The following is a 68,166-nucleotide window of genomic DNA, read 5'->3' as shown; positions in this document are numbered from 1 at the left end:
CACACATCTCCAAACTTACTCATTCCTGGCATTTCTGTTTTAATTTACATATATATAAATACCGTTATAATTTTAAGCAGGTAATCAGTTATCTTAAATAGTAGTTATTAAGTAGTTAGTAAGTTACTAAAATCTATAGGGCAAACGCTTATAAATGAATTTTAATTCAACGACATAAATATAATGTATTAATATTATTTTAAATATGCGCAGTTGTGGCAAAGACGTTAATATATAGGTTTTTTATGATACACAAATCGGTAGACGTCACCAAATGGGGCGCGGTGGTTACAATATAATATAATGATTAACGACACATTGTCGAGTATATTACAGTTATAATGTAATTATTACGAATATATTATATATAATATTTCTATAATACAGTGGCGACATATGTGTTTACAATATTTAATTACTGAGGTGGTAAAAGGCGAGTCCTCTCGTACCACATGTATAGGTGCCAAACGTATATACTTTACATGTACACAACGACAATGCGCGGTATTGTCATAATACTTTGGTAGTTGGTGAAAGGTTTAGAGTTTAACTTCTTCGTTGCGGGTCCGAGAGCGTTGCAAATTGTTTAGGTCTGCAGGAGGGGAACCTCTCTAAAATTGATCCAGCCCACCCAATGGAATTCGTAACAGTATGTCACATGTTAGTTTTATCAATTGTATCAATAAGTATTATTTTTTAATAATGTCAATTGTTTTCTACAATTTCAACAACATATATTTAATAATTTGTAAAAAAAATAATAAATACTTAAAAAGATAATACAACTTAATATAAACGTAACAAGTTACAAAAGAAAATTTGTAAGCTCTCGTAAGGTAATACACGAATATGAAAACGAGGTGTGTAAGTTTCAATACTGTGGAAAACATAATCTGAAATGAAAAATTTTATGAATTACAACATTTTAGTTTATAAAACTAACAAAATTACTCGACACGATTATTTTAAATATTTAGGTTTTTTTATTCTTTTTAAAGTGTACTGCTGTTATTATATTTAAAAATGTAAAATTTAAGATATTAGATCATTAAACTATATGTGCTCGGCTAAATGTTGACAAAAAATAAAATTACAATAATTTTATACCTATTATATTTTTTTAGTATCATCGTATATTATAAAAAAAAATTAAATGTATTTTAAATAATTTAATGATATGATATATTATTCCAATAATCACAAATAAACGATTAGTCTATAATAGGTTCTAATACTACGCAATATTAAGTATTTATTTTTTCCGCATAGGAACTAACATTCAACGTCCCACGGCCTACGGACCCGCGAAGCACACGTTGAATAATACACACTTACCTATATGGCTATTACCAAAGTATTTGATAATATAGCGCATTGTTTTCATGTACATGCTCATATAAATTTGTCGCATATAACTGAAACTGATAACATTTCATTCGGAACATGATTTAAGATAGTACTAGCACACATCAGTGTCTGTGCCTTAGATAATAATATTATGCTTATGATATAATATAATATAATATACCTATGATCTATGATCTATGAACTACTGACTATATAGGCGAAACACAGGGTGATATTATAATTAATTTTAAACTAATATCAAAAATAATTTTGATATGAAAAATAGTAAAACTTGTTATATAATTAACATCAATTTAAATCCACATTTTAATAAAAATTATTTTGGACACTAGTTAACCTTCCAGTAACTAATTTGTAATATTACATTGTTATGTTGCCATGGAACTTAAAAGTATATATTACTGGAATATTTGTAACAGTTCTTTGCACGGTGGGTAACAACCTTCACTATTTTACTCGAAGATGTATCGGTAATCGTAATCATTTTATTATATCGTGAACACGGCTGTCCTTTTTCTAGGAAATCGTGTAACAATACCATCCAGCTATATATTAATATTATTACACAGCTTTATATTTATGTGGGTATATGTCTGAAAATTCTCAAAAAGAATATTTCAAATAATTTAGGTGTTTACGTTTCAAAATTATTTACTCCAAAAATTTAATTCACATAATATATTGGTTGATATTTATTTCCAAAAAATGTATATTGATAAAAAATTAAATATTTTATTTTTAGTAGGTATTGAAAATTAAAAAACAACCATTTTATATTGTACTTGTGAGTTGTGACGCAAGTATCCATATATAAGGTATATATATAAGAAAATTATACTGGTTTAGTTGACGCACGCCAAGAAAGTATTCTCCCCGACTCAGAGTTTGATGATGCCCTCCACTTATATCACTTATTATTATATTTATAATTGGTTTAAAAGACACGTTAAGCATTTATTATAATTTTTACAAATTACAAAATAAATTTTGTTGAATTTGCAGAAAACAATTGACATGATTTAATAATAATAATTATTGATACAAATAATAATTTAACTCTTATAAATATAACATGTGATATTTTGTTACAAATTTCATTGGGTGTGCTGGTTCGTTTTTAGAGAGGGTTAAATTTCTTCCTGGCCAGCCTCTTAGCACAGTAGCTTCTTCTGTGTCACGGCTCCCTCCCGCAGACAAATATTCGCAACGCCCCTTGGACCCGCGACGAACACGTTGAATAATACACCTTTTACCGAAAACAAAAATATTATGACAATACAGCGCATTTTGATCGCCTCAGCCGGTGTTCGTACGCGCCATTTACACTATTTTACGTGATTGCGAGTGTGTGCGTAGACACATCTCCCAAGCATTAACCTTTGCGACGTTGACCACCGCCTCTCTCATGACAAAATAGATAATATGTAATCTATCAACTCATTGGTTCTCCCATCACAAAAATTACTTCATCCGTTCTCTGATATAATATGTTATTATTATTATTACTATTATTATATCTGTTGGCGAGTGCGGCGTATATTCTTGTCGAAGTACGGGAGGGGTGCGCGTTCTCGACCAATATTAGTCATCATAATATATTATTATACCTATCTATTTTGTCATGGCCTCTGTCGTATGTCGTACCTCTAGCTGTTGCGCTGTATTTAAAACGGTAACGGCTATAGGTAATAACATTGATTATACATTGTATAATATAATACCTATAATATGGTCGGCGGTCACGTAAATCACGTATCTATAAACCTTGACTATTACCTACGATGAGTTATAGTTATAGTTATCTCTATAGTTCACAGTACTATAGAGATTAATATAATATTACATAACATGATATAACACGGTATTATAAAATTTATAATTTTGGTCGTCATTGTTGAAAGTGACGCTAAACGGACTAATGACTTCAGTAATAGTATAAATAAATGTTAACACGACACTATGATTATGTTTAAGTATAATATATAATAACGTACAACTGGTCTATTTAACTGTGACAGTTCAAACACAACGTATACGCACTGTACGACAGCGCCTGTGCAAGTGAGTATTACATACTTCAAAAGCTCTATATATATGCACAACCGAGGTCGTGTTACATCCGTATTTAGTAGATACTAAATTGTACACACGTGTCAAGGTTGACTACTAATATTAATTGTATATTTCAACAGTCATAAATCTAATAATTTTTTATTAAACTATAAATTTCTAAAAAAAAAAAAGGTTTTTGTTAAATCTATGAAATATGCATAAAAATTTTCTTAAACCTAAAATATGCAAATTCGTACATAAAATAACGAAACATGCAAAATTATGCAACAATAATGTTTGATTTTGAAACATATGCATATTCTGAAAGAATTTGTTCGAATCAGAATTTCAATAATTTGCACTTTCTAGAAATATATGCAAATGCCTAAAGTTCCGAGCCTTGGTAATAGGCAATAGCTAATAGCGACGTTACAGCAATGTGTAGCCATTCTCGCGTTTCGTGTCATTATGTATAAAAAAAATTACTTATTCCAAAATGTTGATTATATATATAATGAATCTAATATAATATTATGAATAAATTGTACTTATATAATAAATATTTTAAATTTAAAAAAACGAATTAAAAACAGTGCCAAAAAAATTGAACAAATATTTTTTAACTTCTGAAATTACGAGGCAGTGCTTCACTTGAACCACCCCCCCCCCCCAAATTACTACAATGGTGAATTATAATAGCCCTCATTGTTGTACTTGACGGTGTGTCGTTAATCATTGTATTAGATTGTACCGCCGCTGACCTATAGGTCTACCTATTTTTGTTTCTACCTGTAACCTAACCTGACTTATATATTATATACGTCATTGGAGCAACTGTGCGATGTGCATATTTAAAATATTATTAATATATAAAATTTCTATCGTTTAATTAAGTACATAGATGAGCGTTTACTCTATAGATGAGGGGGAGGGGGGATAATGTTCCATGAAATAAATCAAAACTATAAAAATTGTATTTAGGTATTTTTATATTTATACATACCAACTAAACAAATAAATATTAATACAATTTTTCATAGGTACATTTGTATACATATGCAGGAGACGGGCGACAGTGCCAGCGTCGCGCGTCGTCGCAATGTTTATTATTATTAATTACTTTATCTAGACATCTGATTTCCAGAATTAATTCCAGTATTCTAAGAACGGACTAGTTTGGTGGCCGCTTGCCCGCGCGCTCGCGCACACTTATTGATGTGCTGGTGCGGGGTGAGGTGGGTCATTTCAGTTAATATCAAATCATTTACTTGCTAATCACTGTGAATCAGTTACAATGAATCTAATATATTATGTCTATTGTACTTATACGATAAATATTTTAAATTAAATTCAAAACAGTACCTAAAAAAATTGAACAAATATTTTTAACTTCTGAAATTACAAGGCAGTATTTCACTGGAACCACCCCCAAATTACGACAGTGGTGAATTATATTATTATAACAGCCCTCACTATTGAACTTGACGGCGTGTCGTTAATCGTTGCATTATATTGTAACAGCCGCTGACCTAGGTCTACCTACTTTTGTTTATACCTGTAGCCTGACCTGACCTATATATTATTTACGTCATTGGTGCAACGGTGCATTGTGCATATTTAAAATATTATTAATGAGTCATATTTCTATCGTTTAATTAAGTACATAGATGAGCATACATACATACCCTATAGATTTTGTATAAAAACATTATTATGCATATGCGATACAATATCTACTTTTATATTTTAAAACAGAAATACCTATACATTATTTGAAAATTGAATACTTATTAAGAGAGTAAGTTTAGAGATGTGATAATTTTGATATCATAGTCAGAAAACAACTTATGCTTTTGGGTACACACATTTTTATTAGTTATGTTGTTGATGCACAAACTACTATATATTAACTATAACACTAAAATCAAATGATGCTTAAGTTGCTACGATGCTTAATCTTACAAAAAAAAATGTGAAAATCAACAATTTATTGTGATGCGCAATCGACAACTGGCGATTTAATATATTATAATAAATAGCTTTTTTGAATATATTGGCAAATAGATAGATAAGAATTTTAAATATTAATAATAGATTTTACAAGTTTTACTTATAGATACAAAATTTAAAATATTATAAAATAAAAATATTTCGAATGATCGATACAATTAATTATCAAACAATAATGATTGTAGTTACCTATATTCTTTTAAGAGAACTATAAACATAGGTATGTTGTTTCAAATCGTGATATAAAACAAAATAATATTATTGTTTATGTTTGAGAACTATTCAGTATATACCTATTATTTTTTTTAATTAAAAGTATTCCTAAACCTTGTATATTATATTTGTAATTAAATATTAACAATGTGGTAATTACACTAATTAGGTTTTAAAAAAACATTTGATCAATCAATTTCATGTGATTGTGAGTAATGTTGTAGTCAGGGATAATTTTTTCCTAGAATTCGGGGATTTTTATTTCACAATTCGCTGTCTGTATATATTAGTTCAGTACATTTATGTAAAATATACTGACTGTTGATGTTGAACACTTGTACAAGTGTGTTATTTTTCAATTTCTATCATATTTTTATCTTAATTATTTCACTCTTAACACTTGTGAGATCTGAATGTTTGGTTCATAAGACATGTGACATATATCTTATGTATTTTGTTAAGCAATTTTGAATTGAGTAGGTATACTTAACACAAACGATAGATATGGAATTTAATTTTCATGAAATATTCGTTACATATCCCTTAGTCCAATTTAAGACAATATCGCAACAAACCATATCTTAATCAAGAATAACCTTATTATTATATTCAACCTTATCAACCATAATAATATGTACTATTGATATTTAATATTTTTATAAGCTAATAACCTAAGTTATTGAAACTGTATCAAGAATAATATAATAATAAAAAAAACTATAAATTGGTAATCGCATAAAATTATTTAAAATGTATTGAAAATAATGTTATTGTTTAAATGAAACGTAATAAAACACATACAATTAATGTACAAATTAAAAATGTTATGATATAAATAAATACTTGGTCATAAAATATAGGTACTTACAATAAAAAAAAGAAAAATTAAAAAACAATACACTCAAATATTACTCATAAGTAACAAAATAACATAGGTACTACTTTAGGTACATCATTGTTACATTATATTTTAGTAGTTATTACATTTACTAGAATACTTAACCTATATAATTCTAAATTTAATAGTAAAAACTTGATAACAAAATATACAAGAAAATAATGAAAACATATGTACACATCCGAATTTGAAGCGTTATTCCCGTCTTTGAACGTATACAGGAATGTACGGCTATAAAAATAATTCAACATTTATAACTACAATAATTATATATATTACTAATTCATTTAAATAAATTATTGTTTTGTAATGCGTATTACCTGTTTGGGAATACAATTTCCTTTTGAATCTGAAATAGGATAATTTAATAATTATTGTATCTTAGCTTCAACACAATTTATTTAATTAATTAGTCTTTGAACCATTATCTTACCAAAATCACCCAGAACTGCTGAAATACCTACAGAATTCCCATCAATAGGAAATTTTAATCGTCTTGCTGGAATTTCTGAAATTCATTATTCAATGTTTTAAACAATTATTCAAATCAAACTAGGTAAAATAATAAAGTAATTAGTGAAACAATGTTTACAATAATAATTAATATTTATGAATTTTGATATCTTTAAAAAAATTGTCTGAAACCCCACGGTAAGGAAAAGACCTACAAATTGTATTGTTACCAACTGTAACTCTGCACACATAAAAAACAAAATATAATAAATGCATGATACAAATATGATATATAATGCGTATGATTATTTAAACAAAAAATAACAATTTTAGTTATTTTATTGTAATTTAAAAATATTATTGTGGACACATGAAACTTTTAAGTACCGATATAAAAAGAATTATATTTCATACACGCATTGATATTTTTAAATTTAATACAACCTACAATGTATACTCCACCGTGTGTTTAGTATTATTTTGTTTTTAATTTTGTTACACCAATAAAACTACACACCCAGCCATCCACCAAATGTTATATGTGTTGCTGAAGCAACACATAGACCATAAGATGGTTGCCATTAATATATTTGTTGCCTACAGACTCAAAAACATATGAACGTGTAATCAATTGGTTATTAATTTTATTAAGGGTTTGAGAGTTTCATAAAGCAAAGCATTTAAAAAATGAATAGTATAATAATGAGAAATCATACTTTTAATCACCGTCTGGCATTCTGCACAGTTCCATTTCTCATCAAATCTAATTGAACTGCAGTATACATGCGTTTGTCTGTACCCACATGTTCTGCAGAGAACTAACTTCCATCCACTGTTTGGAAAATAAAAAAATATAAATGCCAATTGTATATATAATGTAATAACAATAACATAAAAAACATACCTATATACCTAATTATGTCATTTTGGATATATATTAAGATTTAATTAAGTAGGTATTTTTCAATTTGCGGGGAAGGTAATATTATATAAGTATTACATGTCAACATAGATTAATTTTTGACTTTGATTTATTATTAATTTGATACCAATGGAATGAAACACAATGTGAAATTAAAATTTGGATGATAATTTATTATTGATTGATGGTTAGAAATATAGAATATAAACAGAGTTAGGGATATTATTCTACACACATAAATTATTGGATAGATAAAACAAGTTTAAAATTTATAGTGAAAATGATTTGAATTAAATTTACTTTAATATGTCAAATTCACAGATATTTCAAACAATTTAGGTAGGTTCTTATGATTTAATGAGTATTTTATTAATTTACTGTACCTATTATTTAACTTTGGTGCGTAAAATTAATATTATGTTTATAATTAAAACAAAATACTTACAATTCGTTTTGGAAGTTGCGTTTGCCTTCATGAGGACAGAGACAATGTATAGCATCACATTGCATAGCCCTTTGAGTGAACTCTTCAAAACGGTTCTGTAGAGTATTCAGTAAAATATTCTGTGAATACCTTCTTTTTTCCCAAGTGGCATACCTGTGATTTAAATGTTTAAGTTAACTGTATATAAAATAAAATGTATTTAAAGCGTATTCATATCGTTCATAATTTAAAACTCCATGTCTTAGAATTTATTAAAATAATTTATTTACAGTAAGTACAAGTAGGTATTATAGAATGATAATTTAAAACTAATAGTTAGGTTTTTACTAAATTTTTAATTAATTTCTATGGTTTTAAATTTACTTTTTAAAAATTTAGATAACTAGACTTCATTATTATAAAAATTTAAATTTCTTGAAAACATTTGAAATTTCATATACTGAAGCAGAATATATTTTGTATCACTCCAATGTATAAAATTACAATTTTGTACAAATGATATTTGTTCCTTAGCAATGAACTAATATTAAAATAATATATTCTACTTCTATGAAAATTATATTTTAAATAGTTTATAATTTTTTGCTAAAAAAGTGACTCTTGAATACTTTTATCATTTTTCTATACTAGTATTACTCATATAGTTTTGTACAAACATATTGCATATTAATAATATTAGGATAAATAAAACTTTAAATAAAAGTTTTACCGTGATGGTATATATATTCCAAGAATGAGTATTCTGCTCTTAAATTGATCTACATTTTCACATCTTGGGCATTCAATAAAGTAGCCTTTCCGCAATGCCAGATCTTGAATACAGTCTCGGTGGAACCAGCCATTAATTCTGCAACACGGCACCCATATCGAAGTCGGTGAAGCTGATGGTACAATATTATCATTACAAATGCCACATTCTACAGTAGGATAAGCGAATGGGGGTAACTCTGTTACATCTATAACTGGCTGAACGCGGTGCTGTTGGCAAAACGACCTAAAGATATTTGTTTCAATAAAAATCATATACAAAATAGGTTAACAAATATAAAATTAACTACGTACTTGAATGGCGGAAAATAATGATGCATAGACCCATTTATCAACCCACAAGGAAGATGGAACAGTTTTCGACAGCTTACTTCACCGCACATTAATGTTGCTCCCTTTTTATTGCAATAAACGCAAGTCTAAAATTATGATGTAACTGTTTAGTACACGGTACACGGTGCATAATAATATAGAAAGAACATACCACTCTGGATCCTCGAATTATTTCAGCTCTAATATCATTTAATAAATAACCCCAAATCCCCTCCTTGTCTCCACCATTTTTCACGGCCCTTGATGATAACATCTGAAAAAAAGTAAATTATAGTCATATTCTACTATTAACACACTTATATGGCATTTAATATCTGAGGAAATAGGTATAATTACAATGCAGAAATAATGTACTATCACATCATTGAGCATGTACAGTGGACTTTTTAACTGTTGACTTATTTCTTTATGGCCACATAACATACACTTTTTCTTCTGACTCTTATTAAGCTCTACCTTCTGACTATAAGGTTGAAGGGCAGTTGACGTATGTGTCTCTCGATGAACTGTACAATTATAATATATCATTAATTTGCAGTTTTAACAATGAACAATAGTTGTAATATTCAGTTTTGTAACAAATGGTTTTATAAAATTATTTGAGTTGAAGGTCTTTAAAAATAAGTATTTCAAACACTACTAAAATGCATTTCTGGTAAATATTAATTGCTCACTACTATTCCGTATCGTAGTGAAATTGGTTAGGATGCTAGGGCATTTCATCAATGGCTTTTTGTTATATTTCAGACAAGTTTACAACAGTTTAGGTACAGTAATTGGTATAACAGATTAAAATATATCATAATACATAATAATATAATATTTTATAACTTTTAAGCTTTAAATTATATTTGTCATAGTGGCCGCAGTATAAAAGAAATATTATATTGGTCGACGGTTGCCGCTTTAGTAAACCACGGCCCGGCAGTGTCAATCGTAGATTCTTGTAATAAGGATTAATAATATATTTGTATCGCCGGTCGGACGGAGGGGACCCGCGAGGAGAATGAACCACGTTTTATAAAGGCACCATCGGCCATAGGTTATATTATTATAACAATACGCCGGGCGGCGGCGGTGGCGGCGCCGTCGTCAGTCACTGTGCGCCGTTTCTATTAGGTTTGGTTACGGTCGTGGCGCGAGTGAAGTAAACAAAAAAACATAGCAGCGGCAAGACAGTGTACATTTATTATCTCGAAGCAGGAACAGCCCGTTTAAACGGTGTAACTTTTGATGTATTTTTTAACCAGACCTAACTATAGTTATCTAACTGAATCGATTAATACCTCTGATAAAATGGAAAAAATCAGAAAAATTGTGCAGATGATCCTTTTGCAAAAATCGTAGAAATCGTACTGTTGGAAATTAAGTTATCGAATAAAACGTGCTAACATTTTAATGGGAAATTATAATGAAATCTGGAATGACGGCGGCCGCATCTCGCGTTGTTAATATACGCGATTGCTCGCCAAGTAAATAAATTATTGATACAAAATAAACGTAGATATTTTAATTCAAATGACTTAACATTTAATTATGATATCACATCTTTAAAGTGCTTAAAGACCTGTTTTTTTTTTACTTAGCCGTTCGACGAAGTTTTTTGTTGTGATATTTAAAAATCTTACGAAGTTTATGTCTTGAGCAATTATAACATTAAAGTCTCCCCAGAATTTTTACTCACTAACCACTAATGATTCTATATTAGTAAACTAAATTAAAACATCAAAACAGAATCAGTATTAAACGTACACAATAATACTATAATATATTATAATTGAAACTCAACAGATGACGAGAACGTTTTAGGTACGATTTGCTGCGGCCGCATGCATGGGATACGGCTTATGACGTCAAGTGTACATTCGTGTTTTACCCATACCCACGAATATAAAAAAATACTAGACAGCCGACTTCGGTATTATTATTACTGTCGCCAATAAATTTACTGCCACCGTTATCTAAGAGGTGGATATTTATGTTGTATATTATACAGATTTCGGTCGGTTGAAAATCGTACGGTATTTTATATTATTATTGTAAATGAGATTAGTTATAATGATTTTTGTTGTATTGTATTTCATTATTTCTATAGCAGTCGTTTAAAAAAAAACAAAATAAAACAATGTAAAGTCTGTAGGTTATAGTATGTATGTATTATTTATCCGTGATATGTACAAAATAGTATCTTTCAACGTGTCGCATCAGTTTAGTTTGTAAACAGTAACCAATTAGATAACGACTGGCGGTTTTTTTGTAGGATCATTATTTAATACGTAGGTGTGGACTACAGCAGAAGCCGGAAATCTAGTATTTTCATATATATGTTCCCGTGCCTAACTTCAACAACAATATTATATTCATTACATTTTTAAATGTAGTATAAAAACCAAGCCTTATCATAAAATGTAAAATGTACAGAGTCCGAGATTCGAACACACGAAAATCGAAATAACATTCGAATATAAAAACACGGAGAATAAGGGAAACTGGATACTCACCACTTCTAGTAGTCGGCGCCATGTTTGCGATAAATATCTGTGCGGTGGTTCTCTGTTATCTCGCAAAATATGTCCTGTGAAAGCAACAGACACGTGCTCCGAGGATAGATGTTCAGCGGCAAATGAATGCGGTAAACAGTGGAGTAGTGACTAATAGTGGTGGATGCGGGCAGCGTTCACCAGGGGCCAGAGAGCGTGTCGGTATTTGGTCATCGGGAAAAGACATCTTCTTCACCAGTGTTGTCACATGTTGTCCGCAAAGTCGTATTGACCGTCCTGAACCCATAGATAATAACATAATTGATAGGCCATGATATCAGCTTATCACAGGTGCATGAACGTTACAAGGAGTCTTATAATAAAATAACGATAAAACCCCTTGCTAGAGTGAGAAGCACTATATAAAAGCAGTCTGTCTCTCATCCACATTTCGGCACGCAAACCCCTCGTACATTAATATAGGAATGGCCTATTCATCATTTTATTATCTATGCCTGAACCGGTCCAAATCGATACACGCACCATGTATATTTTTGACACCCACGACAGTTCTTAAGCGGCGGTATTCCAGGGTATTTTTTAATCATTTTTCTCTGACTGCACAAATGTATTTCCACAATTGGATTACAGTAGGGCAATTTTCTACGCAGACCAAACTCCACGGACTGTTATCCATTGAACTGTTCCGGCTATATAACTGTATACTACTGTACTATCTAAATTTTTTAATTTTACGAGACCGCATATTATTCTCAGAAATGATATGTAAAAACATCTAAATCCAGACTCTACCCATGATATACTGAATAAATAAATCGTTTTATATTAATGCACTATTTTTATTGTAAATAATCATTTTAAAATTCTTTTTGTAAATATAAGTAATATATTTTACTAAGTAATATTTACTTGTAATAGGTAATTTGTAATCATAATTGTTTATAAAAATAAAAACAATAAATTTACTATGTAAATTCTTTTTAATTTTAATGGAAACATTTTTTTTTTAATTTGAGGTTTTCGCAATATTACTTTTTTATATTATACCTACAATAAATAATATAATCCTGAAATTATTTTTTTAAACAGCAAAATCACATCAATTTTCACTGCACAAAATGTGTGTCTTTGTACACCTGCAGTATTGTAAGAATCCCGACTGTACAAATAAAATTTACGTTAAAGTGACTTCCCGGATAACAATTATTTGTACAACGATAACAATATTAATATTATTACATCAAACAAATATTATTATAAAAATAATCTTATAGACCAGTGGCGACAGTTGGCGTTGACAACAACACCAGGTCCGTCCTAATAGGCCGAGGCCTAATAGGACGAGTATTATTCAAATGATATATTTTTGTTATCAAGTCGTAAAATGGTTAGGTGAGGTACTGGTAAAGGTAATAGGTAAAAATACTTTACATACGTACAATATTTTTTTTAATAAGGCTACAGGACACTTAGGTATCAAGTTTACGTTCAATATATAAAAACTCTTGTTCTAATTTTAAAAATTTCGAGGGGGTGAGGGCTACTAAATAAATACTTATTTTAATTTATTTTAATTCTGAAATACTTCAACAATTATAAGTGAAAAATAATCAGAAAAATGATTTTTTGAACTTTTTAAATAAATTAGGTAAGTATTTTATTTTTAATTAGAAATACATCCAATACAGTATTTGAATTACCTAGGTAACTTAAAAAGCGTTCTAAATATAGTTAATGTTGCAATCCTTCAGTGGTTAGCGGTTGTGTTAAATACTTTACTAAATATTAATTTAGACATTTTTTTTAACAATGTGTATACAAAAAATAATCACAAATATAAAGATTGTTTGGAGGTGTGGTGTTGAACATTTTTTATTTATAATTATTCCTCCTTCCCCTTAAAATACAACCAAGTGCCGCCTACATTTATAAGTTATTAATATCTTTATTTAAGTACCTCTATTTATTATTATTATTATTGTTTATTAAACGCCGAAACGGCAATTTTACATATTATTACAAGTAGGTATGATATAAGTACAGTAAGGTAGAATACATAAATAATTAATTAGGTACATAAATAATTTAGATAAAAGTATAAATATTTCAGAGTATACATGTTATAATATAGATACATAGTATAATTATAAAGGTAGAAGTATAATTAGTGGCCTAAAGATTATTGGTTGTTCGCAGCTCTGAGCATGCGGTGTAGAGTGTGGTTGTGCCCATACGAGGTCTTGCGGGTTGGGACATAAAATTGTGATTGGTTTCTGGAAGAATGAGAAGGAACTCTGAATGGTATAGCTGCAAGGAGATCAGGAACGTCCAAAGAACCACTTAGAATTAAATTTAGAAAGTCTAAGTCTGCTTTTGCACGACGAGAGGTAAGAGTTGGGATGTTCAAAACTTGCCTTATGTTGGAATAATCATGATTTTCGTGATAAATGTTCATTTTGAAGGCAATAAAGTTAAGAAATTTATTTTGGACGCTTTCAAGTCGTAGCTGGTCTTTGACTAAATACGGTTGCCAGATCACAGATCCAAATTCAAGAAGAGAGCGGACAAGGGCATAGTATAAAGTACAAAGGCATCCAACCGACTTAAATAATTTAGTATTACGTATGATGAACCCGAGGACTTTAAGTGCTCTATTAACCATCGAATTTTCAAAAAACAATCAATATTTATAGTAATTTTGAATAATATGTAGTCATTTTTATATACGTTTGTAGCTAAGAAGCGTATAATTCTGTTAAGTTGATAGTATATAATGTTAATGTTAAAGAAAATAAATGGAGTTTTCTGGTAAAGGTAATATCATATTATAATCAAAAGTCAGATATGTTTTTTTTTTTGTATAACCTAAAGCATTTAAAAGTTTGAGTATGTTTTAAAAAAATAAAACATTAGGTATTATTTTTAATTATAGAATAATAGATACAGATGCATAGTTACATATTACTTATAATTTTTCTCCAAACCATCAGATAAAAAAATATTTTGGATTTGAAGTAAACACTATTTTGTTTTAATAACCAAAATATTTTGTCATTATTAACACCTATTTGACATTTCATGTTATAAGAGTCAGTAAATATTAATAACAATAACATACACTTGGTAGTAGAGTTCACAATATTATTCTGTTCACAAGTATCTATTTATTTTATTGGTAAAAATTTTACCAACATTAAATTATTTTACAATTACAAATTAATTGTACCTATATGATAGGTCGGTATAAAAAAAAATCTATCATTGCATTATACCTATCTATTATTTTAAACTGACTACTCAGAATAGAAACATAAATACAACATGGCAAAGTACCTAAAACAAACTATTTTATATTTTAGAGTTATATTTCATAAGTATTAGATTTGTCAACATCCGAGCTGTTTACGAACATTGTAAGTTTTCAAATTTTTTTTGCTTTTTTTCTATAATTATCAATAAAATTTTATTTGTTGAGTACAACAGCGTGAACATTTAATACAAGGCTCCTGATATATTTTTACAATAGCTGTTGAGAAATATTAAAAATACGTTGGCACAATTTTTTTTATAACCATTTAAAGTACGAATTTTGTCAAAATTTATCAAATTTAAAATTTAATAATTATTTTGTAGTTAAAAAATGTATAAAATGTTTAATTTTTATATTTTAGTATAGAAAATTTAAAAGAAAGTTCCACTTAAATTGGTCATATATAAATTATTTTATACACAATAATATCACCAAATATGCTTAGTAATATCATAGGGTGACTGATCGTCATCGCTCAGAATCGTTTTTCTTATACAATGCTATTATATCATCGAATTCAAATTTAACGCCATCCATTACAGTGAAAAACTTGTAACCTACTGTACAGCAGAGTAACACCCACTTGTCCGCCCTTTTTTATTATAATTTCCTAAAATGTTAAAAATTTAATTTTAAATTTATTTTTCTAAATGCGCCCGTTGCCGATACCATTTTGTCCTCAAAAATGGACTAACAATACTGCCTTTTAGAATCAACCAAATTTCATAATTTTTTTTTTTTATTGCTAGACGGAAATATTCTACTGCCCGCATCGATCTCTGTTTTTCATTATTTTACTCTCAAACTTTATAAATTATAATATTATGTCTAAAAAACCCTTAAATAGGTATCGGGTAGTAAATTAGTGGTGAAATCTAATGATTGAGGTGGGAACAAGAATATAAAATTTAATATTCAAATTTTATAGAATTGTGGAAAATTTAAAAAACTCGCACCCTTAACATAAGTAATTTTTAAGGTTGTATGGTTGGTATGTTAGTTAAATATTTATTATTTAAACGGAATTTAATGACTTTAAATATAAACTAAAATTATAATATAACCTATTCGCATGTTAAATAAAACATTTAAACATCAATATTATACATAGTTGTGACGTGTTGTCTTGTGTTAGAACTAGATACGATGTAGTTGGTATAATATCTAAGAAGTATCGGTGTACTCATGAAAAGTAGTTATTAAAGTAATGATTTTGGAAATAACTCAAACAATGAATTACAAAAGATAGAAAAATAGGAAAACGCTAGGTATACTACACTCAACATTTAGGCTAAAGTAAAAATAAAATTTTTTGAATAATAGATATTATAAACTTCTCATTTTATTAACGAGTTCAATCTATTAAACAATTTGGAACACAGAAAGTAACCATAATCCATAGCTTAGGAATTTAGAATTTTAAGTGGGTATGTAGTACGTTTTTAGTCGATTTTTATTTGTTTTGTTGTGCACTAATCACACTTACATTTCGTTACCCGTATTCAGTGTGTCTGAATTAATTGAATTAATGTCTATTAAACTATCTCTTCTCTTCTTCTTTCATCATCACATACAGGAAAGCTCAAGCAAATACTACACTGAAATAATATTCATTTTTCATTCACTATTACCCCTTGACAATATAATATGTCAAGTCGCTCACGTCCGTGTTATTGTCAACTGTATAAACTCATCGTAATTTCTTGACAATTTTATTTTTATACTTTGGCAGTTTCTATTCAAAAAGCTAGAAAACAATCGAGTAAAGATTAAATAACAATAATCATTTAATTTTGAATTTTCAGAGGACACAATTAAACGACTTGGAACATAAACAATTACCTTATTTTATAGTTAGGAATTTAAAACTTAAAGTACGTAGTGCAAAAACACAAGAGTACAAGTAGGTATGCAAAAAGTTGTATATACAATAAAAAAATATGTTAAATATAAGTAAACAATGTATCTTAGTTTACTATTATCAGGCAAAAAAAACATAAAACTAATTAAATAACAATAATACGAAATACTACAGCCAATAAAACATAAAATTATAAACGTAAACTCCTAACAAAATTATCGTCGTCTATAAGGTATGCAAATTTGAACGGATTGTAATCTCCGATTGCTTTATGTAAATTATTGTGTCTACTCCATTGCTCTTTGTTATCGAAGTATCTACCACATGTTGAACAGCGATATACATCTTCCTTTGGTTCAAATCTAGAAAAAAAAAATTATAGTTAAATTAACTAGGAATATTTTAATCATATTATAATTTAAATTTAAATTTTTTCTGAGTAGATGGAATTTAAATTGCTTGATGAATTGTTTGCAGTATTAAATAATTAAAATGAAATCATCGATATGGATAGTAAGATGGTTAGACTTATAAGATCAATTTATACTTACGCGGCCAATACTTGTTTGGTACATTTACGATGCAATTCTGCCGTCTCTCTCGACAACATGAAATGTTTGCAATTCTTGCACATGAAATAGTCTCCAATCGCGGGGTCGTTCATTTTTATAATGCATCTCCTCATGGTTACTCTGGGCATTTCGGACTAAAGAAAATTGATTTTTAGTTAATTATTATATAAACTTTATCATAAAGAGAATAATAATAATAAATCATTAAAAATATTTTCAAAATGCTATAGTTCATAGAAAATTAAATATAAACATTTAGTGAGATTTTCATGTATTTTCATGTATTTACAGTTATTTGTTTTTATATTACAACAAAATAATAAAATCGCTATATGAGAAATCTAGTGACTAACTAATGATGTAAAAATATGGGTAATCGGAAAAAAAGTCCCGAAAAAAATGAATGGAAATATATCAAAATTGAAGAGTAAATATTTTAAAATTGTATTGAAAAATACATTAAAGTTACATAAAAAATCATATAATATCATTAAAAATAGTGGGGAGTTTTCAAGTTCCTTAATGAAGATCATATTTTTGGCTTTTGCTATAATTTAGTAGTTTACTATTAAGTTTAAGTGAAATGATAAAATGGTATATATCAAATTGTATAGATAATAATATAAAATGTTTCATATTATAAATTATTCATCATAAATTGAAAGGTAATAAGCCGAGGTAATTTTTAAAAACATTTAGTTTGTTATAATGGGAATCCATTCTGGATAGTTCTTCGAATATAGTAGACTAATAAATATATACAAAATTACTATAGATACTTATAATTTGAACTTTGATTAAGAATATTACATAGAAACAAACGTTTTTTGGTATAACAATAGGTTAAATGTATACCTATAAACGGGCCTTTTTAATAGCCTCAAGTCATAACATAAGAAAGAATAATATTCAATAATCATAATATTACATTTTTATAGCATTATTATTATAATCTTATAGGTACTATATTACTTTAATTGTAATTATTATTGACTATTGTATTACATTTTATTATTTTAGACTTGTATAAAATTTTATTTTATTATATTTAATATGTGATTTAAGTAAGTTATTAACATTTTTTATGATATAATATGATTTTTTGTGTAACTTTAATTTTTTTTTAAATACAATTTTAACATAATTATACTTCAATTTTGATATTTTTCATTCATTTTTATCGGGATTTTTTTTTCCGTGATTCAAATACGCTATACGCTCATAAAAATGTGATTTGATTTTCTTATAGACATTTTTATTTTTGATCGAAGAACATAAACTTATGAGATATCTTGTATTACATTTTTAAAACGAAAAAAATGAGTGAAAATATATCAAAATTGAAGTGTAAATATGTTAAAATTGTATTTTTCAATACATTAAAGTTACATAAAAAATCATATTACATTATAAAAAATAGATGGGAGCTTCCATAAAATAGTGTATAAATATTATATATATATTTAATTTTCAAGTTTTAGTGTAATGATAATATGGTATATATCAGATTGTATATATAAAAGAATTGTCATAAATTAAAAGCAGAGATAATTTTTAAAAACATTTAGTTTGTTTTAATAGGAATTCATTCAGGATGGTTTTTCAAATATAGTAGACTAATAAATACATACAAAATTACTATAGATACCTATAATTTGTACATTGATTAAGAACATTACATAAAAACAAACGTTTTTTGGTATAATAATAGGTTATATGTATACCTATAAACAGGCCTTTTTAACAGTCGTAAGTCATAACATAAATAATAGGTGTACCTAATTATAATATTAAATTATTATAGCATTATTATAATAATTATATAGACACTATATTACTATACTAAATTGTATTAATTAAGACTATTGTATTACATTTTATTATTTTAGACTTGTATAAAATTTAATTTAATTATATTTTAATATGTGATTTAAGTATTTATTATATGATATTATATGATTTTTTATGTGACTTTAATTTTTTTTTTGGATACAATTTTAACATAATTATACTTCAATTTTGATATTTTTCATTCATTTTTATCGGGATTTTTTTCCGTGATTCAAATACGCTATACGCTCATAAAAATGTGATTTGATTTTCTTATAGACATTTTTATTTTTGATCGAAGAAGACTAACTTATGAGGTATAATCTGGTATCACATTTTAAAAACTTAGATTTAAAAAATAACTTTTTATGAATTTCTAACTCTTAATAACTTGCACGTTTTTGTGATTGTCATTGTAACAATATAAGTAACAAAACAAAACCAATATTTTGAAAATTTTTTCGTGTATAGAAAATGCTAAAATAAATAAGCAGTGCAAATTCTACGGTCAAAGAGTTACACCGAAAACCAAAATTTATTTTGCGTAGAAATTACTGTTTTTTCTTAATCATTGTTTTGTTTTTCATGTTTGTCCCGATTTAAGTAAAATAAAATTTGGCAATCAAGCATTTGAAATGTAGTCAATTAAATCATTCTGTATTATGTTTAGTGAGTTAGTAATTTTTACCAAAGTATTATTGCACGGTATAATGTCTAAAATAAAGCAAAATATACTTACGATAAATGTATTTTTCTTGAAATCAATAGCAAAACTCTGTACTGCGAGTAACGTCCGCTTCGTTGTGTCCCGATAAATATCAGTTATTCTGCCGATGGTTGGGAGCCGGTTTGAATAATGCTGTATGTCATTAAAACTGTAAATTGTACAATAAATATTAGACGCCTGTGATAGTTGGTACATAATATTATTAAATATCCATATAGAAATATTAGATACCGAAACGCGAAAAAAGGATATGAATGCGCTATAATAAAAATCTTGTCCCATTCCGCTTCCTGTCTAAATTACGTGTTTGGTAGCAAATTTTGTGTTTACAATGTTATGTTTTATAATAATAACTAAAACTAATGCGATTCCCTACAATTCACAGCCCTTACATAATATAACAATACGCGTAAAAGTAAATTTTATTTGGCCGTACTCACCAGTCACTCGTTGAAATCTCCAGCTCGTTGGTGCATGTGCGGACGTCTTACAGTTAGCTCAGTGAAAAACGCAATGAGCCGACTGCCCTAACACGTAGGACACTTGAGCTGCCAGTGACTAAGAATTTACCCCCCACCTCTTACTCATCCATCGATAGTCTGTTTTGATAAAATGCGCCCACTCGGCGGCACGGCTGACGCCGTCTCGATCGGCTTTGAAATTGTGCCCTTTAGAACGTTAATTTCACGCACAATACAATGTGTACATACAGGTACGAAATCGTTATACCCAACTAACTCCCAAGCAATAAAACCAGTTTGGTATGTTCCTTTTAAAGGAAAACGGTTTTTTTGTATTCCGCAGTAAGCCAGGGACACTTAATACCTATAATATATTGTAACGTAATATGGGTCAAAAAAGGTAAAACTAATATCGGTCTTTGTGAATATTTGCTCTGGAGTTTCTATAGGCCATGTGCCAGCAGCCTGTATCTAAGACGTGTACCTGGACATTTTGATATAACAATATTGTGATTTTAACGTCTGAAGAAGTTAGCTGTTTCTTAAAATATAATATTATAGTATTCTATAATCTATATTATAACAAGTGTGCCCAAATTTTCGATGTTTGCACTGCCGGCTATTTACTGACATTTTGCCGGGCAACTAATAAAATAAAAAGGTGGTGTTTACAACTTTGGATGGGATAGGTAACTCAATATAAATATAAATAAGAAAACGTATTAAATATTTTACGATAATATATTAAATAACACAACAAGTGTACCAAGGTTGGCCCGTGAAGACGTCTCTTACCGAGCGCAACTTAAAATAATAATAATTCAGCGGAGCCCGGCGTCTCACGGACCGGTTGCCAAATGTTATAATAAAAACGGCAGCATGTTTGAAATAGTCTATTTGGAAGTAAATTTAAAAAAAAACATATTATCGCATACATTTAGTGGGTGGATATAAAATTATATGAAATGTGGTATAAAAATCCCCATGAATAAACACTCGTATCCGGAAAAAACCCATATAATATTACTCACAACCATATGAAAGTGATAGAACAAATATTTTTAAACGATATTATTAGTGTAATATTTTACCACATTATTAATATTTAATTAAAAATAATTTATACTTATACTTACCTCTATTACCTACCTACCTCTCTATAGCATAGGAATACCGTGATGTACCGAATGGACGACAAATTAATTCGTGAAACACTATTTTGCCGACACCTGAATTTCCGACATCCGACACATGCACACATTATATATTTAATTCAAAATTAATTACATATTATACTTAAAAATATATTTTTTTTACCTTTTTAAATTTTATTTGTATAAATCACGAACATTGCAGTTCAAGTCAACTATCAACTAAAGCTCAACTAACCTTATGACTTAAGTCCCTAGCGCTAATTATAGGTTATATATTAAAAAACGTGTTCGCACCCAAGCTATTTATATTATAATATTATATTAAATCATTGGTTGTCGTTTCCGCATCACAATTTATTGTTGAACTTCACCTTTTTGTAACACAGTTGTTTATTGTTGGAATTTTTGGTTATACTTCCACTATATAACTGGTAAAAATGTGTATACCTAAAAGCGCAAGTTGTTTTCTAACTATAATCATAATATTCACACATGTCTATATTATTTTATTCTCGTTATAGATATTCAATTTTCATATATTGTATAGGTATTTCTATTTTAAAATATTTATATATATATACCGTAATAATATTGTATAGTTTATAAGTTATCTATCAGGTAAAAAGTAAAGTTAGTAAAAATTAATATTGTAAACGCTCATTGATAAACTTAATTGAACGATAGAAATATAATATTATATTGGTATTTTAAATAATTGCAGTTGCGCAAATGACAAAAATATATAGGCTAGCTCACCGCATAGGACCGCGGCGGCTACAATATATTATAGACTAATGACACATCGCCGAGTACCTAAAATAGCAAGTGCTGTTATAATATTATTATGATACATTGGCATATGTGTTTACAATATTTTATTACTGAGGCGGGCAAATGTGTGTCCTTTGAGGGCCATATTAAAATGCGCCAAATATTTATAAACATGTACACGTCGAGAATGCGCTGATTGTCACATATTTTGGTTATCAGTATATGTATATAGTATATTGTTCAACGTATGCGTTATTCTATTTAGTTATTTTATATTATGTCAATTGTTTTCTACAAATGGCGGGTGTAATAGTGAGGGTTGTTATAATATTATGAGTGTACCTATGTAATAAATTGTAATATAGCGACGCTATATCGGTTCATAATATTATATAACACAGGCAGGCATGAAATTGTTGTGGATTGAAACAGTTTGAATGCACCAGCTGGGTAGTTATTATATTATATAAGTGGGTAAGTACCTACATAGTACATAATATATCGTAGCAAAAATAAAATATTAGTCCCTCGTTAGTCTGTTTTGATAAAAGGCGGCCACCCGGTGGCACGGCTGACGCCGTCTCGATCGACTTTGAAATTGTGCCTTTTAGAACGTTTATTTTACGCAGAATACAATGTGTACATACAGGTACGTAATCGTTAATCCCACCAACCTCCCAAGCAGTAAAACTAGTTTGATATGTTCGTTTTAAAGGAAAATGGTTTTTTTGTATTCCGCAGTAAGCCAGAGGACACTAAATACCTATATTATATTGTAGTCCGTGGTGATATAACGTAATATGGGTCAAAAAAGTTATAACGAATATCGGTCTTTGTCAATTTTTGCTTCGGAGTTTCTATAGGTGGTGTGCCAGCAGCCTGTATCTAAAACGTGTACCTTGGACATTTTGATATAACAATATTGATGATTTTAACGTCCGAAGAAGTTAGCTGATTCTTAAAATATAATATTATAGTTTTATAGCACCGCAAGATTATATTAAAACAAGTGTGCCCAAATTTTCGATGTTTGCGCTGCCGGCTATTTACTGACATTTTGCCGGGCAACTAATAAAATAAAAAGGTGGTGTTTACAACTTTGGATGGGATAGGTGACTCAATATACATATAAAATATATTAAATATTTGACGATAATATATTAAATATTTGACGATAATATATTAAATAACACGACAAGTGTACGAAGGTTGGCCGGCGAAGACGTCTCTTATCGAGCGAAACTCAAAATAATAATAATTCAGCGGAGCCCGGCGTCTCACGGACCGGTTGCCAAATATTATAATAAAAACGGCAGCATGTTCGAAATAGTCTATTGGGAAGTTAATTTTAAAAAAAACATATTATCGCATACATTTAGTGGGTGGATATATAATTATATGAAATGCGGTATAAAAATCCCCATGAATAAACACTCGTCTCCGGAAAAAACCCACCCTAGGAAAAAAAATCTCAGAATATAATATTACTCACAACCATATGAAAGTGATAGAACAAATATTTTTAAACGATATTGTTAGTGTAATATTTTACCACATTATTAATATTTAAAAAACATTGTTCAAGTCAGTATATCAACCATAGCTCAACTAACCTTATAACTTATGTCCCTTGCACTTATTATAGGTTATATATTCAAAAATGTTTTCGCACCCAAGCTATTTATATTTCATATTTTATATTTTATGTAATAAATTGTAATATAGCGACGCTATATCGGTTCATAATATTATATAACACAGGCAGGCATGAAATTGTTGTGGATTGAAATAGTTTGAATGCCTCAGCTCGGTAGTTATTATATTATATTATAGGTGGGTAAGTACCTGCATAGTACATAATATATCGTCGCAAATATAAAATATTAATTTTATTTGAACTCTTTATACTAAATGTATTAATTTATTATTTACTTATACAAATACCTATGATAATAATTATTAATATTAGTTACAAATACTTATTAGTAAAAAAATACATTTTTAGTAGTGAGTATCTAAAACTATAAAGCAGAGACCCGTGTGGCGCTCCTTTTGCGATTTTTTGTACTAGCGTAAGAGACGGCTAATGAAAAACTTAGATGGGCGGTCCCCCAGGTCTCCGCTTTGTAATATTATATTTCAGAAAAAAAAGGTATTTTTACGAAGAACTTAGAGATTATAAGTTTGAAGATGTATAGAAAATATTATCAGAAAAAAAAAAAGGTATATTTACGAAGAACTTTGTATTTATATTTATAGATTAAAGATAAAAACTTTTTTTTATAAATAATTTAGTTTATGTATGAAGATATCAATTTTTCGTCTTCGTTCGGACCTTATTCGCGTTCTCCGCTAAATTTACAGGCCGCGCGCGGCCGTCCTTTGTTCCCGGTGGGCCCGCGGCGGCGGAGATAACGTGCAAACCGAGTGCCGCCGTCGCGCGTGTTTATCGATAATTTTTTAGAAAAGTCGAGTTTTACCGCACTTTACGTCGCGTAGGTATTACAGGCATAAATGCATACGTCGAAAAGTTCGATTTTTTTATTGATATATTTACAGGTCTTTTTTGATTTAATAAACTGCGTTATTATTATATTATTATATTTGACTGCCTTTAGTCATTTTGCCTACTCGATCTGTACGCAGGCACATGTATATATTATAATAAATAATAAATATTAATTATATAATAAAATATCCTAGCTCGAGTCGAGTCGACTATACCAGTGCTTCTCAACCTTTTTTGTTATAGGGCCCCCTAAATTTAATGTAAAACTGTCAAGGCTCCCTTCCATGGATGTAAAAGCAAAAAATAAATAAAAAAAGGTCATCAGTATTATTTTTTTCAATGATATACTAATATACTATACTTACATGCACTTATTTCACAATTTCACACAAATAAATTATTAAAATGTATAGGTGTATAAAACTTAAAAACATATATTATAAACAAAAAAAGAATTGGTAATAATAACTATAAAGAAATACAAAAATATTCAGTAATAATGTTGATTTGATTTCAAACAAAGGCTAGGTTAATAATAATAATAAAAAATGTGAATTAATTTTATTAATGTGACGGTTGGGCTTGCATATTTTCGCATAACATATTTATGTCAGGTGTGATATTCGAAACTGAAATACGCAAGTTTGATTCTAAAGACTGTTGTGAAATGCAGGATCTATGTTTGTTTTTTATAATTTGAAGTTGTGAAAATGCAGTTTCACAAAGATATGTTGATGCGAAAGGTATTAATATAAGTAAAGCCGCTTTTGAAATTACAGGATACTCTTGCTGTCGTCTTAACCAAAATTCGGTAAGTTCTTTTTCATTAAACTCGGTTTCAAGAGTTGAGTCTTCTCTAATTTCAATTAATTGCTCTTTTGCGGCCCATGAAATATGATCGTATTTCAAAGAAATAGAAAATGGTTTTTTTACCCAATCGTCTTCATTATTTTTATTTAAATTTGGAAAATATTCAGATAAAAATTTTAGTACTGAAGACAAATGATCAGTTATTATACTTGAAACTGAAGTTGTCATTGAAAGCTCATTAACGGTAAGAAAATCGTGTAAGCTCGTAAACATTGAGGAATCTCCATTTTTAAATGCGTTTAACCAAGAAGATTTGAGAAAAATTTGAATTAATAATTGAGATTTCATATAATCCCCCATATAGTCTATTCTTCTTTTAATAGTATCATTAGAAACAGGGATGGACCGTAATGCATCTGCAATTTTATCACCGTGTACAATTTCACATATTTTTATTGCTGCAGGTAAAACCAAGTTTTCTCCAATAGTAAAACTTTTTTTAGCTTTAGCAATTAGTAAAGCCATTTCAAAAGAAGCTTTAAGAAGTGTTTTATTTAAATTAGTATGTTTATCAAAAAAAACTACTTGCCGACTTTGTTCTGATGCTTTTCTTTCAAAAAAATCAGACGTTTTATTTTGGTGTTCGGGGTGCATAGTAATTAAATGTCTACTTAATTTTCCAGGTCTCATGCAATCGTTTGAGAGTGTATTTGAACATATGACACACATCGGTCGTTCTTCCTTATTTACGCATGATGCAATAAAACCAAATTTTATATATTCTGAATTGTACTTGCGTTTTTTTTTATTGTTTGCAGGTAAAAATTCATTTTTTCTTTTGCTGGTTGTTGAACTAGAATTATCTGTTTCTGGAAATCTTATGTTACTAGTTGAAGTAGAAGTATCTGATTTTATATTTCCTTTCAACCACTTTTCCATTTTAAACTTAAAATAATATTATTAACACCACACGTCCACACGAAACACACGATATCGAGCAAAGAAACGCGACTGTACTGCAAAGGCTTTACATCATTAAAGTTATCATCATTTTCGATAGTTTAATCTTTAATAGATTATTATTATTATAAGATTAAAGTAGGTAATCTAATAACTCTAATGTGAGATAAACTTTCCCGATGTAATAACAATTTTATTATTATTTAATAACAGTAATCTAACATTAGACTTTATCGACAATGATTAATCATATGGTCGGTTATAATGGTAATATTATAACTGAATAACCGAAAATATTTTAAATAAAAAAAATATTTCAAGGCCCCCCAATCATATAGCCACAGCCCCCTAGGGGGCCGCGGCCCCCAGGTTGAGAAGCACTGGACTATACTATAGGTATGTTTAATCATGAGCATAAAATCAAATTAATAACTTTACTAACCTATATGTATACTATATGACTTAATGAGGATATATTTATTTATTAATATATTTTATATAGTAACTGTATAGCAGTATTTGTATAATACATAAATTTATTATGAATTACCAAAATAAGAAAGTGGCTATTTGATTACCTCAACCAGTTAACTCACCTGACAACTGTAATATTATATTGATATGTATGTATTTATTAGTTCAGATATCATAGGTAGGTATACAGTATACACAATATGTTTTTTTGGGTTGTGTAGTATATCGTTTGCATTGTGTGTAGTTATATACTACGGCGAATGTCATTCGAGGTGACTGACCTGCTAGACACTTAAATAATTCGTTGGCTATATGATTTGCATGGACGTCCGAAAATTTTTAAATTTTTTTTCACGTAATTTATTACTTATTTTTGCTTTTTTAGTAATGAACGTTGTCCGCGATCCGACGCAGTCGGATTGCATATCTGATGACGTGACCTGGCCGTCGTAAATTGTCCACCTATTACTTCTATTACTACCCCTATTACTACGGCGAATGTCATTCGAGGTGACTAACCTGATAGACATCCAAAAAAATACTGCGGCTATATGATTTGCATGAACGCCCAAATTTTTTTAAAATTTTTTTCATGTAATGTTGCGTTTTCGGCGGCAGTAAAGAACGTTAAAAAAAACTCGCGGCGACTATATGATTATTTTACGGAATTTCGAATTTCCGGTGGCATAACCCGGGCTACCACGTCGAACCGCGGTGGTATTAACCTTATCACCTGACTCCTTATCACACACCAACCGGCTCGAGATCGACGACCAGACCAAAAGACCACTGCAGCTTCCGACATCGGTTAAAACTCTTCACCAACTCGGGGGGTTTGAGGGTCTCCCCCAGCGACGCTCGGAGAGCTAATATTATTATAAATCAAAGGTATTATAATGAATAATGTGTTTGCTATATTATCGTATATTGAATTACTGGTTGTCGTTTGCGCATCACTATTGTTAATACATTTTCACCTTTTTTAAATGACAATTTCGCATTTCTCGATTTTTAGGTTAAATATACATATAGTATGTGCACTGAAAATATAACTGATATATAATTATTATACCCAAAATCGCTAGTTTATAATCGCTGTTATCGTTTTTAAAAATGTAAAATCTAAGATATTAGATCATTATACTAATGCTCGGATAAATGTTGACAAAAAATAAAATTACAATAATTTCATTTAATATTGTAGTATATAAGTAATATTTTTAGTATCGTATATTATAAAAAAAAAATTAAATGTAGTTTAAATAATTTAATGATATAATATATTATTCCAATAATCGCAAATAAATGATTAGTCTATAGGTTCTAATACTACAATATTAAGTATTTTTTTTTCCGCATAGGAACTAACATTCAACGCCCCACGGACCCGCGATGCACACTTACCTATAAGGCTATAACCAAAGAATTATGATAATATAGTGCATTATTGTCATGTACATGCTAATTTAAATTTGGCGCTTATAAATATAGCTGCCCTAAGTTCTCGCATTTTCCCAACTCGGTAATAAATTATTGTAAACAGATATGGAGCCACGACTGTATCCTAGTAAAATTACAAACCTATTATAAACATTCGTAATAATAATAATATAACAGCCCACGCTATTGTACTTGCGATGTGTCGTTAATAAATTGTTATATTATATTGGAATCGCCACCGCCCCATGTGTTGCATCTACCGACTTGTGTACCATAAAACAACCTCTATAATGATAACTATTACTGAAACTGATAACATTTCATTCGGAATACGATTTAAGATAGTACTAGATCACATCAGTATCTGTGCCTTAGATAATAATATTATACTTATGATATAATATAATATAATATACCTATGCTCTATGATCTATGAACTAATGTGACATCAATTTTTTTGGACACTAGTTTGTACCACCCCACCGTCCAAGTAAAAAATAATAGTAGGGGTACGCAAAAGAAAAATAAAAATAGTAGGGGAGCTCCGTCTTCCTGCGCACCACCCCCCCCCCCCCCCCTACAATTCGAGTTCTGCCCACCTATATAATATTATTACTACCAGCCAGAGACATTCAAACTGTTTCAATCCACGACTCTTTTGTGCCCGCCTCTGTTATAAAATATTGTTAACTGATATGGCGCCGCTGTATAACAATATATTAGTATTTATTTTATTTAATAGCACATTACATTATTTTTAAAGGAATACAATGGACATGAATTCCAATAATATATTATAACAACCTTCACTATTATACCGGAAGATGTATTGGTAATCGTAAACATGATATTATATCGTGAACACGGCCGTCCGATTTCTACGAAATCGTGTAACAATACCTTCCAGCAATATATTAATATTATAACACAGTTGTATATTTATTGTGAGTATATGTCTGAAAATTCCCAAAAAGAATATTTTAAATAATTTATTTAGGTATTTACGTTTTAAAATTATTGACTCCAAAACAAATATATTTAGGCTTGAATAAACGTTTTTATCATTGATATTATTCTAAAAATTTAATTTACAAATATTGGCCGATTATTATTTTCAAAACATTATCTTGATAAAAAATTAAATATTTTATTTTTAGTAGGTATTGAAAATTAAAAAACAACAATTTTATATTGTACTCGTGAAGCAAGTATCCATAAATAAGGTATGAATAAGAAAATTATACTGGTTCAGTTGAATTAGAAAGTATTCTCCCCAGGCATGGATTAACGTATAGGCAAAGTAGGCATTTGCCTAGAGCGCCGAAATTTTAGGGGCGCTCGAGACGAGAAATAATATAGAATATTAGAATGACATATTTATGGATAACATAGAAACTAACTACACACAAAAAACAAAAAAAAAGATCAATATGTAATTGAAAAAATATTATAATATTATGAAATTACGCAGACATAATACTATTAATAAAATATATTAGTTATAAAAATACGTAATTCCCTTCCAATTATTTAAAAATAAATGAAAAGATGTGGCCTGTGTAGCATTTGAGGCAGCAGTATGTTGCTTAACAGGATAGTGGTTATATAATGGTAATATCACATAATAGATGTAATATCTTGTGATAAATAGTAATAATAATATTGTTCCGTACGCACCACAGAAATACAGAATATCGGTAATCGGTATTACGTGATAATTCCACAGATGTTCTGTGATAATACCACAGAATAGATAAATACTTTTGAGTTATCATATTGTATGTTATCATATTGTTCGGTTATTATAAATACCAAATTAAAATATTGTGTGAAAACTGTTGAGGCTGTCATAAGGGTAAATATATTGATAGTTGAATATTGTGTTGATATTGTTATGAAAATGAAAGATGACCATTTAAATGCACTTTCTCGATTAAGTATTGAGTCAGATTTATTAAAAATACTAAATTTAGATGAAATTATAAATGATTTTGCCACCTCAAAATCAAGAAAAAAAAAGTTTCTCTTATAAGTTATATATAATTATTAAATATAATATAAATTTCATAAATGTATAGGTATTCATAGTTCATACCTTAAAAAAATATATTTTAATATTTGTAAGTTTGTAACATTTCTTTTGTGTATAAATATTTATAAGTTGTATTAAAGAAATACATATAACATACATAATATAAAATATGAGTAATGAGGATGATGCCATAAAATTATTGAGATATCAAAGACCTGCTAACCTATGAATTATGAAGTGAAACAATTAGATACCTAGTATTAAGAATAGAAAAAAAATTAAGTGTATATAGTATCATGAATCTTTTAAGGGCGCCTAAACTGTTTTGCCTAGTGTATAATTTTGGCTTAATCCGGCCCTGATACTCCCTGACTCAGATTTTGATGATGCCCTTCAAAAATATCACTTATGATTATATTTATAATTACTTAAATAAACACGTTAAACAATTATTATATTTTTTACAAATTACAAAATAAATTTTGTTGAATTTGTAGAAAACAATTGAAATAATTTAAAAATAATAATTATTGATACAATTACTAATTTAACTCTTAGAAAAATAACATGTGACATTTTGTTACAAATTTCAATGGGTGTGCTGGTTAGTTTTTAGAGTTAAATTTAGGGTTAAATTCCTTCCTGGCCAGCTTCTTAGCACAGTAGCTTCGTCTGTGTCACGGCTCCTTCGAGCAGACAAATATTCGCAACGCCCCTTGGACCCGTGACACACACGTTGAACAATATACCTACATACAGTACCGGAGCAAGCGTCGGGGCGAGCGGGGCACGTGCCCCGGGCCCCGCGATTTTGGGGCCTCGTTATTTAGTGTTCCCACCTGAACGAAACCAAAAAAAAAAAAAATCAAGTTCAGATTTGATCATGAGTCTTTGTACCTATTACTCGACAAAAACTAACAACATATTACCCAAAATACCCAAGTACAGTAAATTTAAGTTGTTGCTACCAGATTAAATTCGTTGGATACGTTGAAAATATTATGTTTGTTAAAACTAAAGTGCTCATTTATCGGCTATTTAAAGTCATTATCGGCTTATCGCATTTGGTGTAGCCATTAGTATGTATAATATGTAGGTATATATTAGTACTTATAATAGTCACCAACTGTCTATGAAAATATAAATAAATTGAAAAAACGTAAAATATTCGATAAACAGTGATACGGCTAGGTTTCCTTTTATTTTAATTTCCAAATATCTAACTTTTAAGGCTATTGAAAGATATTTGAAAATTTGAAGTTTTTTTCAAAAATGTATAGAAATACTATTTATTTAATAATATTTATGTAGTATATTTAAGTATTTTAGCATATTTTTAATAAAACAAATGCATATTTTTCATAATTTTTTATTTCATATAAATCATAGCCCTAATCATAATACAGAACAACTAAAATATGAAGATATAATAAATGATTTTGCATCCAAAAAGCTAGAAAAATTAAAGAATTATAACTGACAATATTTTACTTTAACAATGTATTATGTATTTAAAATATTATAAATTGTTGTACACACTCATTTTAGATTCTGAGCGGAGCGAGGAAACTATATTGGTTTTACAATGGTGTTTATTTATTTTTTTTTTTATATCCTGTATACAAAATATCTACCAGAAGGAGTACTTCGATTTCAACATAATATAGTACCTTATCTTTTAGCAAATTGAATCAAGATGGTACTCTAAAAAGGTCATTTTTCGATTTTCTCAATAGCTATTTAATGCCACAGGAATAATCACCGACAAATTACGAAAAACCGTAAAAAATTGGATTTTAATTTCAAACGCTTTGTTCATCAACATAGAAATGAATACAAAATAATAATAGGTACCTATTATAATATAAGTTCAACTTACAGGATATAATAAATAATAACAATATCTAGACTGGTAAACCGTCTCCGCTCAAAATCGTTTTTCTTATACAATGATATTATGTCATTGAATTCAAGTTTAATACAATCCTTTATACATTGACCCACTTGTAACCTACTGTACAGCAGAACGACATCGACTTACCCACTTTTTTTTAAATTTCCTTTATAAATTAATATTATTACTCACCTATTATGCAATTATACATTTAATTATAGTATTTATAGTATTTAATTATAGTATTATTTTTTTAAGTACCTAGCTAATTATTAATAATATTTGTATTCTGATATTGTATAATAGTGATTAAGATGATAAGTTTATTTTCTATGAAAATAATAAGATAATACATTTATCATTGATTGTTTTGATTTTATTTACATACCTACTTAATGTACAAAAATCGTTTGATTTAAAATCGATGGACAAAATTTCTTTTTGAATTAAATCTATAATTAATTTAGAATGGGGATGTAATGTATAAGATAGGAATGAGGGCCCCATATTTTTTACTTGCCCTGGGCCCCGCAAAACCTTGCACCGGCACTGCCTACATATACCGATAACCAAAATATTATGGCAATACAATACATTGTCGTCGTGTACATGTTTATATACATTTAGCACCTTTTAATATGTTCACGTATAGTTTGCCCACCTCAGTAATAAAATATATTTTAAGCACATATGACGCCACTGTATCATAATTCATAATAATGATATTTTATATTATACATTTGCAATACAGTTGCGGTTTTGGCATATATTTTTACATGAGGCAACCATAATATATTAAATACCTACACTTTTACTCCAACACAGTTACAAAATACATATACTGTGTTGATATAATTTGTTGATGTATTTTTAAAATTTTAAATGTATAGATAATGATTGGTGGATCATTGATGAAACGTTAGCAAGTTGCCTATTGGGAACTGTGTTTAGAGACGGTAGATTTTCTTCCCTCTGTCGGTGTTCTGCTTTCTGCGCACGCGTCATTTACACTATTTTACGTGTTTGCGAGTGTGTGCGTAGACACATCTCCCTTGCATTAACTTATGCGACGGTGACCACCGCCTCTCTCATGAAAAAATAGATATGTAAGCTATCAACTTTGTAATACGCAAAACACTGGCTCTCCCATTACGATAATTAGGTACTTCATCCGTTCTCCGATATTATATGTTATTATTATTATTATTATTATTATTATTATTATTGAGCACACTCAGCGCAGTATTTAAAACAGCAATGGCTATATGTAATAGTATTGATTATACATAGTATAATTTAATATATTAATAGCTTATAGCGACGTTACAGCAATGTGTAGCCATTCTCGCGTTTCGTGCAAGTTCTGTACAAAAAAAATTAAATATTCCAAAATTTTGTTTATCTATACATTGAATCTAATATATTATGTAAATTGTACTTATATAATAAATATTTTAAATTATAGAAAACGAATTAAAAACAGTGCCAAAAAAAAATCAAACAAATATTTTTTAACTTCTGAAATTACTATGCAGTGCTTCACTTGAACCACTCCCAAATTACGACAGTGGTGAATTATAATATTATAACAGCCCTCACTATTGTACTTGACAGTGTGTCGGTCGTTAATCATTATATTATATTGTAACCGCCGCTGACATATAGGTCTACCTACTGACCTAACCTAACCTAACCTGACTTATAAATTATTTACGTCATTGGCGCAACTGTGCAACGTGTATATTTAAAATATTATTAATATATAATATTTCTATCGTTTAATTAAGTACATAGATGATCGTTTACCCTATAGATTTTTTATGAAAACACTATTATGCATATGCGATACAATATCTACATTTATATTTTAATTGAATACTTATTACGAGAGTGAGTTTAGAGATGTGCGAATTTCAATATTATAGTAAGAAAACCACCTGTGCTTTTGGGTATACAAGTTTTTTATAGTTATGTTGTCGATGCACAAACTACTATGTATAACTCAAAAATCAAACGATGCCTAAGTACCTATCTTACAAAAAATGTGAAAATCAACAATTGTGATTCGCAAACGGTTACGGGCTATTTAATATATTATAATAAATAGCTTCTTTGAATATATACCTATGAATAACAATGAATAACAATATTTTTTTATGAGTGCCAACTAAACATTTTTTTACTAATAAGTCTTTATAACGATTATTTATAATTATAAACATTGGTACTTATATATAAGTAAATAATATTAACTAATTTACTATGAAGAGTTCTAATTAATAATCGATACTTGTATGCATCTCATCTCATAAAAAATAATTATAACTAATACAAATTGTTGATCGTTAGCCTAGCCGACCTAACCTAGACATGATTATAAAATTTGTATCACAGTAGCAGTAATTGTCTCAATATTGTAAAATTATTAAAATATTTTTTAAATGTTAACAATAACGCATGCAGGTAAATTTAGAATGTAATCTATGATATCTAAATAATTAATAAAATGTAGAAGGCAGATCAACTCATAAATTTCCTTCATTGTTTTTGTTAAAATAATAATCTTCAACATACAAAAATATATTTCCCCTTTTCCCATCTCGATAACCAAAATGGTTATAACAGCAGAAATTTAGTTATTATCACGGAATAATAAAATTGAGTAGGTATATTTAACTGTTTACGGTCTACAGTCTACTCCAATAAGTAGGTAGGTGCGCCTGTATATATTATTTTACATTTAGTTTCTTACGATAAAATTATGGTATAATAATAAATAAGGCACCTACCTATAAATAATTGTTTTAACACTGTTGGCGTTCTTTCGTTTAATAGAACTACATTTTTATTATTCGAAAGCAGTCAATGGATTTTGAGTTGTGGCAGTATTGTTCTAGAGGTACCTACTATTTATTCCCGGGCTACCAACGCGAATTATTCGCTTTGTTAAATTTAATTCGTTTAATTATTTCATGATATTGTAAATTTGTATCATAAAAACCATTTATGTTAATATTGTATATGAAATATGAAGTATTTCACAAAAAAGTGAAACTTTGAAATTGCCGTTGATATACAAATATTAATGATGGTTGTTTTATTATTTAATGAATGGAATATGATGAGTGCCCTGGTTGACATATTATTACCATATAGTATATACCTAATATTCGTATCATTTAAACATTTTTGTATGTTTTTCGTCAATATAAAAATGTCTGGTACCATTTTAAATGTTTAATACCAAAGGTTAGGTTATTTTTTTATTTTTTTTATTTAGATTCCAATATTTAAATTATTATGCCTCAACTGTTGGGTATTAGAGAGAGAAACAGTTATGAACAAAATGTTAGGTATAAATATACCATACAATTATTATGAAGGTAATTTATGACAGTTAACTTATTAAAAATTACATTTATTAAAATTCTGAAATATTTCGTGGATATTTCACGATATTAAATTTCATGAAATTTTTAAACATTAATATTGTATGGACTCGTTTTTCGTATTAATGTATTATCATATTGCATACAATACAGCCGTGATATTCATTCGTGTAAAGTATTCGAATACAAGTATTTTTAATGTATTTTTTAAGTATTTTGAATACTTTTTAAAAGTATTTTCAACAAAATTTGTCTGAATGCGCCACTGGTACGCGCAACATGCTTTTACAACCGTGCAGATATCACCGCGGACGCCGAAAAACGGAGTTCACCACTCACGGTACCTGCAGGTCGTCTGCCGAGTCGTTGTCGGTGCAATAAGTCTGGGTGGGAGACGAGTGGCGACGGTAGCTGCAACTGGTTCAATGGGCAACTCGATCTCGGCATAAGTTCCTGTTACTAATTATTGGGAAAACCGGCGCGAAAGTGCCTTTTGTACTGAATCTACTGATGGTTAGGCGGTTTCCCCCCTACGCGAAGTCGGGATACTATTACCTAGGTGGCTATAGGTACTGGTCTGTATGTATTTTCCCGACATTTCGTATACGGTTTGCTTTAAGTGAAGTGCTTTATTTGATAATATTAGTAGAAATTGTACTTACCAGCGTATTAAGTTGCAATAACAAAATTAATTTATTAGAAAAAGTAAAATAACCGATATAATACTATATCTATATACCCCGCCGAATCGGAAGGTACAAATTGTCTTCATCAGAGCGTGTTTTGTTAATTTGTTTTCCCAATAGTCCACGACACTATATGCACCTATGCAAGATTTTCTTTTATAGAATTGGTTTATTAAGTAGTTATCCATACAAAGTTGAGAACATTTTGAAATAATCCATCAACGATGTCACGTTGTCAACGGTACTTAATAGTCAATTATTGAAATTTTAAAGACCTTTTAATTTAAATGTTAAGCTCTGTAGTTTATTCTTAAAATAATTTAATTTCATAAAAATCATAAACATAATATTAATAATGTCGTAGATGGTGAAGGGAAATAAAGATAACTGATATCGCGGAGGAGTATCATTTTCAATTTTTGTCGACAGTCGCCGCGCCGTGCTGCGACGCGAATGCTAAATTAACAGTTGCACGAAAACATCATCTACTTTTACTATCGATCGCCTGAGCAGTCTAATGAGCTCAATATTATCTTAGATAATATTTTTATATTCCGTATGATATAATATAATATAATATTATATATTTATATTGGATTATAATACAAAACAATATTTATTTCAATCAAATTTAAAAATTTTTCCGCCTAAAACTGGATTTCAGACGACTGTGTGCGACGGTGGTGACGGAAATATTACTCAGTAGAAATAATAATAAATACAAATAATAATGATAATATTTCCGTTGCCACGGTGATAATATTAGTAATAATAATATTATTTGCCACCGCCGCGACCGTGCGGAAATAATATTACTGCCGAAAATGTAACTGTAAACAGGTTTACTTCCCGTCCAGTTAATTGTGTCGATCGTCAAAATAATTAATATACAAAATACGAATTTAATTTCTTTCAATTATACTTCTCATCGCCGTCGACCTGGACAAAATAAGTTGACAACACTCAGAGTATTGTCTATTGCAGTGAACATTCTATGATTTATATTTCTATCGTATTTATGGGTGGTGCCTGTGGCAGTGACGTACGGTGCACGTGAATAATATGCAATGCAAGTACGTTCTTAGTTCTTACTCACATGCGCGTTGCGCGGATTATCATCATCGGTCTGGTCGTGCGGGACGGAGGGAACTCGGCGGCGTCATAAGACATAGTGGGTAGACGACCGCGGCGCGTTGTTTCGCGCGCCGTTCTCGGATTGTAGGTGCGGTGCGCATTGAAGTCGGCGGCAAGCCCGCGTGCATATGTCGTCGTTGTAGGCGGCGGCACTCAGTAGGTGGACCGTGCAACGTCGACGCCCCCCCTCCCACCATCACACCATGGGCCAATAAGGTGGAACTACTGTCGTCTTTCGCAGTTATGCCGGCGGCAGCGTTCGGTATTATATTTTTAGGGCAATAACAAAAGTCCTGTTGCAATACGGCCTTGTCACAGTTACAGTGGTATTATAAAATATTATAATATTATTATTATTTATTTAAAATTATATTAACAAGTAGCAATGTTTTTTGGAGTCGACCAACGGCTTTACTCATCTTTAGTCGTACCAGGCGGCGTGCGTTGGCCGCCGGCGATGATGTTTCGACGCATAAAATTGTGCCCATAGTTATAAACAATACGATTGCGATACATTGGGTCAGTGGTGTGCAGGTGCAGAACGGTATCTAATATTTCAGAGACAATTAATTCTGAGATTTTTCTTAATAAAGGGGTGGGTAGTAGCTGGTGGGTACCCTGTACCCAAGTAAATGTAATCGTTTCTCGTAAAATTATTATATTTTATACTATAATGAGTGGGACGCGTATAATATGCGTTTAGTAAAGTAGGTACCTACGTTACATTTCAATATTGTCATTTCAGCTATTCTCTCGTAATGGAATCAAAAAAAATCAATTCCGTGTAATATATATATATATATAGTTGGTAGTGTGTACTGTGACTACACGCACAGAGTATTTCCAAATGTTTTTATACCTACCATTGCTTGAAAAAAATTCGCGTGTGTCAGTACGCACGTCAGAAGTGATTAAGTAGAGGAAATTCTATGGCAGATAACGTTGGAAACGTTTGATATACAGACCGGCATTAGGTTTTGCGAGTCCCTGGGCGGAATACATTCCGTGAGACATTAAATTTATGGAATATTAATTAACACCACCAAAGAAGAAATAACCTAATTTTCATAATTATTTACCTGAATATACAGTTAATGATTATTTATACATTATACACCTATAATAATATTAATATAATTTCTAATATCCTATATTTATATTTAATATCTTAATAATTTATTAAGAAAAGGTAGGTATTTATTGTTATAATAAAATTGAGTTTTAGTTTTACCCTGAGTTTTACCTACTTAATAATTATTTAGGTAGGTATTTAAAGAAAAAATATTTTAATCGTAAAAATTAAATAAACTAAAATACAAAAATAATAAGTCAATACGTGTTAAAATTAGTTTGTTTTTAATTATTACTTGTATTAAATACTTATTACATAAAATCGTATTCTTAAAAATTACTTAAACTTACCATTAACTACCATATTTAACCATAACACGTACGGTATAAAAATACGTTATTTTAATTTAACAATTATTAGTATGGCTTGTGGCAACAAGAAGTAGATTAAATTAAATTTTAAATTTTTCATAACAAATTGTTTTATATTTTATAATATTTTTATTTTTATTTTGAAATGTGAAATTGTGCGTTTTAAAAAAGGTGATATTGAATTTGTGGAAGATTATATATTTATATAACTATCATGGAATCTGTGGCAGTTGCCCTCTACGGGTGAAAAAAACATGTATTTTAGTTTTTTACTGCATACTATTTCTATATTGTTATCAAATTATGATGATATTATGCTTACAAAAAAGACATTAAATTATTGTGCAACATTTGTTAATATTATCAAAACAAGCATTGAAACACGCTTTCAACATACGCAAAATCTGTTTTCGAGAAAATTGATTTTGGTTTTTTGTGTACCTAACTCTAAAACAAATGACCGTAGGGACATGAAATTTTCACTGAATGATTATGTTAGAATTTTCTATACACCATAACATTTTGAAAATATTTTGACTCTTTTTTAACTGTTTACGGACATTGTCTGTTTTCAATTTTTTTCTATAAATATCAATAAAATTTTATTTGTTGGATAAAAAAGCGTGAATATAAGGCTCCTGATATATGATTCTAATAGCAGTTGAAAAATATTAAAAATACATAGGCACAATTTTTTTTTATAAGCATTTAAAGTTCAAATTTTGACAACATTTATCAAATTTATAATTTATTAATTATTTTGTAGTTAAAAATGTATAAAATGTTTAACTTTTACAGCTAAGGATTGTGCAAATTTAAAACAAGGCTCCACGTAAATAGGTTATAATATATAAATTACTTTAGTCACAATAATATCATCAAATATACTTGGTAATATCATAGGCTGACTGACCGTTTTCGCTCAGAATTGTTTTACTTATACAATGATATTATATCTTTGAATTCAAATTTAACACCATCCATTACAGTGACCCACTTGTACCCTACTGTACAGAAGAGTGACATTCACTTACCCACCTTTTTATTATTAATTTGAACTGTCTGTATATATTTAAATGTTATATATAACTGACACATGTCATTACAATTAGTGTAACACTAACTAAAGATATAATTATCTATTAATTTATAAAATATTGTATGCGACATAATATTATTATTATTTTATTGTTATATTATTAAATATTTTTAAAATTTGATTTAAAAATATGCAATGTATCTAATTAAATAAATATTTTTATTAATATTCCTTTTTAACTTATTTTTTAATTGTATATTTTGTCCTATACCATTGGTTGTTTTATCCCTGGATATTTTAACTTAGTAGCCTATAGTGCCCACTAGTCACTACCATCTACCCCAGTGTAACACCCGCCACTGCCCACCACGGTTTATGGGCTACGGCACCACCCACCTTTATAAGGTATGCCCGTAACCTCACTCCGAAAAAAAATTATACATATAAGTAAAGTATTTTTACCTTTTACCTTTATTAGTAGGTACCTACTAATACTCATACTAATACCAATACTAATGCCTACCTCTCTCAACCGTTTTGCATCAATGCACCATACACATGATATTATTATGTATTTATTATTTTCATTAATTGTTGTATATTTTTATAGTATTTATAAAGTACATAAATCATTATTGTAAACTATTTCAAATTTGGTAAATTGGTTTTTTTTCCTGATTAAATGTAGTTCTTGGGTAATTTTTTTTATATATTTCTATATATAATATTATCTCTTAGCTGTTGTTATTGTAATTCAGTAACTGGTAATGTTAGCTGTGAGCAAAATCTTAATGCCATACCTACATTTTTTTAAACATTATCAAGGATTTACTATAGATTTATTGTAAAGCTTAAATAGGTGATGGAAGTACCTTTTTGGCTTTTTTTATTATTTCTGAAATAAGGTTAGGTTATGTTATTGTATGGTGAATACAATTACACTATACAATTCAGTTTCAATAACCTATATATCTATATATATATATTACCTTTAACTATCTGCAATAGAATCTGTAGATCTTAGCAACTCTTTATCAATGTTCGAAATCGACAGCAGATAAATAACTACCAATGTCAATGAGAAATTCAATATTAATTTTGCTTTTTTTCATTTCGAGATAAATATTACTTATACTTTCACAATTACTTGTCATGCTTTAATGTTGCCTTAAAATCTAATTTAAAAAATACAAATTCCAAGGAATACACAAATTATGTACTTAATAAATAATTGTTGTGGCAAAATAAAAAAAACCAATTAGTTATTAAACAATTATTAATATTATTTTAATTTGTTAATTAATAAAACAATAAACTAAAATTAAAAAAAAAATTAAAAAAAACAGTTAACTGTGAATCAATCTACAAAATTGTCAATTGTCATAAGGGAAGCTACTTTATGGTAAAATGACTATCAAAAAGCTTCAGACATTGTATTGACTCTCTAAAACTGTCAGTTCTATCAAGTAAATGTTCAGCCATGCATTAGGTATTCTCATTGCTTGACCTGAAATTTAAAGCAAAGGTTGAAATGTATAAACTATAAACTGAGAGGTGACCACAAATAACTATTATTGGTCTTGGACTAGAAAAAAAAATTGTAAATTTAATCATTATAATATTGTTTTATGAGTTTCTTATAACGGTTATTGTTATAAGTCCAATATGTGACCTGGAACCGTGTATGTTCGAGGGATATTCTCATCATCAAATTAATGGAAAATGAAGTTGAATTCCTCCCTACATACTGGACAAGTTGGATCACGCTAAAATATATAAGAACATAACTGTTGTTTAAGGAGTAAATATAGATAAGTATGAAACTATTCAATAAATTCCTAAATGTTTTAACATAATAAAGTTTACTTAATTTTCTTATTTATAATGAGAAAAAAAATTAAGACATTTTTGATACAATATGATATGGGTATGTTTAATAATTAATAACTTTTAAGTTTTTACTAAACTTACTAATTTGTGTAATTTCCAACATTTCTTTGACCATCTTTTTAAACATTTAAAACAAAATAAATATTAAATGCATACATTTTTCTGTATAACGTGTATTGTTTAAACCATATAAACAAATTGAACATTTATCCATATTGACAATTTAATTCTAAAATAAAAAAGTTATATAAACTATAAAGTACAATATACTTCATTAACATTAGTATAAAAATTAAATTCTACAGATTAGAACATGAATTAGACTATCTAATGACATTAGTCTTAACATTGCTATTTTTTTAAAGTTTGTTTATTTCTCCAATTGAAGAACTGTCAAACATTATTGTATGTTAATATAATATATTTTTGTAATGTTATAAAATTATATCTTATAATCGTTGACAGCAATAAATACAATGTGTATTATTATCATTAAATTATTATTAAAATAAAATTAAAATACTACACATCAAATATTTTAGTATAATATAGTAATTATTAGTCTAGTAATTTACCGGTGAATTTCTATAAAGATTTTAAATTCAAAAACTCAAAAAAATTAATATTACATTTAATTTTTAGTTAACTCGACTGACCTAAATATTAAAATATTGTAAGAAACCACTGACAAAACACAAATAATGTTCTTACATTTAAGTTTTGATTATTAGATTTCAGTTCACTCTAATATTTAAGCTATCAACACAAAATTTGAACTGCTAGTACATTTTAGTATATTATGCATTACCTACAGTGTTCGGAACGTTCACTAAAAAATTGAATTTGCCCACGTTCACGTTTATGTTCTTTGAAAATATGAATGCGTTAATTTAATTTATTTTATTTTAATGTATCGTTTAAACATGAATATAAATTCGTGGAAATCATAATATTATTGTTGTTTTATGTGCAGGCATGTCCACTGGAATTTCATTTATTTTATTTTTATAATTCGTAATATATTATATCATAATAGTATCAATCAATAATTATTAAATAATAAATAAATATGAACGTCTTAAAAATTCAATTAAATATATAAACGTCATTCACGTTTACGCTCTATTTAAAAAAAACGAGTGACGTTCACTCGTGAATTCGTGTTCATGAACGACGTTCTTTCCAAACACTTCTGCAGTTATGCGTTAGTATAGTAGTATACTAGACGGAAACAACATGCAGTGGTACGACGTTCGCTTAGTCTAAGTGACTTTGATATTATACTAACCTGAGATATAACCGTGGTAGTAGTACACACAATGATTTAATATGATTTAATATTTAACACAAAATATATTATAAATATTTTAAGGATTTGTTTGTGTACCTACTAATCAATAAATTGTGGTTCCGCTGATGTCACTAATGTATCAAATGACACGACAACCTCAAACTACGTGCACCTTCGCATAAGTCCTAATAAAATAAAAAATATCCATACCTGCTAAGTTAGGTCACCACACCCCCACCATATGAGTGTGGCAGCATTACCCAACCTAAGGGTGGCGACGCAAAATTGGGTTGCGATATTTGTAGGCTAAGAAGAAAACTAGCTTTGTTGGTTCTAAAAAGAAAATAAATTTAGACGTAAATTGATTAAAAATGTATGTCATATTTTATTTCATAACTCAAACCTACTCAACTATAATAATAACGCGAAGTATACTGGGCCGTATATTATTATGTATTATATACCTACCTACAATACCTTATTGTATTTAAATTTATTGTACATAATATTATGATATTAATACTAATAATACAGATATCATAATAATGTCGCACCAATAGCCACCTGCAGTAACGTATGTCTCAACTCAATAACCACATTTCCTGCACGGTGGTACGAAAAACAACCCACCTTTTAAATTAATTATTCAATCTTGATCAAAATTAGTTCTGGTCAATCGGCAGGCAAAACAATTTTATCGATAGCGGTTCGACTGAAACGGCATAAAACGTCGTAGCAGGGGTGGTCTGGCGGAACTATTCGGCCTGGGAAATCTATAATTTGACTGGTCCGTGCCATTTCGTCGTCACAAAATGTAAAAACTTAAATATGGTAGGTACCAACGATTTAACAAATTAAGGTTGCATCCTTTACTCGTCTTCAATTTTCTTAGGAAACAACTTAAGATTAAACGTGTTTAGTAATTTATCTCAAGTACAATGTATTAGGTACTATTTTTCTATTGGTAACTAACTGCGTTCTAACTTGATTTTTCCGTGAGTTTCCTTTCTCTCTCTCTGATATTATATTTTATTATTGTGTGCAGTACCTATATTTTCATTATATTTTTATAGTGTACGAAATGTTTGGTAATATTAAGTAAATACCTACACATTGTTATGGCTAGACGTGAATATATTAATAGATTTGTAGATGTGAATATTACTGGTGAGGCGACCCTCTAATACCGCCACTGTAGCTATTAAGAACAGTTTTTTTTTTATAATCATTTTAAGTAAAAAAAATTCAAAATATACCAAAATGGCAAAATATACAAATAAATAATTAAGCAATTTAATTGACATTACTTTAGCAAACCTGTAATTTCCTAAACCAATACAAAAACTAGTACGAAATAAGAAAGAATAGAACAATTTATTTTTAGTAAGTATTTAAAAAAATTTGTATATACGTAGATTTATACGTAGGTAAATGTTTGTAAATGCCAAAATATAGTTATTAGACTTGCAAATGTTGTACTAAAATGTTCATCTTTTATTCCCAATGTCGTCATTACCAACAACAATATGCGTCTTAAACTGAGTATTATATATTTACACCAACATCTATTTTGAAATTGGTGAACCCTTTACCTTGTGATAGCTGTTTACGCTTTGAATAATTTGAGAAATTGGACTTATCAAAACTATATACAATTGGGATGTATTATTTTTATTTATAATTTTTAATAGGTATTTAAGAAAAGTAAGTATTTAACCCAAATTTCTTTTTTTTAGAGACTGTGACCATCCACTATACATTAGTGTATTCCTAGCTTTAGGTTTATCGATACTATTGTCATCATAGTCCTCAGATGTTAAATTAAAAAAAAAACTTATTTGCTTAACAAATGTCCAAGTACTTACTTTAATATATTTAATGTACCTGAGTCAGTTGGGCACGAGGACCTGGGCTCCATTATATTTTTTAATGTTGTAGACTTACTCTTCCGCTTGGTTTTTACATTATCATAGTCTTCGGAAGATGATATATCTGCTCTAGTTAAACTTTTTTTTGTAATTTCTCGAGCTTTAAGCAAATGAATCTATAATATTGTAAGTATAATGTACAACAACTATGAATATGATTATAGTATGAAATATCAACATGATTTATTGATGTCCTTATACTGATTATTTATAAATTTAAAATATATGTTACTATTAAGGTAATTTTATAGTAATATTATGTTTATGTTATTAGCAGGACTTATTGCTGTTTATATAGCTATAAATAAGTGTCATATGGAAATCAGATTCAAGATATAAACCTATTAAGGCTTTTTTAAGAATTCTTTTTTTTTAGTGCACAAACTTACAAGACATGGTGGTTTAATATAACCATATCTAACTTGGAATGCAAATTAAAATTTATTAAGATATCCATAGATAATAAGCTTTAGTTAAAAATATAACATATATACCAATTAAAAAATAATTGTTATCATGGCAATTGAAAAATATTAAAAATACATTGTCACAAAGGAAAAACGAGGATTTTTAAGAAAAACCTGTTTTTGACAAAAACTATAAGATTTTTTTTGATTTAAGTCAAAAAATAATAATAACCATTGATACCTTAAATGTACACCAAATATTTATATGACACTTTAATATACATGATATTCAAAATATTTTGCCTCTTTTTGAGTGGTTTTAGCTAACCATGACAAATATTCGATTTTTTTGAATTATTGTCGATAAATGATTTTAAAATATCTCAAATTTAATAAACGGTTACTCATAATAGTTGTTGTTAGTGAAAATTAAAAAAAAAGTTGAGAGTAAATCCAAAATAATATTTTATGTGCGTATGAAGTTAGAATTTTGATAATTTCGCTGAAAAATGTGAACATTTTATAATTATTTTGTAATCTGAAATTCATATTTTGTTATAATTTAAAAATATTATTTATTGGTACATGAAAGTTCTAAGTACCTATATTATTATATTTTATACAAACAATGATATTTTTAAATGCAACTTTTTATTATTTGTCGGATGTCGCCACACCCGTTTACACCAAATAGACTTATTTGACGCAGAATATCTGGCATAATACACTAATAATTATTATTTTATAAGATATGTTTTAATTCTTATATTTTTAACACAAAAAATAATATATATTTAGAAATTATGTTTAAATGTTTTTGAAGGGGTTGTTACGGATTTTTTATATAAAATTAGATCTCCTCTACAACTTTTAACAAAGATATTTTGCTCTAAAACCATTCAGTAAGCCGTATTATTGGAACGAAATTGGTATGTTTTTGTACGGTATTTTCTCCCGTGGGGGTCCTCTTATGTTCACCGTGCATCACTTTATCGCGTTAATCGTCGTCGTATACTTGTATTATAATGTATCTACTATGTTGTTAGGGCGACAGGTGTTGTTTATGTGATGCACCTATCTTAATTACCTAATTGCGAGTGCGATAGTTCCTACGTCAATATAAGTCTAAAATAAGGTTTCAGAATCATATACGATATGTCATTCCATATAATATAATATAATTATCTTTTTTTTTTCCTAATTATCTATAATAACTGATGACAACTCGATATCATACTGGAAAATTAGCTAGGTAAATTACAATTCATTACTTTGGTAGGTAAAGATCATGGTACCTACTGACTTTGTTCGAACTTGCCGCCGTTTTCATTACGCCGTGTGGCAACCGATCCGCGAGATCGCGCATCGCGCGGCCCGTGGACGCCGGGCTCCGGCCAAGTCGCCGCCGGCGACACTAAATTGTCTTTCTGTTGCGCCCGAGTCGAGCGACCGTTCACCTCGTGTCGCGTACCTATTTAGTTTCAATTGCGTTGTTGGTTTTCGACGACCGTGTCCACCCTGCTGGTTTTTCGCGGTTGTTATTGTCGCCGACGTTGTGCCGACTCTCATCGATCCGTCACCAATTGCGTCGAGTATTATGATTGGGTCTCGCGTGTTCGCCTCGCAATACACGTCTGTGGTTGTTCGCTGTGGTTTTGGTCAGTCTATCGACAGAGACCTGAGCCCGAGGCACTGCAATCCACGGCATATTAGGCGAGTAGGTATCGTGTGTGTAATTCGTCGCCCACCGTCGAAGTTAGCGTTTCCGCGTATCTCGTGCGACGCCGTTCATATCGCTAGGATTACGTAACATGGCGCGTTACGTAATCCGGTCCTTCACCGTCGTCCAGCGCCGTCGCCGCCGATAGTCACCCACCGCCGCTCCCCGTTCACCAGCGTATCGATATCGTCGCTGCAGCTGTTGCAGTCACCGCCGCCGCCGATACACCACCCCACCACCCACCGCGGCGCATGTGCCGACACGTAATTTATTATTATTATCATTGTAATTACTAATTATTATTATTTGGAGTTGCGCTCGGGAAGAAACGTCTTCACCGGCCATCATTCGCAAACTTGTCGTGTTACTTAGTATATTATTGTCATTCATTTAATGCGTATTATTATTTATATATATATTGGTTACCCAGGAGCCCATTAAGGGTTCATATATGGGGGGGGGGGCAAAATGTGTATTTTATGAATATATATGAAAGTATAAAAAAACTTAAAAAAAATGTCATCGCTATGCACGGAATTTAAGTTCGTAATTTACATTTCATACAGTTATTATACCTACATAGAAATCTTATCAAACTAATTAGTAAATATCTAGTTATTTGGAACTTTGAACAATAAACCTTGCCTTTCCCTTGGTTACCGTATTTAGAAATATGTTCCGACCAAAAAGGATCAAATTTAGCTACATGTTCTAAACATCCCATATTTGCCTTTATGTACTGAGCCAAATTCATTATTTTTACCACGGAATGGTAGTCTTCTTTCAGCCAAAAAAGTAATTGTTGCAATAACTCGATGAAGAACATTAGTCCAATAATCCAGTTTTCATTTAATTTCTACCTGTAACGCGTTATCAATTGAAGTAGAATTTTTTTGTGTTCTTGAAAACCAAATTCTAATTGATTCACGTTGTTGGCCTTCTTTGTGATATTTTACTTTTGCTTCACAATTACCCCAGTTTTTAATCCAAATTTTAATTTTCCAAGATTACATTTTTTGTTAGAAAAAAGAAGTCACTGAAAACAAAATAATGCATTAGCTGATAAAGAGTATAAGAGCCACTCTCTATTGGTAATTTGCCCATTATGCAATGGCCTTATGAAGATACTACAAGACAGTTTCCAGAAATATTTTACACACATTCGTCCAGTTTTATTAAAATGTATTTTTTTAACATCTTGAATTGGTTGATTCAAAATAAAATAGTCTATTAAATTTGAATTAATTTTCCATTTGGCAGGGTCCAAGTCAGGCACAGCAGCAGATTCTTTCTGAAATCACATTGTAAGAGAATTTAATAAAAATAATTTATGTTAGTTACTTATCAGTAATCACTAACTTATATCAATCTTAAAGCGGACAATCAATTGATTTCCATGGTGAAAACTTACATTGTCCAAAAATATAAAATTCTAACACAATGAAAATTGAAAACTCATCAAACTATCTTCAATGTAGCAAGATCTTTCATAAATTTTTTTACAACCGCCAGTTATTGAAATATGTATTTAGTGAATAGTTTGCCGTATCAGTAATTGTTTCATTGATCTGGATTTTCTGTCAATGTAATCAAAATTACTAATCATACAACAAATTAATATATAAAAAGTAAATTTTTTTAATTATTATATTGATTAACTTATTAGACACAAGTTAGGTATTTATTTACACTGTCTCTGCTAAGTTGTGTTTTATTCAATAACTTCTTCTTATCATATATTTAAAACATGTTTTATACAAATTTAAATTTATTTGTAGACTAGTAGTTAAATTGTTGGATGATTATAATTATAAATTAGGTAAATATTAATTTAGTGAATGGTTGTTCCTTGTTCAAAATTTATTTTCTAAATAGTACCAAATTAACTGGTTAAAAATTTGATGGCAAAAAAATGTGCATTCTCTATATTTCTTAGAAAATTAAAAAACTGAGATTCCAGTTGAGACATTATTTTTTTAAGCAAAACATATTTTATCATTAAATAGGCTTAAAAGTAAAAAATTAAACATGGAACTATAGAAGTCTTGACTATTTAGTATTTACTTACCAAATTATTAACTGTATTCGTGCTAAGAGGTTCACAACCAGGCAGCAACAAGTTTTTTTCATTTTCCTCGTTTTCCAAGTTTGTGGAAGGAAGATTAATATACATTTGAGTTTCCTGTTCAACATTTTTTATTTTATTTTAAAATATTAAAAATAATTTTAAATACTTTTGGAATACTTAGTTAAATATTATCAAAGTACTAATATGATTAATAATGAAATATATATTTAAAATATATTTATCATTAAATAAGTATAACTCTAAAATAAGAGGTCTGTGATAACCAAGATGTGTTTTATAATGAACTTGTACACATATTTCCTAATTCCTTACCATGTTGATGTTATAGTATAAAGGTAGGTACACATGTTTTTTTTTATTAAACATTGAATAAAATTATAATTAAAATAAAATTTTTAATTTAATTAAAACAATTGAATTATTATTTTATTTTTATCATTCTTAAACCAATTTAATTTTTTATGCCTTGAAAAAATGGTTGCTAGAAAAAATCACAACTCAAGAAATTAATATCATATACGATTTTGTATGAACGATACTAGAATATATTCTAAAATATGAAAAATAGGCTAAATATTCTTTAATGTCCAAAATATGCTTTAATAATATGCTAAATTAATTAATTTATGACTGCTAGGTATGGAATTGGAGTTTGTAAAAAATACTAAAGTTAATAATAAAACTCACTTACCGTGATACTGCAGTTATTAGAATAATAAAATTGTAGATTGAGAGGACGTGATACCCGCATTCGTTGTCACCGTCTTACAAATGTACAACATAGCAAAAAACTGTTTTGCTCGGGATAGAACCACTCCCTCGGTATTTATAGTATAACTACCAAAATTCCACAACGCATAGGGAACAACTTTATCTGCGTTGTTATTGGATATCATAAATAAAATTAAAGTTATCAGTTTGAGAACATTAGAAATTTTTTTTTCATTTAATTATTAATAATTATTGGATAATGCTATAAAAAAATTTAAAACGCTACAACATAGATACAGTTGTTCCCTATGCGTTGTGGAATTTCGGTAATTCTACTATAAATACCAAGGAAGTTGTTCTATCCCACGCAAAACAGTTTTTTGCTGTGTTGTACTTTTGCAAGACGGAGACAACGCATATGGGTATCACGTCCTCTTAACTTTTAACTTATTAACTCGTTAATGCCCAGCCTTACATTTTATTATATAGAATCGAAAATAGCATCACCAAAAATTATTTATTATCTGTGTTAGTTAGCCATTTCAATTAATTATACAGCAAAACTAGTTACCAGTTCAGTTGTTGTCGATTTCTATTTCTAGTTTTTCATGAACTTGTGTTCGCACTAACTAACACACAATATACATTCAATGCTGTGGTTACCTATTTAATGTATCTAGTTCGTCTATCAATAACGGTAATGGTGATTAGTTGGGCACGGATTTACATTATAAACTAACAAATCATGAATATTATGTTCTTAAAATATGCGTTCACGCACTTAAAATTAATACATTTCCGGTAAAATAAGCTCTCCAAATCCATGGATTTAAAATACATACTATTTTTATTAAAAATAATAATAAAACAAATTACAGCTAAATGTTTATTTATTAATTTACTATCGCTTATCCAATTATAATAAATTACCATTGGCTTAAATTCTAATATTATTATAATAATAAATATTTCTATTTTTGGATTAGTCTCGTATGGTAGGTGAATATTTAGTACCTATAGGTATTATTATAAATTCGTAGATTTTAGTCGGATTGGTTCGGCTTTACATAATATTATTATACAATCGTTCGTTTAGTCGACTTCAGGGGTATGAATACCGACGGTTTTTAAGGTGTTCAATATAAGCAATTATTTACTTGTGTGCATGCAGGTCGTGTAAATTGTGTGCGTAGTAAGTGATCATTAAAGTCTATACCATTTTAAATGATATATGTACCTACCAACGAGCATATAGTAAATATTATAAAAATAATATTAACGTTAAATAAGTATACAAAATTCGTGAACAGATCTACAAACATCTGCGATGAGATGAAACCCAACAATTATTATTGAACCGTCGAAAAGTAAGTGATCTCGAGTGAGTGGTAGGGGAGGGGGGTGAAACAATATACCTTGGTATTGGTATTTAAAACATCTATGTTTTGCTGATTATATGACACCGTTGTCGCTCGTCCAAGTCAGTAAAATGATTGTCACTTATCGGTGAGCTTTTTTACGCCGTGTTATTATATTTTGGCAACCCATTGTTTACGATTAAAAAGTTAATGCATTTTATAATGCTTATAATCTAAAAATAATAACAATTGTTGTATTGGAACAAATGCAGTTTAGTTCCTACGTGATTTTTTCGATTTTTTTTTTTTTTAATGTGTGTTTTAAAGCACCGAATACAAAAGTCCAATTCCAAAATGCTCGCATTTTTTTACTTAAAAAGTTATACCAAAAAAACTATAAAACAGTAAATTTTTCAAAAATACGTGATATCCTCAATAAAAACATCGAAAAAACTTTTTGATTATTTTTAAAATTGTATGTTTTTTATGATGGATGTAAATATGCTAATAGATTTTAATAATCGTATTAGCTGTTTAAAAACTCGTAAATTGAAACCAAAATTTACACAATATCACAGCTTGATATCACAATGTGATATTAATATCCCTCGGCAGTGACTGCGCGTGTATCGGCACTCGTCGCTTCGCTCCACAAATTAAAAATATCCCCCGACGTGCTATGTAAAACCACCTCATATAGGTCACACTGGTCACAGATATATTAATTTACATTTTCATCAAAACTACTTTAGAGAATATTATAACAAGATAAAATAACATAATTAATAAGAGGTGACAATCCAATACGAAAACTTAGGAAAGCAAAGTGCGTTAGTAAATACGTAAAATCGTAAATTTTTGAAAAATCCAGACCCCCTGGACCCCCCATCAGAAACGGCCTTGTCTATGGGATATGACCAATAACTATATTACATATATATTATAGTCTATAATATTAATGTTTATTGCAATCATTATTGAACTGTCCGTCCAATATTCCTAACAAATTAAGAATCCAATTTATATGAATAATATACGTTACCCAAAACTAGTAAACTACAATAAAATTTAAAAATATTCTTTTCAAATAAATGTCCTAATAAAACCTGTGAATATTGTTAAGCTTTAATAACTTTTTGTTGAATGCTAATAAATATTTTTAAAAAAAGTGGATAAGTTGGTGTCGCTTGCTGTACAGTAGGTCAGAAGTGGGTCACTGTAATTGTATGGTATTAAATTTGAATGTGGACATGTAGATACATAAAATGTATTTTATTCTAGCATCCTGGTGAAAAGTTCAAACTACACCGCTAGGTACTTTAATTATACATAGCTCAATAGCTGTTATACGCTCAAAATATGGCCCAAATACTACCCAAAAGCGAATAAAACACGTATTTTGAGCACAAACCAATTATGTTTTAAACTACGTCCATGCGAAAATAATATATATTTTACTGCCGAGTGCGTATACACAGAACGGGTTTTGTAATTGGATGCGTATCAATTAGTATTAATATAAATAGTAACTAAATGATTCACCTAACGAAAATAAAATATAGGCTTAACAATAGGTAGGTAATTAATATTTGATGCTTAATTAATCTGAGAAATCATTATTATATTTTAAATAAACAATTAAATTAAACACATTTTTATAACTGAATAAGTAATAGCTACAATACATAAAACTGTGTAGAAACTATAAGATTTAATTTCTGATTGATGAATCAAATTAGTAATTAGGTACCTAGCTTATATTATAATATACATTGCAGAAAATAAAATGATGTGAAAAAAATCTATCTATTGTCTTCAATTGTATAACTTGCCACATAGTAAACGTCATTTAACTTGAACATTATCACAATATTTAATCATCGTCATCATCTGAAATTAAATCAATAGGTACCTGCAAAATGACAAAATAAATATATATATATATTATATACTCAATCTTATCAATACTAAATAAAAAACAATATTCGCACAATCTATTTAAATTTTAAACATCATATGCAATATCAATATTATAAATTTGATATATTCTGAAAAATATGCGTTTATATTTTCTAGATTCTAGTATTCATACAGATTAAAAAAAATGCATTTTCCATATTTTTCTTTTATAAGAGTAACCTCACAGAAATAGGTTATGGAAATTGGCAATGCTAACGCGCACTGAACTTCACTTCATTATTTCAATCGCCTAGCTAATAGTATGCCATTTTCCGTCCATGGACAGTTGTCAAAAACTAACGTAAATGAAAACCGATTTAATTGAGAGTATGGCATGTCAATCTTAAAGTATTAACTGGGGCTATTCAATTACTGTTTATGACATTCTGGGCCTGATGGAACAGGAAAAAAATTGATCGCTTCCTGAAGTGACTCTTATATGAGACGTTGTATAGTATAATAACATACAATTTAAATTATACTGAATATTATCATACGTATATATCATACATAATATATTATTACCTATATATTATTAGTATTTAATAATATTTTAATTAGAATACTTACTCATTTGAATGGGCCTGTTAAAAATACCACTCATAAAGCCTTCTTGAATTGATCCGTAACTAGATATTATTGGCAACTGTATTTGAGGCATTTGCTCAACTTGTTGTTCATCGTCAGATATACACTAAAAATAGTTGAACAATTTATTATAGTATGAAAATATATTATTTGGTGGTTAACAGACTGGTAGGTAATTTAAGCAATTAAAAGCATGTATTTACATATCCAAACGCTATGTTATCTGAATATCTATAAGCGCTGTAGTAATTATGTTGACATGTATAATTACATATTTTCTGTATACTATATTATAATAAATATTAAATAAAATTTAGAAAAACGTGTTTACAAATAGAATGTCCAAATGTAAATTAATACAATTACCTACATAGATTAGTAAATTTTTTTATAAAAATTAGCTCAAATATTAACTTATAAAATTGCAAGAATGGAAAGTAAAAATATGTTCTATACGAAATAGATAATTATTATTAAAATACTCATGTCTAAAAGCACACTATTATTGAATAAGATTTCCAATGAAATATAAAATTATTTTAACATTAATAATTCAAATTATCCACTTGTATTGTGTTATATTGGTACTTAGACAATATTGTCAATGTGTAAACTATTGTAAACATAAGCTGTTCAAAGCTAGTATCAATGTATATAGTAATACATTTGGCTAAAATGTAATATATGGTAAATTAGTATGTGGGCCAGTACTTTTTTATTCTCCTGGGCCGAAATCCCTCTTCCTTTATTTTAGGAATTTGTGTTAGGTTAGACATGTATTAATCAGTTGGTTATTGATTTTTTTAAATGAGTTTCATATATTTAGCATATATAACAAATTAATGCAATAATAATAAATCATACCTGAAACTCCTTTGCAAACTGAACAGCACCACTCTTGTTCAAGATAACTGCACGACCTATGTGTTCCATTTGATCCACATGAATTGCACAAAAGAATTTCCCATGGTCCGCTGTTTAGAAAATAAAAAATAATATATATTAACGCAACATGTACCTATTATTTTTTTTTCATATTTATTTTAATTTTTCTTTTTTTTTTTTAAATTTTAAGTTTATCTATATTATAACAAAAAGTTGAATATTTTTGAATAAGAATTAAATTTACTTTAATATGTCAATTTCACAAATATTTTGTATGTTATTTACGTACATAATATGGATTAATGAATGCTGTTAGTTTAGAGCTGGTTGCTTTTTTGTGCATTTAATCCAATATGTAGATGAAAAAAATATGTACAGTAAACTCTCGGTAACTCGAAGCTCATAGAAAAAAAATTTAAGTCATCAAAATCTTAATGTGTTATTGGTGTTTGGTAGTGAATTTTATTCGTTTGAGGTGTCGAGTTATTAATGTTAGAGTTACCGACAGTACACTGTACTTCTAAAAGTTCTGTTTTAATTTGGAAAAAATATTTGAATTCCCAGTTTTTTTTGCTTAATAATTAAAACTATTATTGTTATAAAAAAAAATTACTTATGATGGGAGTTGATACTCTTTGTTGTATGGACATACACATGTTTCTATACTGCATTTTTTTTGCCTTTCTGAGAGCTTGGCAAAAGCATTGGGTACAGTTTCCCAAGAGGGGTCCCTGTGAATAAATTTTTTGTTGAAACTTTTTATAGTATTAAATAATTTAAAGCGTAGATTAAATAACACCATAGATAGTACAAACTATTATAAAATCCGAATAATGAGTGACAAATGGCTGCATTGGTGTTGCCTATATCATATTATATTATAGTGTTATTTAATCGATGGTATCAGTGAATGCATATTAATTTTGTACAAGACTTAGAAGTTATTAAAATCAATGAATAATATTAGAAAAAAGGTTTCCAAAATAGAAGAAATAAAGTAGGTATTCACGTGAAAAAAATCTGAATAAAATATTAATTTTAATCGTAAAATATAATAATATCGTACTGGTAGATGACATACAGTACAATTTTTATGAAAATATAAATGAATGTTTAATAATATTTTAGAATTCCACTACAACAAAGTGTCAGTGCTTCCGAGCGGTGATCGTCCGTCATCACTCATCAGTAACCTCTGCCGTAATTTTAGTGTAGCAAGTACCTAGTCAGAAATCGGAATCAGCCACTACAAGTCAAATTGCATTTTTCTTCGTTGTCACCATCAGAGCAACGGAAAAGGAGACGACCGGGTATCCACACGAGGACAAATATTCATTATATCCATGGCGCCGGTTTCTAGAACAAGTGAGTATCCACCGTCCGGTTTGCCGGAATTTTTATTTTCAAAAATTGCTCGCGAATTTCGGTGCTTACTCGCGAATTTTGGACGTTCAATTTTTGATTTTTTTTTTCTGGAACTGTTGCTAGTCGCTAAGTAACTATAGAACGTACAATTAATGTTTTGTCGTGAAAAAACATATTTATCTTATTATTGTTATTATTCCAGCTATATAATTTGTCATGTATAAAACCATGCATAAATCAATAGATTGGGCATTACAACCAGTTGTTGTATTTGGGAGGGGAGGGCACTAGCACCCACGGTAAGTTTTCTGTGGGGGCAAGAGTATGATTCTGCACCCATAAACAACAGTCTGAAATATTATATTTTGTAGGCACCACTAATGATAAAATGCAATTACATTTCAATTAATAATTTATAGACTTTGTTTCTCAATAATTTTAGAAAATAGTATTATTTCATTCATACCTATGTCCCTTCCTATATCTATAATAAAATTTTTTTAAGTGCTTAAACCACTATGATAAAATATGTATACAACTAAACAATATAAGTAACAATAATTACAGTTTAATTTTGTATCTTCTATTTGGAAAAATGAATAACATGTACTGTATAACAATGCCCTTTATGAAGTTTAATCTACAAAGTCACACAAATTTATGAGTTTTGGATTGATTTTTTGGAGAACTTAAAAGTATTTAATAGGTAAATGACTAATTTTACTAGTTAAAAAATAAGAACACCAAATTAACTATTCGTAATTATTTAATAAAAATAAAATTCAAAAAAAGAAATACAATGTAATATTCTTAATTTTTACTATCAGTGTTGAGCTTAAAATTAATATCCATATAAATAAATTGTTAAGTTAAAAATATATTACTTTAAATTAAGTTTGCATACACATTATTAATTCTTGGTTTAAGTATTATTATACATTTTAATTAATTAATATGGTACCTATGAAGGACATAATTGAATATTGAGTTAAAAAGTATATATGTATATAGTATGTATTGCTGAACATATTATTATTACATCTCTTTGGTGGGCTAAAGATAAAATCAGGTATACCTAAGTGCACACATTTTCTCACATCTATGACAGGATGCTCTATTATTAAAAGCTTCTCTTTTATACATGGTTTTCAGTTAAAAAAAAAAAAGATCACAAAAGAAATCTCAATAAAAATTAGTGTTTAATGAGTTCATACATTGTTCAGAACGTACGGGACTGATCCTAAATATTTTTGGAAGTGGGTATCTTACAGTACGCGTTCTCAAACTATTTCTAAGTCTCTACATTTAGATGTGAAAATAGCCAGAAATGGTGAGGACATATCCGACCTTATCATAAAATATTTTTCATCAGTATATAAAACTAAACCTCTAACAAAATTCCTCCCCAATCCAACTCTATAATGCATGAATTCTCTCTCAGTATCTACCCTCTCATGGTTGCATTTCAGTTAACTCAGTTACTGATGGTCGATAGAGTGTGTTTCCTTTAAATTTCTAAGTCACCTTGTCCCGATGATATTTCAATTTATTTCTTGGCTCATTATGTTGTCTCCATATTGTATCCTATATAATTTTCTCAATATCTAGAAGGTGTTGTATTCTTATCAGTTTAGAAAATAAGTTTTCTGTCACACCGATTTAAAAAAAAAAGGTGATGAAAAATGATTACTCAAAATAGATAATGTGCAACAGTTGCATTATCAAATGCTAGAAAATGTTGATTAACTTATCTAAAATATAACAACTATTGTTAATTTTTAAAACTGAATTTGAATGAAATGTTATAATTTTAACAGGTAATGCATCGAAGCCAACAGTTTGTCAACCCATACGCAAAAATGTGATGGTAGAGCTGAATTTAATGCATAACAAAGCATGTATGGTGTGTGGACGTAAGGAGATAAGTGAACAGCTATATGGCCCACTATTCAAATTGGATGATGTTGTTATTCATCATTTTTGTATTGTAAGTGGATTTAATAAAACATTAATATATTATTAGTAAAATATAACTATAAACTTGTTTTCAGCTATTATCATCAAGGTCCATTCAAAATGGTGCAGACAATGATGGAATATATAGATTTTTATTAAAAGACATAAGAGCTGAACTGTCTCGAGCATCTAAGCAAGTATGTTCTTCCTATATTATACAGTGTGTAGTATTATAGACATCAATAGTTGAAAATATTTGAATATTGAAAGAAAACCAGGAAGACGGTCTTATATGAAACAAATCATGTTAGATTTAGATAAAGGAACTTACAAAGAATTGAAAAAAAACTTGCAATAGAAGGGAGCAAGGGTGGAAGAACACAACTAAATCGTTCTTGTAGCATAAATTGTTTATCTCATTAATGTTTTCAATATTCGCATAGGCCGAAAATGACTTTTCATATTAAGTAGCAAAGTTATTGCTATAATAAATAGTTTATAATAATTTGGAAAAATTTGTTAGTTTTTCAATGAATTTAAGGGGTTTTGCAGATTTTCCAAATCAATAACTTTTAAAACATTTTTGGTAACAATAATTTCTGATCTTATAGAATCCTGCAAACACTTCATAAATCTTAAGAGTTATTCTTTACAAATTAATTTTGAAAAGTAAAAAAGGATATGTCAAATATTATTTTAAAGTACATTCAAACATTTAATAAAATTGTTTAGCACAATTTATCAATAAAACATGATAAATTAATATTAGATTAACTAAAACAAGGTTTAATATACGAGTAAATATGGGGGGGGGCTTCAATTCAATCAGGGAGGGCTAAGCCCCTCAAGCCCCAACCTAATTGCTGTTATGATTATAGTTACATCATCATTAATGTTTAAGAATTGCTTTTATTGCAAGAAAAAAGGCGCTTCCATATTATGCTGTGGAGGAAAATGTCGAAAAGTGTTTCATCTTCCTTGTGGATTGAAAAATGGGTCTATGCATCAATATTTTCAGTCATTTAAGTATGTATTTAATTTTATATTTGTAAACCTATTTCTATATTATTCTCATTGAAACAAATATCTTTAGATCGTTTTGCCAACAACATCGTATTCAGCAAACTATTGATTTATCGGAGTTAAAAAAGTCTACTTCTCCTCAATGTGCTATTTGTAAAAATGATGTTATACGGTCTTCGGTACCAACTTCTATTTGGGCACCGTGTTGCAAAGGTGATGCTTGGTTTCACCGAGAATGTGTTCAAGATTTGGCCTTAAATACAGGCTACTATTTTAAATGCCCATTATGCAACGATGTCGAAATATTCAAGTGCAGAATGCTGACTCTTGGCGTATATATACCATCAAACTACGCCTTTATAATTTAATCGATATATTACCTAATTTAAATAACAGGCCATCTGATTTTCCTTTTAATAATACTATGGTGTCATCAGAAAAGTGTCTTGTAACGGGTCTTGATTTATGTTGTTTGTTAAATATTAATATTAATCATTTTGATAATTTAATGTAATTTAAACCCCATCTTAAGTCTAAGGATTTTTCAAAGATTATATCATTATAATAAGACTGTTATAAAAAACTGTACTTAAGTAACAGATTGTTTTTTCAATTATATTTTTTTGTATTCTTAAGGTGATGAAAACTCGCTCCCCAGCACAAGCTTTGCTTTTATGGCCAAAATGTAACCTATGATATTTTATGTTATTCTTTTTTGTATTATTTATGTTGTTATTGCATTAAATTTCATTATTATTATTATATTATTACTTAAAGATATATAAAATATAGAAAAATAAATGTATAATATTTAAAAAAAGGCGCAAAATTGTTTGAAAATTTGACATATTATTAAACTGATAGAAATAGTTTAAAAAAAAATATATTTAAAAAGTTAGTATAGGCAATCATTTTCAATTCAACCAAATAAAATAATTATCATTAAAACCCAACGTTTTTTTTTAACTTAAATTTTAAGGTGTAATTTACAGTGCAATATCTAGTGGTTAGGGATGTTATGATTTTATTTTAATGATATAATAATAATAATACACATACTTACATTATATAAAATTAAATAAAAATATGTTAACATTTTGGCTTAGTTATAATTTTTTTTAATAAGGTAAAATTGTAATGAGAGTATAGATTAATATTTAATTTTTACAAAATTAATATTTTTCATTTCTGATTTCTTTGTTGCCAACCTAATAGACCCAAATAAAACAATGTAAAATTTAAAATGTAACCGAGCATATAATCATGATCAGAATTTATGCTTTATCACAGATATTAAATATATCTTTAATTGTGTTCTTTACTATTCTGTTCTTATTGACATGATGGCAATAAGGGGGAAGGGAATTAAATTTTTGCAGTGGTATTCAAATTAACATTAAATTATTTTTTTTGTTTTAGACCAAAATTTCAACATGTCCCAAGATTGTTCAATTTGTTTAGGTGACATTGACAACAAAAGTTATACAAATGCGTGTAAACATTTGTTTTGTTATACATGTTTACAACAGTGGTCAAAAGAATGTTTATTATTACGCCCAAATGTAAGTTTAGATAAAACATAATAGTTATTAGTTGTTAAACGTAACCATATCATATTATATAAAAAATGTATGTAATTTAAATTTAACTTCAGAAAAATGTCTTAATACTTGTTGTCTGAAGTATTTATTTAGTACAACTGAAAAAATCTAATTATATTGATTTATGCAGATAAAATAAGAATTAATTTGATTATAACTAATTAGAAACATGTTGAGTAGTTTGTGTCTTATCATAAAAGTTATGTTTTATATTTTTGTTATTTAGTCTGAACCCACTTGTCCAATATGTAGAAAGAATTTTATGCATATCTACCATTATTTTGATGACTTAGACATTCATAAAAGCACATATACCATTCCAGGAATAAACCATGACAGTTTACCATCGTAAGAAACACATTATTTTATTACATATGAAATTTATATTATGTCTAAATTTACAATATTTTAATCACAATGTTTGTTTTTCTAGTTCAATACGTAGAACTATAAGTGTACGAAACTTTAGTGCTATGTTAAATGGTAATAGGTAAGATATTAATAATTATTAACTATTAGATAAAGACTATTTAACATAATTTTACAATAGTTGTACATTGACATTTCAAGATAAAAAACGTGTCATAAAATTTTTGTAAATATATATAAAACATTTTTATTAATGATAAAGCAATTCACAAATGATTCCAAGTCTGTTAACACAAGACTCAAAATTCATCGATAATTTTGTTGGTATATTGCAGCATACTATGAACAACCAACTAAACATAACAATATTATTATACTATTTGCTCAAATGCATTATGTTACACCAATAGTCCCTATAATTATAAATATTATGTATTTGAATATTGTATTGTATTGTATATAAAAAAAATATTTTTATTTTAAAATATCTGAACTATTATGTTTTGTCTAGAGAGTTCAGTGGAATGAACACTTTACTTCTAAATAATGGCCATACTGGACAAAGTGGACACCAATAATTGGTAAGTACCTTCTTATTATAATTTTGTTAAGATAACTCCATTCCCCATTATGTGTTTGCTCTTTGTTATAAATGTACAACGTAGCAAAATGTACGTTCCAAATAATACATTTAATCAATTATTTTAAAACTTATAGTGGATTTAGGTACTTATTATACAATTTAATAGTAAGATTGTCTAGAGCATCTCTGAGACTTTTATTGATATTATAGTTTTGAATTTTGTTTTAAAATGCTCATAATTTTTAATTGAAAAGTCAATGATTAAAAAGCCTCTATAGTTTCCTGCATATTACCTTTAAATTTGAATAATATAGTGTTTTAGATTCTGATGTGTGTGTGTTTCTGTTTATATAGGATTAAAATATTCCTAATTAATATAACTATTATTTTTTTTTTTCTAGATATGAACCAGAGGAAGAAATCTACCGCTGTTCCATTCGTCGATATTTCGATAATATAGAGCAATGGGGTATATACAATGATTTACACAAAGAAATCTGAGATTACGATCCCATAAAATGTATACATATCGTATAGACAAAAATAATTTTGTAAGGAATTAACATCTTTAATCTTTTGTTTTATTAGTTGTAGTTTTTTTTTTGTATTATTGCTATTTAATTATTTTTATGAAGTTTTAGCCTAACAATGGTTAACTAACAGACATTGTTTACCTATTTTTTTTTATTGTGTATATAACTTTTTGTTACCTATTGATACTTTTTTGTGTTTGTACTAAGTACTTTCAGTTCTAAATTCCTAAACTATAAAATAAGGTTATTTTTTATTTTCCAAGTTGTTTAATTGTGTTCTCCAAAAATTCAATATTAAATAAAAGGATTATTATTCTTTAATCACTACTTGATTGTTTGTTAGTTTTTTGAATAGAAACTGCCAAAGTTTAAAAACAAAATTGTCACAAAATTACAATAAGTTTATACAGTTGACAATGATACGGGCTTGACATATTATGCCTATAGGGTATAGGTTGTTTGAGCTTCCCTGTGTAGATAGGGCTGTTGATGTTTGTCATAGGTTGCTTCTGTCCTGCACTCTGCAGTATCCAGATGGTATACATTTTACAAGTGTTGCCCGACTAAAACTGGTTGCTGCCGATTGTTCCTTATTGTGAATGGAGTATAGATACTTTACGTTACCTCGTACATAGGTTATTTAACTTTCCATTTAATGAACTTTCGAAAGGTATATTTAAGGGCATTTAATGAAGTAAATAAATCTGCATGATTTTCTTAGATACAGTAGAGCCTCAATAACTCAAATGTTTATCATGGCCCTTGAAGTATTTTTAAGTTATACTTGAGGCTTATAACATGAAAAATACATATGAAGTCAAATTTATTTTTATTTCCCTCGAGATTCAACTGTAATTTGTATAAATCAAATCAATTTTAGTGATGGAAATATACTAACCATTATTCAAATATATTTATTTCCATTAGTATAGAATTTTTAAAAATGATGAAATAAAAAAAACGTCTATAGGTATTTCACACAAATTAAGATATTAAACAGGATAGGTCCAATCAATGTTTTTCTGAGTCCGCCCGCTTCTCACTGTTTGGCATAACAACTAGCACTTCATAGGATTGTTCTGTGTTAATCAGGAGAATAAGGAACTAAATAAAAAAAAATATTCTCCCAGTTAACACAGAACCTATAAAGTACTAGTTGTCATACCAAACAGTGAGAAGGTTTGGGCTTCACTTATCACACGTCCTATATATCTTAATTTGTGTTACTTGGCCATATTAAAATAAAATAGAAAATTTTAAATTAGAATTCTTGAAGTATAATATTAGTTCTAACTAATCGTTAAAAGTTATATGAAAAGATAAAATAATATGCTTAAAATGCTTTCATGTTTAATATACAAGTAAATAAGCATATTAATTTTGCGTTTAAGATAGAATGTTTCAGTATTACATTATAGTTTAGACAAATAAATAATGAAAATTTTCAAAACTAATAAGTAAATTATTGACATAAAATAATGTAAACAAATCTTAAGATCACTATTATTAAATTTCACCTATCTGAAAAAAAAAAACCATTTTATGAAATTATATTTAGTTGCTAACATTTTAGTATTTTATAAATGAACAACTGATATTTTAATTTATGAGATATAACTGCTACATACAATTAAAAAATAAAATAATTGAAAACATTTACCATATGATTAGATATAAAATAAAAATTAGTAAATGAACAGTCTTCTGTCTTATCCCTATTTAGATAAACACCATTTTTATTAGAACTGTACCATGTTAGTCTTTCTTCATAGAACTTGATAAGGATTTGTGGGCACATTAAATTAGCCTCTTTAGCGGAGATGAATTCAAGATCATCAATTCCTTCCCACTTCATTAAATATGTTAATTCTCCACTAGCATCAGTTGCACCCATATTTTTCTCAGCTATTTTGTGAATTGTAGATGTCCGGTAAGACTTTTCTAACTTGATATTTTTTTAGTCTTTCTATTTACTTTAGATGGACCAGCTTCTGTGTTACATGTAAGTCTTTCTTGATAGAAGTTGATAACAATTTGTTGGCACACTAAATTAACTTCTTTAGCTGAGATTAAATCAAGATCGTCAATTTCTTCCCACTTTATTAAATACATCAATTCTCCACTAGCATCAGTTGCACCAATAATTCTCTCAGCTATTTTTGAAGCAACTTCTTTTACACTGGAATAAAAATACATTAACGTGTTAATAAAAATAGATGTATCATTAATTTAAAAATGTTTCCTGCAGATGACACCATAAAATATCAAGTAAACAATAGGCCATTATTTTTAACTTTGTCTGTATAACAACTAAATTATTTGTTTTTTATACACTACACCAAATGTACCAAAAACATTATTTTAAATAAATGTTGAAATAAATATTTATATACTTAATTAGTGTACACATTTTGTTTGAAAAAATACAGTTAAGTATATTCCACTGGTGTAAAAATATAAACCACAACAAATGTATTAAATTATTGTTATCAATCTGGCTCCGTCGTGTTTGGACCTAGTCTGATGCGTTCTAATCAAACATATTTCATTGTTATTATTACTGATATTATTAATATTATTATTGTTACTTTAAAATGATCTGTTCAATATACCATGTTGGAATTTCCAGGGGAGAAGATACAAAATGCAAATTATGTAATGAATACTTGCACTTTACGGGGGCGGGCTTCAGAGAAGCTGTTTTTAGAAATTGAAGCCTTAGTAAATTCTGTTGACTTTATGAGCGACCAATTTGATAGTTTTAAAAATCATGTTAAAGAAATTTTTTGTTCTTTAAAACAAATTCAAATAGAAAATAAATTGATTAAGGATCAGAACATTAAATAATTCGAAATAGTTTTACGCCTTAACAAAAAAATTAACTCACTGGAACAGAGGTCCATTGAAAATAATATTGAACTTGTTGGTGTCCTCGAATCCCCTGAAGAGTCGTGTGCTGATAAAGTTAATAAAATTACATCAAAGATAAACGTTGAAATTGTAGTTCATAACACGTACAAAATATTCACAGGTAAAAATAAAAATCCAAGAAAAAATGTTGCCGTAATTAAGTCAAAAGATTCCGGACACCAATTCTAACTCAATCAAAATAAATGAAAATCAAGGCTAATCAACTTCACCAGAACTGGGAAAACAACAACATTTTAATCAATGAGCCATGACACAAGTAAAAAGAAATCTCTTTTAATAGGCGAAAAAATTTTCACGAGAGGTTGGAATTAAGTTTAAATGGTTTAAAAATTCGAAAAATTTTTGCAAAAAAAAGTGAAATGTCTAACGTTTTTAATATTGATGACGATAACTCACTATCTAAAATAGTGTAGTAAATGCTTGTGGAATTCGGCTTTTATTAAATTCAGAAACATGTATAATTTATAGAGATTTAGCAAACAAAATACAATTTGTAATTCTATATACTATTCATTTTAAATGTTTATGGATTTTAAAGTATACTGATCCGTATATTATATATTATATATTTAAATTTGTTATACATTTGATTAGGAAGGATATCAAATTAACCAAATTAATTACTTAAATACTAGTTTGCTACCCAGATGATACAGTACTTTTTGTTGATGGCCAATCCTGGAATAAAGTATTTGCTAGTGTTCAATCAGAGATAAGTAAAATACAAAAATGGTTATGTGTAAATAATTTATACCTAAACTTAGAAATAACCTACATATTACCACACTACATAGTTAATTTGAATCAACCAAATAAAGCAAATTTATGTACACATGAGAATGACTATTTAAATAAAAATATATTTACATGCCAAGCCTTTTTAAAAAAATTTTAAAAACTGTAAATATTTAGGTATAGAAATGTGTCATAATCTTAAATGGAATGACCACATAAAATTTGTAACAAATTAATTAAGAAAACTTATGTATGCATTTAAAAATTTTAAAGATATCTTAGAACTTAAGACAGTTAGAGTAGAATATCAAGCATTAAGAGAGTCCATAATTAATTATGGTATTTCTATATGAGGAGGTATGTTTGGTACAACTAATAGATCTATTAAAAAAAAATATAAAATAAAATAATAACAATTATCCTAAAAAAAGACTCAAGATACCATACAAAATAATTTATACAATGACAACCGATAAAAAAATTATTTTATAAAGCGGCGGTACTTGACATAATTTAAAATAACCTTACTTTTAAAACTGAACTGGGACATAATACTAGACAAATATATAATATCAAAGCACCAACTATGCACAAACAAATTACAATATACTACCATTAGAAATTAAACACAGCAACTCTTAAAAAAATAATTACACTTTGGCTATTACAAGAACAAAATATAGACAGACTCATAACAAACGTTTATTATTAGTGCATTATTTATCATATTCGTTGTACGACTTTAGTAATTATTGTTAATTTTAGTTTTATATTACCATATTATACTATTTTATTTAACTATACAACATTTTACATAATACTATACGAACATGTTCAAAATAGGTTTGATACAAAATAATATTAATTTTGATTATTTATACTTTTATAGAGTAAAGAGATGCGCTAATATATAAATCTAATTGTAATGTGTATTATTATGTGCGTTACATTATGGGTGTATCACTATATCGGGGACATATACGGACGTATAATCAAGTCAGGATATTAAAATATATTTAAATAACGTATTCATATTCCGTAATCCTTGGTAAAAAATATAAATTTTATTTTGGTAATTCAAATAGGCAATAGTAAATAGTAAATACCCGATCAATACGCTGTTTGTTGAAGTTAAATAAAATAATAATGATAAATTCAGCTGCTCTGTGTTCGTCATTAGTACGCTGAGTGTCTCGTAGTAAGTTACGTGCGTTGCCCATATTATGTAGCCTATTGTAGGCTGTATCAAGATTATTTTCGCAGTTCATTTCAACAATATTATAATTTTTGTTTATAATTAAAATAATATTATTATACCATTTGTACTATGTTATAGGCCAGTGGTTTTCAAACTGGGTGTCGCAAGCATTTACTAAGTGTGCCGTGGTCTTCTGAAAAATTTCAACTACCTCTATTCGTCCGCGAATAAAATTATAAAAATATAATTAAGAGGACGCCACACGGATATTTATTTATTTGACTCCGTCTTACAAGTGCGTAACATACCAAATTTACCTACAGCAGATATTATAGCTACCTCTCTCAGTCTCGAACGCTGTCTATTTAAAAAATGTCTTAAAAATGGATTAGTAAATTTCTTAAATGATCATGATTTTTTTGTAAAAATAGCTTTCAATCTACAAAAAAAAAAATTATATCGTTTTTGTTCAAAACCAGTAGAAGGTACCTATTAAAATTTATAAAAATACCCGTTTTTTCATTAATTTATATTTCTTTTTCGTAATTATAATTAAAAAATCCTGAGAATTTTCGAATTTTACCTTT

At 28.5% G+C, this 68,166-nt stretch overlaps 4 protein-coding genes and 1 pseudogene across 4 annotated transcripts; 1 reads left to right on the top strand and 4 right to left on the bottom strand.

Moving 5' to 3' along the window:
• Nucleotides 1–6,736: 6,736 nt before the first annotated feature.
• On the bottom strand, nt 6,737–11,985 carry LOC132937308 (PHD finger protein 7-like; annotated as a pseudogene).
• A 2,157-nt stretch (nt 11,986–14,142) lies between these two features.
• Nucleotides 14,143–14,625, bottom strand: LOC132937304 (uncharacterized). The gene has a single exon (XM_061004134.1). The coding sequence runs from the start codon at nt 14,623–14,625 to the stop codon at nt 14,143–14,145; it is 483 nt and encodes a 160-aa protein (XP_060860117.1).
• Nucleotides 14,626–17,268: 2,643 nt separating this feature from the next.
• LOC132933725 (uncharacterized) lies at nt 17,269–20,393 on the bottom strand. The gene is made up of 3 exons (XM_061000008.1): nt 20,276–20,393; nt 17,686–17,840; nt 17,269–17,496 (listed from the first exon to the last, which is right to left on the bottom strand). Exons 2-3 carry the CDS (start codon nt 17,832–17,834, stop codon nt 17,325–17,327), a joined length of 321 nt encoding a protein of 106 aa, XP_060855991.1. The 5' UTR covers nt 17,835–17,840; nt 20,276–20,393; the 3' UTR covers nt 17,269–17,324.
• Nucleotides 20,394–25,722: 5,329 nt separating this feature from the next.
• Nucleotides 25,723–26,622, bottom strand: LOC132937298 (SCAN domain-containing protein 3-like). The gene is made up of 2 exons (XM_061004130.1): nt 26,178–26,622; nt 25,723–26,033 (listed from the first exon to the last, which is right to left on the bottom strand). The coding sequence occupies exons 1-2, from the start codon at nt 26,620–26,622 to the stop codon at nt 25,723–25,725; spliced, it is 756 nt and encodes a 251-aa protein (XP_060860113.1).
• Nucleotides 26,623–47,416: 20,794 nt separating this feature from the next.
• On the top strand, nt 47,417–62,683 carry LOC132937289 (PHD finger protein 7-like). Its single transcript, XM_061004124.1, has 10 exons — nt 47,417–47,958; nt 56,414–56,650; nt 58,468–58,637; nt 58,702–58,803; nt 59,508–59,632; nt 59,700–59,842; nt 61,049–61,191; nt 61,457–61,578; nt 61,664–61,720; nt 62,584–62,683. The coding sequence occupies exons 2-10, from the start codon at nt 56,629–56,631 to the stop codon at nt 62,681–62,683; spliced, it is 984 nt and encodes a 327-aa protein (XP_060860107.1). The 5' UTR covers nt 47,417–47,958; nt 56,414–56,628.
• The last annotated feature ends 5,483 nt before the right edge of the window (nt 62,684–68,166 follow it).

This window comes from Metopolophium dirhodum, chromosome 1 (genome assembly GCF_019925205.1).
Source record: "Metopolophium dirhodum isolate CAU chromosome 1, ASM1992520v1, whole genome shotgun sequence".
NCBI lineage: Eukaryota > Metazoa > Arthropoda > Insecta > Hemiptera > Aphididae > Metopolophium > Metopolophium dirhodum.
The sequence above is the reverse complement of the archived record's forward strand: the minus strand, read 5'-3'. Positions and strand labels throughout refer to the sequence as shown.

Coding starts and splice junctions, on each gene's coding strand:
- LOC132937304 (XM_061004134.1), bottom strand. CDS start 14,625: ATGGTTAATAGAGCACTTAAAGTCCTCGGGTTCATCATACGTAATACT.
- LOC132933725 (XM_061000008.1), bottom strand. CDS start 17,834: ATGCCCAGAGTAACCATGAGGAGATGCATTATAAAAATGAACGACCCC. Junction 17,497..17,685: donor ACCAAACAAGTATTGGCCGC/GTAAGTATAAAT, acceptor TTTTTTTTCTAG/ATTTGAACCAAAGGAAGATG.
- LOC132937298 (XM_061004130.1), bottom strand. CDS start 26,622: ATGCACCCCGAACACCAAAATAAAACGTCTGATTTTTTTGAAAGAAAA. Junction 26,034..26,177: donor AATGACAACTTCAGTTTCAA/GTATAATAACTG, acceptor GGGCCGCAAAAG/AGCAATTAATTGAAATTAGA.
- LOC132937289 (XM_061004124.1), top strand. CDS start 56,629: ATGGCGCCGGTTTCTAGAACAA. Junction 59,633..59,699: donor CAATATTTTCAGTCATTTAA/GTATGTATTTAA, acceptor AAATATCTTTAG/ATCGTTTTGCCAACAACATC. Junction 61,192..61,456: donor GTTTATTATTACGCCCAAAT/GTAAGTTTAGAT, acceptor TTTGTTATTTAG/TCTGAACCCACTTGTCCAAT.